The sequence below is a fragment of the Haliotis rufescens genome, unplaced genomic scaffold, assembly GCF_023055435.1.
Source record: "Haliotis rufescens isolate VD_foot unplaced genomic scaffold, xgHalRufe1.0.p SCAF_10, whole genome shotgun sequence".
In the NCBI taxonomy this organism is placed as follows: domain Eukaryota; kingdom Metazoa; phylum Mollusca; class Gastropoda; order Lepetellida; family Haliotidae; genus Haliotis; species Haliotis rufescens.
Window position 1 is genome coordinate 20,020,039 of NW_025963780.1, and position 72,089 is coordinate 20,092,127.

The following is a 72,089-nucleotide window of genomic DNA, read 5'->3' on the forward strand; positions in this document are numbered from 1 at the left end:
GACTGCACTATAAAGGAAATAATAAAAACGTACAACTTTATCGACGTTTCGATGTAGATTCTTACGCCGTGATCAAGCTGGAGTGGATAACGATGTAAGCCTCCAGCTTGATAACGATGTAAGAAATTACACCGAAACGCCGATATATGCAATAAACCAGAAGTTTTTTATGCATAAAGTTGTACGTTTTTGTTATTTACTCACCAATTTCTAGAATGCCAATCACATAGTTACTACTAGGTACTAAGGACGACATTTTTCTCGTTGAACCTGAAAGTAATCCGCAACTTTTGCTGATGGATGGGTCTACAAACAATAAGAGAGTGCAGTTCTTGATATTGCTTTGAAGCTTTTGGAAAAGTAACTCCACTTAATCAAACAAAGTCCACATTTTCCTGAATTTGAAATCTTCTACCAAAGGATTTGATGACTCGGACATTTTACACAAAGATCAGTGTCCTAAAAAGTCCAACAATATTTCAAATTTCAGGAACCACCAACAGTTTCATTTCCCAATTCTAACACCGTTTCATCCAAGTTCATCCAACATGTTAGAGAACGTGGACTTTTCAGCTCATGATTTAAATTCCACGACTTGTGGCTGCCAAGACTAATCATTTTGCTGCCAACCTGATGACCATATCACAGGTGACTTCTCACCGTTGACAGTAACAAACATAGTCTGTTGTTCAAACACTGACCAAAATATTAGAAGCTGCTGTCGATTGTAATTACAATACAATGCCAAATAATGGGCAAATAGAAACGATGAACCTGTTGAATGTCGTTTAGAGTGGGTTATTTAGAGACTGTTTATTCAGTGGCGTTACCATTTAATATTACAGTAAACTACGGTTGTAACAAACACGCTTATAACGAACTGACGGATATAACAAACTTACTTTTTTGGTCCCGACTATTTGCTGTAGTTATGCTGTATATATGCCTATAACGAACTACGGTTATAACGAACTAAAATTAGTAGCCCCTTTGAGTTCGTCATAACCGTAGTTTACTGTATACGCAAACTCAGAAAGAGGAAACATTATTGGAATGAACACATTCCGCCCCAGTCTGGCTGTCCTACATGAGAAGTTTGTAGTTGTTCTCAATGACAATGCCTCAGAAAATATAAACATTATAAGTAAGCCTAGCTATATTAACTGATATAACTGACAAATCAATATTGTCACACGTATGGCCAATACTATCAACTGTTGACTTGACTCTCAACCTTCAACATGTCCATTTACCGTCTGTAGTGGATTCCAAAGCTCCACAAAAGTCCAGCTCAAAGAGAGATACATTGCTGGGTCCACCAACTGTACCATAATTCCCTGTATGAAAGATTAACCATAAACCTTAATACAATCAAGGAAGACTTTCTTAATATTCAAAGAAAGTATTTGAAAGAAGTGGAATTAATACCATGTGGATTCTCAAAAACTCAAAGGATTTGCATGACTTTTTTCAATCTCAGAAAAGAACCAATTTCAATTCTGTAAAAACCATTGATTTTCAACTTTGTAATCAACCATCCCACTCGACAAACTTAAGGGAAAACGTCATTCCTTGATCATATTGGAATTTGTTGCTAAACATGAAGACCATAGATATAGTTAGATCTCCATCCTAAGAGGTTCAGGACAATTTGTCTAAAAATGAAAGCAAATGTCTTCTCTGAGCATTATAATATGTGAAATGGTGGACTTCCTCATAGATAAAATCATTGTGAAATTTGTGGATAGGACATTTAGGCAAAAAGTGGGAATTCCCTTGGACACCAATGGTGCTCCCTTTCTTGCTGATCGGGGCGGTCGGGTAGCCTAGTGGTTAAAGCGTTCGCTCGTCACGCCGAAGACCCGGGTTCAATTCCCGACATGGGTACAATGTGTGAAGCCCATTTCTGGTGTCCCCCGCCGTGATATTGCTGGAATATTGCTAAAAGTGGCGTAAAACCATACTCAGTCAGTCAGTCAGTCAGTTCTTGCTGATCTGTTTCTTTATGGATATGAAACGGAATTTCTGCTCGGATTGGCAAAGTCAAAACAAGGTAATTTTGCCAAACCCAAGCTTCAGGTATATCGATAATCTGATATCGTTCAATAAAGGTCAAATAGCCAAGTCCCTTCTACTGATTTACCCACATGAACTAACAATAGAAGAAACAATGGAACCACCTTGGCTGTTTCATTTTTAGATCTATGAATACAGACTGTATGACAAGAGGGTGACTTCAACTTTCCAATAGTCAACCTTCCCTTTATTCAATCAGCCCCAGCCTTTGGTATTTACATTTCTCAATCTTTCAGAAACAATCGGGCATGCTCTTTCTACAAAGAGTTCAATCATCGTCCTACGACACTTGCTCAAAAGTTATTTGATTACGGTTACAAAACCTCGGCAATGCTTTCAAAACGTTTTATGGTGGACATGTGTTGGACATTTCCAAATTTGACGCATCCATGTCAAACATGATTCCAATGCAATTCCTTATTTTCATTTGTATCATATGTCCCCATGTGCTTAGATGAACAGTTGCCTTGCCTTTGTATGCGTTTGTGACGGTACCACTTAACGGTCAGGATACCTTTTTGCGAACATCTGGTATCATCACTATTTGATAGTGAGTCAAATTCAACAAATTCGAATGATATAGTCGGAATCGTAAAATGGCCTTTCCTTTTATAATTAGCAGAGATTTCTGTTGAGGCTTTTATTGCAAGTATTTATCTGGACTTATGTTCTTAGAAAGCACAATAAAACACACAATGAAATAGTTATTTTAATTTCTAAGGCCCCACTGGGAAATCAGAGAGATGTGACACAGGGTGTAATATTCACACGGCAACAAATATATACAACAAAGAGCAGCGACAGCTGAAATATTAACAATTTTCCGTAGAGCACCACTCGCAATTTTATTTACAATACATACAAGTAACTACTACTGCAATACGACAGCTGATCCATGAACTTCACTGAGAAATATAACGTAAGAACGAATTTGTAAAATTGAACAACTCATGATCAATAGTTTATAAAATTCCACGTTTTTTTAACCTGGTTCATTATGGTCAATGATGTCTATAAATTTGTTTCTCTACGATAAATACATGAAGACTTCGTTCTGTTGAAAGTTACTGATAGTTCAAACCTAAACTAAAATAAGCACACCTGCAGGCTTAGATGAAGGAAACGTTATTGGATCCATGGACAAGTGTTAGACGTAATGAAGGTTTCACTAAATAATTATTCGCATGTGACGTTAATGAGCACACGATGCAAACTGCATTATGAGTGCTGATCCTGCTAGGGTACAAAATTGTCACGTTTTTACCATCAATAATGACTACTAACAACAGATGATAATTATAGTTGGTGACGAATGACTGAAACATTCGAATATGACAGGAATGGGTTAAAATCATCAATGTATCAAAAAGTATCAAATGAAATAATCTGTGTTTATCTGTAATTACAAAACAATAGAAGTCCACTACGTATTCATGAAGATTGAAAGAAACGTTTTAAGATATTTAACATTCTACCAATACAGTAATTGTTTATTTTCTCGATGGTATTTGATAGCCTTCAACAAAACCTCTACGAGCAATAAAGAAACCGTCTCCCATACATATATCTACATATTCTGAATACTTACTCAACTAACCTACTGACCTGTTAATACACTATTTACGATACTATTTCTCTTATCACTTCCCAATCCGTTGTTTCATTACAGAACATTGCTCCAGTCTGTATCAGAGGCAATGACTAGACAAAGGGTAATACACACCATCTGATCAACATGGCAACTGTATACAGCAGTTCTTATTACATCTAGGATTGCTCATAATAGAAATAGAATCATAAATGACTCAATGTTGTGTACTGTCAACTAAGTCAACTTGAAGTTCATCTTCTGATCATATGCTGAAACATGTCTGGAACACTATCAGAAAAAAATAGATGTTTTCCTGATTGAAATCTGTACCCTGGCTGGAAAATATACATGCTATATTTTAAGTGCTATGCATCTACAATATGAAAATCCACCACCCCATGAACGTTCTTCAAACGTTATTTCACCAATGTTACGTGCTATACGATAGCTGCTCTCGGGCCACTGCTAATCTAAATCAGGAGGCGTTTTAGTTTGTGAAAGAACAAAAGTGGATTACACAACTGAAATGTCTTCTGAAATGACCTCGTGTAAATGTGAAAATGAACATAGTTAAACATTGATTTTTCCTATGACCTGCTGACAATACTGATGAATCATGAAATGTATGATGTATTTGAAATAATTACAAGTTAGACTTCTGAGATGTCTTGAATGGCAAGTACAATATTGATTTTGTCAACGATTGATTGTAGTAATATTCATAACAAACTTCAGGCAAACTAAAACGCCTCTAAAATAGCATTGAAACTATACAACCATTTTAATAATGTACAAAATACATGGCTGAAATCTTATACAGGTTATTTTACATGTATCAGTAATGACAGATTAATCATGTCAGTAATGGAAGGCATAAATAAATTATGCACCTCCACAAACAACGTGCAGTTAGATAAGTACATTCAAATTGGAAAATGATATATAATCATTCGACGCACAACTTCCCTTTGTATAGCGGTTCCATTCACACATCTTATATGATATAACACTATCTATACAATTCTCCAATAACATTTTCGTCATTGATTAAAGTGTACACCTATCTGGCTAAGACATTGATCTGATTTTGACAAATGTCAACGATACCACCTTAACCTGTTGTAGAGTACAAGAACACTGTCTCTTTCTCCTGAAGGTCGCAAGTACCGAGTCTTCTCATCTGATGAAATGGTACTTAATTAACTATTAACAGTTCTAAAACCATGCCAGTAGATAATCTGTTTCTGTTTCCGTATGTCCGGGGTAGAATAGGTCTTCAGCAACCCATGCTTGCCGTAAAAGGCGACTATGCTTGTCGTAAGAGCTGATACTTCAAAGCTCATACTACAACTCCTTGACATGTCGATTTTCTAGATTGGTTAGCTTATAGGTGTGTAAGGTCATTGTTGTACCAGACTGGGATACATTTAAGGCCCTCATCCGCCGTTTCCGACACAGTACAATGTCCAAGAAGTGACGACGAAATTTTTTTCCCGTAGTGAAATACAAATAGAAGTTGATTGCGTGATTTGAGTCACATAGAAAGAAAGTTAACTGGTCAAGCAGATATTTCTGTGCATCAGCCATTGTCCCGAGTTGAACACTCCAATATAAGTGGACAATTGCATATATACATCTTGGAACCGTTAAAATAATAAACACGACGGCCACTGATACAAGCATCACAGTAATTTGTTTTTCTTGTCTCATGGATCGACTAGAGTTACTCGATTTCGTCCCGTTCTTCATGGAAAGTTGGTTCCGGACGATGGTGGATTTTCTGACTGATTGAACAATAAAAAAATTCAGAGTTATAAGTAGAAAGCAAGGCGCCAGTGAATATACAGCGGCATTTAGCCAATACCACACATCTCGATAGAAATGTAGATATTGAAGAAATATCATACAATCTGGTCCATTTCCAGTAAATGTCCAAAATATGTGGCAATAAATAATCGTCACAACACACGTAAGGCCACCTACACTGACCACAGCTCGTGGGATCGTCCAGTACATTCCCACCTTTAGAGGTTTCCTCACAGCCACAAATCTCTCAGTGGCAATAAACACAAGAATCCAGTTTGCGAATGTCGTAAAAAATAAAGACAGAAAATTGAGAATTTTACACCCCATGGAATCAAGCCACACTTGATGAAGCGTCAGTTGGTGGTACAGAAGCTTGAAGACAATGGCACAGTTGTCGACAACAGCTAACACTGCTACATAAAATGTGGATGTTGTGATCCTCTGCATCCGAATAATTGTGATCACGCTTGCAACATTTCCAGGAAACCCAAAAGCAAATATTGCCCAAAGGTAGTAGTTGTTGATGTAGATGCCAGCGTTTAACACAGCTGTGACATCATCGTCGTATTCATAAACAGGGTAGTCTGTGGAGTTGTTCATTGCTAGGGATTGCCTACAAAGCACAGAAAATGAAATTGTTTTCCTTAAATATTCCTTACTTCTTCGTATCTGGTTTCATATTTCAGTGTATGATCGAATGTGAGGTTGCCTGATGGGTGTGTTATACATCGCTCCTCAGTGCCACATATTGTACCATCCTGATTCGCAAATCACATAGTCACTCCTCAATGTCTTCCAAAGTGATTGATGTACAGTTATTGGTTTCCCCAGCTGGTAGTTTAAAGGCAAATGTCCGAAAGATGTATACGTATCAGGATTTCCCTTTACAACTCCTCGTGTGCCCTATTCAACACACTTTTAGGTATCAATGTCTTTCCACAACATGACATGGTAAGCATCAGTCTTACTTGTAAGACCATTGTCTCGGGAATTAATGATACAGAAATTGATATATCTTTGTTTTTATGTCATGCTCAGGCTATTTCAGATTAAATCCCCATGCAGGACATTTATTAAAAAGCAGGACAAATATCATTCAAGAGGGTGTCTTAAAAAGTTGGCATGAATGTGAAGGGATGCTGTTATTGTACACTCGTTCATAATTTATATCGCTGGTATAGTTTTATTGAGAAATCGGCGTCGAATGAACATCTGGAGAGCATCAATGATACATAATGCTTTTGCCAACCTATACAATGGAGTCAATGATCAAATTCCTCAAAGTCGCCCCACTGTCTCAGAACACCTAAAACACAAAAACCTCAAGTTAATCAAATGAGTTATTTGCAGGGCTACAGCAAGTTGCCCAAATCTGGAGATTGCTTTTCATATTGCGTTCGTACTCACCGCACTCAAAATTGTGGATCGTGACACCCATAAACGTTCATTTTCATAAATCCAATTTCATACTCCAATTACTGTACGCCAACAACTAACCACTATACAATTTCAACGATTACAACAAAATTAAAACCAAGGAAATTGTTAATGTCTCATTACTACTAAATATACTAGATGTACACACGCTTTTCTTAAATACCAATGGGCATAAAATGCTATTAGTATTGGCAATAACGAAGATGTAAATATCAAGATGGTTATATTTGATTTAAAATATCAATCCATTCAAAAGACACTGACACTTACAGGGTATAGTGAGCGAAATTGATAATGAAATTGTTTCTAAACCTTCATTAAACATTCATATACAATAACAAAACGTACAGATTTAAGTAAGAAAACATGTTCCACTAAATTTCATCTTCCGTTTGACCTTCATCCAAGCTATTTGATTTATACTTTGTTTGCAAGGTCACTGTGGTTCCCGACTGCGACATATTCCTGGTTAACTTCCGAGGCTTCCGACAAAGAACCATATCCAGGAAGTTATTCCTGAACTTTCTTCCAGTGATAAAGTACAAATAAAAGTTGATTGCGTGAGTGGAATCACACAGAGTGAAGGTGAGCTGGTCCATCAAGTACTTTTGAGCGTCTTCCATTGTTTCCAATTTAACATCCCAGTACAGATTAATGATGACAAAAATGCACCTAGGAACTGTCAATATTACAAACACAATAGAAACGGAAATGAGCATCATGGTAATTTGGGCATCTTGTTTGATTGTGCCATTACTCGTCTTCTTCTGTTTTCTTTTCATCGATAACTGGTTCCGTAAGATTGTTGACTGCTTCACTGAATGTATGATGAAACAGTTTAACGTTGTCAGAATGATACACGGTCCTATCGAGTACACCACAGCATCCAACCAATACCACACATTTCGAAAAAAGTGGATATATTGACGGTGTATTGTGCAAAACACCCCTGACCCCGTGTATGTCCACAAGATATGACAGTAAAAGAGAGCGACCGCACATCCAATAGTTGCAACACTGATCACTGCTCTGGGAACCGTCCAATACATGCCAACCTTCAGTGGATTCCGTACAGCAACAAAGCGCTCAGTAGTGATGCACACAAGAATCCAATTTGCACATGTCGCTAAATTGAGCACGAGGAAATTTAACATTTTACACCCTACAGAATCCAATGTCACTTCATGTAACGTAAGTTGGTGGTATGCGAGTTTAAATACGATGGCACAGCTATCAGTGACAGCTAATACTGCAACGTAAAAGGTTGATGTTGTGACCCTTTGCATTCTGAATATTGTGATCACACTTGCGATATTCCCAGGAAATCCAACAGCAAAAATTACCCAAAGGTAATAGTGGTTGATGTAGATCGCCACGTTAAACATAGTCTTTGCATCACTGCCGTTGTCATAGTCCGGGAAGCTGGTGTTGTTGCTTTTATGATCCATTGTTGATGTCAAGATGATGATGATGAAGATGATGATGGTAATGAAGATAATGATGCCAGAATTAGGTTGAACGTTTCACTTTCACAACGAATTGACACTTGCTAAGTGGTATTGTTGATAATATATTCCATGATATTCACTTCTAGGGAGCCACAACTCAAGTTAGCTGTAAGGATTATTCCTTTGGGAGCCCTCAGTTGTCACCACAAGAATAGTGTATAAACACAGAAGAGCACGGTATAGTGATATTCCCAGGTAACCAAATCACAAACTAATACATTTCGTTCAAAAATATAAAATAAATGTTTACATTATCCATTTTGTCCACAAGATCTCATGTGTTATTACTTCGTTCACTTCAAACCACTCACAGAATCTTCTCAGTCACTGCTTCAGGCACATGTTATTCCAAGTCGTTTCTTTTAATACAAATACTTAAATATAGTTTTGCGTTTAGCTTGTCAGGTATTGTCAACATGTTACACTACTGCCCAAGGGTAAACCATTATTTCAATAATATATTCATTCCTCGAGGCTAAGTCTTTTTTTTTTACATCAATCTCTTGTATTGTCATTTCTCATTTCAATTAACATTGGGAAAACAACGATTTTCGCAAAATGGATTTGTAATCGAAACACGTATTAAATAATTTAAATTCTCCAGAACTTGTGGCATTATCAGTTGTTTATCAGAATGACTAACCAGACTTGGTCGACTCAGCAAATGTATGTGGTCATATCCAATTGCTCAATAAAGATATTTCAGGGCTTAATGTAGCATGTTAATTAATTGAATAAAAACAGGCAACCGATCTAATTCACTAACCTGCATCTCATGAATGACAGACAAATTAATCGCATCCTTTGAAACCATTCTTTACATAAAGTTGATGATTTTGCCGAAAGCAAAACGAAGGGTGTTGAGATTATTTTTTCGATCACAGAGCCACAATTGATAATTTTGTGACCATGTGGTGACTGGCATTCATTGTTAGAGTTGGTAGTCAGTGATAGTTCTTCATTGAAACTTCCAAGAATACCTGAAAAATAGAAGCATATCTCGTTAATAATGGATACTGTTATCAATGCCATGCGTTTTCTTTTAACTAAAGATGTAATCCCTCTTGTCGTGGTCTACATGCTGATACGGGAAGATAGATGGAATACAATTAGTATAACAAACACAGCTAGCGAAACAGGTTATTATTATTATTATTATTATTATTATTATTATGATGTACAGATTAAAATAAAAAAATCAGCAAAGAGGGTTTGGGTGATCCTGGCACAGTCGGGCTGGTTAGGCTCATCATCAGCTCAGGGCCCTTGCCCCCTCTACAAGGGCCCTGAGCTAATGATGAGACTAACCAGCCTAACTGTGCGAGGATCACCCAAACCCTCTTTCCTGCATTTGTTATTTTAATCTGTACATAACAATAATAATACGCGAAAAAAACATTTAAAACCCTAACCATATAAAAACATAAGAAACCTTGTTCATTGTAAATTGCTGACTGTATCATAAGCATGTGTCTGTGAGTCACTATTAAATGGGGGTGTTGCCAGCTGTTCGCGAAAAGGTGAGTGCATCCTCAGCCACCGCTGGCATTCATCACAAACACATGCAAAGGCAAGGCAATTGGCCACTGGTGAAAACACGGGAACATATGGTCAAAGTCAAAATGCGTCAAGTTCGGAAACGTCCTCCACATGACTACCATAAAACGTTCGGAAAGCTTACTTGACCAAGGCATTGAATGCAGTTACACCTTTTGAACAAAAGTCGAATGACGTCCTTTGAAATCCTCGCAGAAAGATCGATATCATGCTCGACTGTACTTTGTGATTGTTATATTAGTTGTAATATGTACACACCAAATGCTGGAGTTCCTGGTATATTGCAAGCTCCCATGTGCGTATAATTTATTCAAGAAACTGAAGAACACGGATGTTTTGTGTGAAACATGAACTGTTGAGTTGTCACAAACAAACACAAATGACATGTTATGCACACTACATGTACGAGTTCTATGTTTACTCATATGTCATTGTTGTTAGGACACAACATAATTAATATTAGTTTTATGTCATGTCGTGTGGATTATCCTTGTATGTTCAACGTTACGGAGGTACTGCATCGTCATAAATGACTGCAATTGAAGTGATGAAAATGAGACTGGATGAAATGGTCACTGGAATCCAAAAGATAAGGTATCTTAGGAAACTACAAAATAATCTGTAAATACTGAAAAGTCGAGGAATACATTTGCATAATTAAACAGCAAACATAAAGTATGAAAAGTCAACGCCAGAGAATAACCTGTCTCAATTATCCGCCGAAAAAGATTCCAGGGGCTAAATAGTGGTGAATATTATATGAATGGATAACTGAAAATCACACCACTGCAGGTATTCGCGAACAGTATGAGCATGTCCGGCCCTACCAGTGCGCATCGCCACTCACATTTGCACAAAAAAGGTAACTGTTTGTTTGTTACCTGACGCCGCACAGTAATACTTCTGCCATGCGACAGCGGCCCGTAAACAACCAGACAATCTAGCCAGCAATGTACAGAAGACTTCTATACCCGGCCATGATCATTTATGAGACGCTTCGTTGTATGCTTGCCAGCTCAATCGTTTCATTTCGTCCACAGATTTTGTATGGACACACACACCTGATCCTTCCATATGCCATTTAAAAGTATTTATTCTTTCATGTACTTCTTAATAATATAGTGTCACACACGTGTGGTGAAAGAAATATGCTGGTTACATCTAAAAGACTTGTGTGGTGAATCTCAACGTGCTATCGATTTGTGCATAATGTACCTTTCTTCACACGATCAAGGCAGAAGAACACTTTTATAGCCGATTGTCGATGCCACAACACGGACAAATGTTTCGTTGGATTAAATATATATTTTATAAGTTGAGTTTTAGCGAAACTGATACTATAGTACTTGTAAGTGAACTGGTCAGAAATAAACAATTGTTGGCCAGGTAAACCAGTGATTGACAGCAGGGGCAACGATCCACTGCTTCATACCAAAAGACGTTTTAATGTGATACTTTTTGTTACCCTGCCTGGCGCTCGGCTTTAAGGGGTTAAAAGAAGGACGGGTCGGCTCGGAGTCAATAAACTGTGTCTGAGTTTGGTATTCATGTTAAACTGTGGCATGGTATCTCAGTGGGCGAGCGTGTGTGTGTGTTTGTGTTTCTTGTTTAACGTCGCACTTAACAATATTCCAGCGATATGACGGCGGTCTGTAAATAATCGAGTCCGGACCTGACAATCCAGTGATTGACACCATAAGCATCGATCCACGCAATTGGGATACGATGACATGCGTCAACCCAGTCATGATCAGCGAGCCTGGCCACCCAATCCCGTTAGTCGCCACTTACGACAAGCATAGTCGCAAGCATGGATGTTCACGGGTCTAGTTGGCTAGTACTATATAAAATCGGCATTAGTCCGGACTAGTACAAGCACACACACACACACACACACACACACACACACACACACACACACACACACACACTACGTTTCACAACTACGCTGACCGATATGCATTCCTTTGAACATCTCGAGTGTTCCCCGCCTAGATATTTCTGGAATATTGCTAAAAGAGGCGCAAAACCATACTTTCACACACACTCACTCGCTCTAGTGTCATTTCTGTTTTACGCCGCGATGGACGCAATCGGTATCTCGGAATCGCATTCATCCCTTTCACGAAAGTATTGGTATAGGGATTGCAAACTCAGAGAAAAATCAAGATGAAATCTGGGTCTCGAACCGAAGATCAACTATGGAACACAGCGAATTCTTGCATCTTAAATGTACACTACTCAAAAGACGATAAGGACCACCTGACCCTTTTATATTACTATAGTTAATCTGGCATAAATCATAATTAATCTGCCATGCCAAGTATACTACTAAAACAATTAAGGACTATTTTACATATTACTATATCCGTCATGGAATGGCAGATAAATCATAGTAATATGAAAACAATCTTAACTTCTGTTGACTAGTATAGATCACTGTTCCTCCGTGTCAGCTGGTTTTCCGGAGCTGGTTTCTGATAAAGGAGGTCACTGATTACATTGCTCGGTGGAAGCTGGAAGGACCTTCTACGCCACATCTTCGACATATTTTAATACCAAAACTGGAGCAACATTTACATGTTATTAACTTAATCGCTAACAACCTATTTAAGCATGCTCCCTATACCCTATCTGGCATATCCATAACATTAGAAAGTGTAATTCGGACAGATTAGTCCTTGGGATTTCCATATGTCGAATGGTTCAGCCATATTTATCCCTGAGGGGAGTCCGTGATCGAATAAGTCTCTAGCAACATGAGCTTGACGTAAGAGGCGTCAAAACAGATCGGGTGGTCATGCTAGATGCCGTGGTTGATTGTTTGTCATCGCACCCCGACTGCATTGCAGCCTGCTCCAATATCAAGAACCGGTTCATCTGGTTCAGACTCGATTATTTAGAGACCGATGTCATGTGACTTGAAATCGCTGCGTGTGGCGTCAAACAAACATTTTCAGCTGGAGATTGTTGTATCTTTATCCATATTATTCCCAGATTATTAGTTTTATAGAATAAAATATTAATACCGTCAAAAGACCAATAAATCCAGTATCAGTACAGTATCAAGTTCATTGATAGAGTCCCTGAAAAACAATGATGGTAAGCTGCGGATCAGTCAACCTGCGTTTCACATTTCCATTTGCATTTCTTGTACGTACGTGTAGACCTGCACACTAGTTGACCCATTTCAACCTTGACCTTGACCTATGGAAACGATGAACTGATCCCGTCTGGCGATGTCGCAGACGTGCTAATGGCGATATGATGGCCATTAAACAATCCACCAATACAAGCCATTAACCAGACGCCAACGCCGTACACAGACCAGGCGATCGGTAGCGGTATTGCTTAAGCCCTATCTGAGAATGAATCTCACATCCTAGCGTGATGTACTACAGCGAGGGGGGCGTTTTAGCCAATTTATCAAGCCGTGAAACGCGTTGAAGCGCATTCATCATCACTTTATCTGATGTCTATGACATCTTCTATTATCTACTTCCATCGCACCCATGTTTGTTGGTTTGCCTGTGAGTTGTTTATCGCCGCGCCCGTGATTGATATTATGAACAATGACCCACGACGTCGCGGTACAATGTCACGCAATCAACCAAATCACTGAACCCGAACAACCGAATCATCCTATCTCCGCTTACGACCAGCAAAAGGTTGTTCCAACCCGGAATCCCCCAAAATATTTCCCTGCAATATTGTTGAGTGCGCCGTTAAACAACAACTGAACAACGGATGATCATAATGCATTTAAAAACAAGTGCAAAAGTGAGCGTGGCTCACTAACACCCCCGACCCGCCTAGTGTGTCAGTAGTTACAAATTAAATAGCTAGGATAGGGTTAGGGCTAGGGTTTGAAAAATTCATTAAAAAAATGGAAAAATAATATAAACATTTTTTTTCTTTTGACTGCACCCCTCCATATGACACAGATTATATATACTAAGTTTGAGATGAATCCACTGAATAGTTTAAGAGAAATCGCGCGGACAAAGTTTTCGGACGGACGTTAGGGTTTGAAAAATTCATTAAAAAATGGAAAATTAATTTTTTTTTAAATATAAAAATTCTTTTGACTGCACCCCTCCATATGACACAGATTATATGTTCTACGTTTGAGATGAATCCCCTGAATAGTTTAAGAGAAATCGCGCGGACAAGGTTTTCGGACGGACGGACGGACGGACGGAATCTTGGTATAACGGGGGTATAATAAGAATTCACAGATTTGTATACTCTGTGATCAGTTGGCTGAGGGATGATGTGTTTTTGCCCTTTTTAGAAAGTGTGTACTTTGTCGATCATGAACTAGCAAGTCGTTCCATTCAGTGGCTGCTATTGGAAGGCTAATCTGAAATCTGAAAGCAAGTGATGACAAAATCTGAGAAATTGCCCAGAGACTCCAATGACTTCAGATACGAAAATGCAAGATAATATTATTCAACTGTTTGGAAGAAAACGTTTGCTCGTGTATTTTTTAATTTTTTATACTGTCTATTTGTTGTTTACGCCGTACTCAGCAATATTACAGCTTTATGACGCCGGTCTGTAAAAAAAATCGAGTCTGGACCAGACAATCCAGTGATTGACATCACCAGCATCGATCAACACAATTGGGATAGATGACATGCGTCAACCAAGTCTGACCACCCGATACCGTTAGTCGCCTCTTACGATAAGCGTAGTTGCTTTTTACGGCAAGCATGGGTTGCTGAAGATCTATTCTACCCCGGATCTTCACGGGTCTTAATTTTAATAAAATTATGTAGCTCGATTTCTTCGGTTGATGAAAGAAATACTAAATCTTGGTCTGTCAGCACTATACCTGCGGTTAACGTTTTTGACTCATGTCATCTTTCCTTCATTCTAATTGAGCTGACACGCCGTGATAGAACTATAACACCAAAGCAGCGTCACATCAAACTCTTCACAGACTCATTACTGGTTTTGCCAATGATTACACGGGTATCTTTATTTTAATCAAAGTATCTATTCTGAGACATAAATTGGTGAACTAATATGATAAAAAAATCTGCTGTTGTTCTTTCATTGGTTTCATTTGAAGTTCAATTTTGTTGACAAATTGAATTGTCCAACCCAATCGTTTCATTTCTCATCATGTTGATGCATGAAGTAATGAATTGGCATTCGACAAAGGATTCATTGATGAAAAGTTATTGATTCACTTATGGAAGAGAAATATCATGAAGTAGTGCCTAACATTGGTTTGGTTGGTTTGTTGTTTAACGCCGCACTCAGCAATATTCAAGCTATATGACGGCGGTCTGTAAAATAATCGAGTCTTAAACAGACATTTCAGTGATTGACATCGTGAGCATCGATTGGGATCGATGACATGCATCAACCAAGTCAGCGAACCTGACCACCCGATCCCGTTAGTCGCCTTTTACGACAAGCATAGTTGCCTTTTACGACAAGCATAGTCACCTTTTACAACAAGCATAGTGCCTAACATTTAGCAAATATAAAACGTCAACGCCAGAGCAAAGCTTTTCTCGATATCCATTTAAACAAATTCCATTGCCAGTGAAAGGCAAAATAGCGACGAACATTATATGAATGGATCACTGAAAATCTGTCATGACACCAGGTGTTCGCGAGAAGGCTACGTTTGTCCTGCCCTACCGTTTGCATCCGCCGATCACGTAAAAGGTAAGTGTTTGCTGCCTGACGCCGCGCAGCAATATAATACCACAGTGCTTCCGTACGACCGGACATTCAAGGGATGGACCTGACAATCCATTTCCTCCCGTGTTGTGTATATGTGCTGTAAGTGTATGAGTAGCAATAATTGTTCATAGACACTGCCTCCGATGTTGACACATGCGAGTGATACGTGTGGGAAACAAGTTTCAATATCTTAGCGTCAAAATGCTACTTTTGAGCAAGAACATGACATGTAGTAGACAAGACATATTGCAAAGTACTTACAGGAAAATGTGTGTATTACATTTTCGATATGTCAAATGTCCGTTTTAATGTATTGTACATGTCCGTGTTAAAATTGATAAAATTGGGCTGACTGAGCTGATGGCTGGCTGGTTGATATCATTGACGTGTCAACGTTACAAAGAAATTGGAGATTTGGGAAATGATGTACAGGATGTAGACAGTTCGTATCGAATGCCGACCGCCTCTGTGTTCTAGTAGCCCACAACAGAGGAAGATTTGATATGTCAAAAGATGTCTTACCCTGATTGGTCGCCTCGGAGTCAGTATGTGTCAGTGGGGTATCCACGTAAACAGGTCACGTTTGTATCATGTAAGTCATGTAAACAAATTGATATTTCTATACTGACATAAGCACTGCTTCAAATACAGTGACCCCGTCGGGATTCCGGGTTTTAACAGGCCACCAGGAATCGGCATTCAGCAATATTCCATGTGCATGACGGCGGTCTATACATAATCAAATACAGACCCAATAATACAGTGATTAATATTATGAGCAACGATCAAAGCCGTCGGGGTACAATGACACACCATGAACCAAGTCAGCAATCCGATCCATTTTTGGCCTCTTGCGATCATCAAAAGTTGTTGGAGACCAAAACTAACGAGTTCTTAATATATGATAGTTTCCCAAAGTTTTATTTGAGTATACGAGTCGTGTGTGTCTTCACCTGTTCTGTACACGAAGGGCGCGAGGTGGCCTAGTCGTCTAATGCTACGGAATTCGCTACGAAGAGTTGCGTCCCTTTGGTGTCAGGATGCTATGATCGAAAGTTCGTGTATCGATGCTCATGGTTATCAATCACTGCATTGTCTTGTCCAGATTATTTACAGACCGCCATCATATTGTTTGTTTGTTGTTTAACCCCGCACTCCAGCTTTATGGCGGCGGTCTGTAAATAATCGAGTCTGGGCCAGACACTCCTGTGATTGACATGAGCATCGATCCACGCAATTGGGATACGATGACATGCATCAACCAAGTCAGCGAGCCTGACCACCCGATCCCGTTAATTTGTCGCATCTTACGACAAGCGTAGACGCCTTCTACGGCAAGAATGGGTAGCTGAAGACCTATTCTACCCCGGATCTTCAAGGTTCAGATTGTGGCTTTGGATGAAGTTACTATCCCGACCGAGCGTCCTCTGACGTTTATCTTTCCCAAAACTCAAATCACACATGCATGGCTGTGTTTGTAACGCGCAGCGACGAGGTGATTGCAGTCGTCGAGTCCTTTTTCGGGAGACCAAGATGACGACATCTATTGGACAGGGATAACAAAGCTGGAGCATCGCTGGACCAAGTGTATTAAAGTCAAAGGAGGTTATATATTAATTAATGTAGAACAATTCTTATTCTGAATGATTTTCTATGTGATATCACGAAATTATCGACTTACCCCCATAAATCATTGTAAATCAAAATTGTTGTAAACTAAAACAAATACACATAATACTTATATATTTGAAATACTGAGTAACCTAATTACTTTCTCGGTCATAATAATACAAAACGTATTTAGGGATTGGCCATGTAATAAGGGTGATGGTCAAGAAAGATATACACAGCTCTATTTTTTCTAATGAACCAAGGGTGGCCCAGTCGTCTAAGGCGCCGCGATTCGCTGTGCAGAGTTGCGTCCCTTGGGCAAGACAGAAACCTATGATTGTGGGTTCGAATCCCGGTTCGCCCCGATTATGTTTCTAGGGTTGTCAGCTCCATACCCGTGCTCGTGGGTTTCACCGAAGTGGTAAACGTCTGAGACCTGCATCACTTCGAGCTTTCCTCCCGCATTAAGCTGACACGCCGCGATATAACTGAAATACTGTCAAAACCAACTCACTCACTCAAATGAACAATGTATGACTTTGAGGCACCGGTACTTTAGTATAGGTCATGAAAGAATGTTACATTATTACAATATTATGTTTTCTCAATCGTTCACTTGCAGCCCTGAAGAAAGGTTTGTGGGTCCAAAATAAATTCTTTGGCTCCTCCTTTTGGTGAAAAACGAGGATGTCTTTACGCTGGGACAGATATTCTGCCTCAAAACAAAAATATACCGGTCGGTTAATTACAACGTCAAGGCCAAGTCTGAACTGGAGAACTGATCGTGGGGCACACAGAAAGTTAAAGTGCAATAAACCCTGCATGAAAAAGTTTTGTTCCGAAAACGATTTGAAACAATCTGCTGTAAAAAACCTCATACTTCATCACAAAGATTCGACATAATACAGACTAAATGGTGCCAAAGCGAATGAACGAATGTCCATTACTCCGTCTTTATTGAAATAAATTCGTTGGAGACGATATCCTTTGTCATTTCCAGTCTCAACGAACTCAAAGCATCAACAACAGGTTGAAATGGACCATTTACAACATTAAAACACTGCTATATGTGTCTCGACATCGGATCAATCAGAATCAATATGAACAATACCCGCTGAGTTCTACGGTTGTCTCCCACGGCTTTGAAGGGAGTTTTCCTAGTTCTGGTCATCAACAGCAATTAATGCTTACTTTCATCACTCGAGATGGCAGTGATAAATACAAGGTTGCTCTACGTGCTGTGATTTACGTTGGTAGCGATTACCCCTACAATCCCCTCCACCGTGCAAGTACCACACGCCATGTCACTAACATTAGTAATCAATATGGATTGTATAGAGGCAGATTGGTCATCAAGCTAGCATCCACCTCCAAGAGTCCTTCAGATAATTTGGTAGGACACAGACACATTTCTATTGTATCCCCATAAAGACCCAATCGGTGGTATACAATCAAATCAAATTGGGTAACCTGTGCCGTGCTGAAATAAAATTAAGCAATGTACAGTCGTGTGCAGCGTTATGCCGCTTGAATAATTTTACACTATTTTTGCCCTGCCCTTTTGTTCAGGACGTTACGTTCTCCTATCTTATGCTTGCTGGTGAAAAGTTGTCATAACAGTTGTCATAATGTTGGTATGTGGTTCATGAGGCAACAGTGTTTGTACTCGATTACATTTTAATTCATCAGAATCGTTGGCATTTGCTGCAACGTGTATATTATAGCACGTCTATCTTTGATAAATAGGTCTTCAGCTTGTCGCAAGAGGCGACTAACGGGATCGGGTGGTCAGGCTCGCGGACTTGGTTGATGCATGTTATCGTATCCCAATTGCTGGAACGATGTTCATGATGTCAATCACAGGATTGTCTGGTTCAGACTCATTTATTTACAGACCGCCGTCATATAGCTTGAATATTGCTGAGTGCGGCGTTAAACAACAAACAAACATACATACACACTTTCTTATATATGAATTACATATTGTTTTGCTCATGGCGGTTCTGCATGTTGACTTCGACATTTTGTTCGGAAACAAATCTGTAATTATGATTTCAGCGTATCAAGTGCGGCGTGTCAGACACGACACTTAACTGAGAAATGCCATTTCAGAGTGAACCAAAGTTAATTAATGTAGCTAATCTGACAAGGGAATTTGATATGCGTTTCTCATATCAATAATGCAAGTAGCGTTTGTTTTCACAAAGTTAAATGAGACCAAATCAAAATAACAGCCTGTGAAAGCATATCCGTGATCAAATTGAGTTACTATGTTACATGTAGCCAGAATGGGAAACATAGCCGCTATAAACGAAGACATCTCTTATTTACATCAATACATTCATTGTTGCCATCATATGCTATATGTACGTTTGACATACAAATAGTTTCTCATATCAATTTGCATTACGTTACACCCGCGACTGAAATATATTACATTATCTTAAAAATAACACCCTGTCCGCAGAGGGGACGTTAGTTTTGAAGAGTTGTGTACACCACTTGCTAACATGAACATGGAAACAAACTCGAAAATCTTGCGCGTCTGAAACATGCTTTTATCGTAGAGGTTTTTCAGATGAGACAGAAGGGGATGTGATGGAAAGTCTGGACAACAATGCGAAATTACTGGCCAAATACTCTCCCAAATGAAAAATCTAATTGTAGGAGCAGTGTAATTATTCATCAGTGCGAAAGTGTTTTCGCTCCAATCTCATCATAAATGTTCTCACATTCGACTCGAGATATTTCTGGTAAACGCCTGAGATGAATGGCCGACCAACACTGTTGAAACACGCGTTGTGATATTCACATCAAACGCATGTCTGCTAGCTGAGGCCCCCAAAGCATGGAATGAGCTGCCTAAACGATCATGTCGACACGTCTTGTAGGGGATCATTAATCGCCTTGAGCACTGTCGGGCAATGATGTATTGCTTCAAGGCTGCACAATTAGTGTTTCCGCCACGAAACACCACTACATATTTACATGTCCGGATGATTTGTTGGTACAATGTACACTTGTCTTATCATCTTTTATTCATGAGCTTTGATTATTCCTAATTGAGGACTGGCTTTGTTGGATGACAAACGACAACAAAGTTTCGTTGTTTCGGCAGAGATATTAAAGGACCGAAAAAGGTTATGTCGCTTTTATCAAATGTCGCTATCTGTAATATTCCAGCTGCATGACGGCTGACGATAGATAATCGAAACATGTAAACAATAATTTTAATGCGGAGCCACGGGGAATTATAGTAAAAACTACATTGAGAAAATATACGCAACCGCAGTTAACCATATTTATATCAAATGTATGTTTCCTACCTGTAGGTAATATGATATGGGCGTTAATCAACAGTCAAACATGTAGGTAATTAAATATATACTGAACCGCAAAAGAAACGTCGTCCCAAGTAACATTGCGTGAAAAGTTGTCAAATAAATATCTGGGTAAGTTTTGTCAAAGTTTCTTAAATTTAAAATTCTCTTGTCCGGAAAAATGAAATTTGATGATGAAAAAACAAAGCAGATAACAATATAACCGTTCGCCCAAACGCATCACGGCAACGGCTATGGTAACCCGATGCAAGTGAGTTCCGTGAAAATTGACATGCACATGCGTTCCCCCATTTCATACCCTATAAAAATCCACCCAGCTTGGATAAAATTCATTCGATATTAAATTGCTCCCACATGCCAAAATTGACAAGAAATCAGCGACACCAAGCCCTTGGACGATTGCAAGCTGGACAAACCGCCCGGCAAGTAGCCAATGCATTTCAAGTCCACGTAAGGACCATATACAAGCTCCAGCAACGGTACCAGACCAACAACACTGCAGATGACGGACCGCTTGGTGGAAGACCAAGGGTCACCATCCGACGTCAGGATCGTCAGATTGTGCCACAGCATCAAGATCGCTTTGTTACTGCTGCGGAAACTGCTCGAGAGACCATGGGGACACACCAGCGACACATTAGTGCGGACACCGTGCGTCGATGATTCTCGAGCAGACACCTCAACTGTCACAGGCCACATCGAGGACCCATTCTGACACCACGTGATCGCCAGGACCGTCTTCAGTGCGCAACACAGCACCAGCATTGGCACCATTATTGGCAGTGGAGAAGAGTCCTCTTCTCAGACGAGAGCCGTTACGGTATCTCAACAGCAGATGGCAGAGAGTCTGGTGACGCCGTAGGGGATATTATTCGGATGCTTGTGTTGTTGAGAGAGACTCGTGGGCAGGTCCGAGCATCATGGTGTGGGGTGGAATTGGCCTTGCACAGAGAGTCGCCCTGTGGTCTTCCAGAACATCGGTCCAGGGAAAGGCAATGGTGTCACAGCAGCTCGGTACATTGATCAAGTCTTGAGACCACACGCCATACCTCATTTGGCACGTCGCCGCAACCACGAGTTTTAGCATGATAACGTCCGTGCCCACACTGCGAGAGCAACACGAGATTTCCTCCAGCAGAATGGCATCAGAGCCATGCAGTGGCCTGCCCTCAGTCCCGATTTAAATCCCATTGAGCACCTGTTGGACGAGATTCAAAGACGGCTGAATGACGTCCGACCAAGGCCGACAACTACAGCTGAACTGCGTCAGGCGTTCCTCAGAGTGTAGGCTCAAGTGCCAATGGCCTTCATCAACCGCCTCATCCATTCCATATATCGACGTTGCACGGCAGTCACCAATGCACATGGCGGACACACGAGATACTGACTTGTGATGCCATTTTCTCAGAGACTAGTTTTGTGTTTCACTTTAAGAACATTTGACTCTTTAATTTCAACCCTGATGATCAGTTTTGCCAAGTTTCATCTTTTTAATATGTCTCAAAGTATGTTTACAGTGTTTGGACAAATAAGGTTTCTCATATATCTATCCATGGTGACGTTTCTTTTGCGTTTCAGTATATATAATCATATACTCTTTGGACGAAAGCTATTAACTGTCATAAAACAAATCGTATATTTAAATAACTTATTCAAATGTGACACCTACAAAACAAATGAACTAAAGACGTAACGTCATGCATTTTTGATGACGTCGTATCGTACTGATCCTTCCATACATTGATCTGACGCTATTGTGTTGGATCTATTGAAGCAACTTTGAGAATCGCTAACAGCCAAAATCTCCAAATATCAGAACTATCATCTTTTAATCCTTATGAGTAATATATAAAAATAATGTCTTACCTTCTGTGTAGATATCGATTATTAATCGGTTAATGTTTTCATTCGTTTGTTGGGAATAACATTGACTACACCTCCACATTGTTTAAACCCATGATAGCAAAGGCATCCAGAGTCAGGATCCAGAAACCAAAGCTCGCTGTTATAAGTATGGAGCTGAAGTACTTTTACGAGTTGGGATCGATAATGTTTAGTACAGAAGACTTTGTTTTTTAACTGATGATCTATGATACAAAAGTTTGCACGAGGCTGACCCCTGTGGCTGATGTCCGAATATGTTGTCAATTACTGACGTGGCAGGAATCACCATGGTGCCGAAATACCAATAACAACAAGCTTTGTCTCGGTGAAGCTTAAGGAGACGTGTGTTGGAAATAGAATCAATTAATCTCTTAAGTCTGGATATATTGTGTTATATTTGCAAGATTTCTTCACTCAAAGTAGTGACACCGTGGGGATTCTGTGTTCAAGTTGGTCCCAAGCAACATTCTGGATGTATGAGCTGACTTCATGGATCCGGTGGTCAGGCCAGAGGACTTGGTCGATTGTACCACAACGGCTAGAGGTTAGAGGACTTGCTTGATTGTACCACAACGGCTAGAGCTTAGAGGACTTGCTTGATTGTACCACAACGGCTAGAGCTTAGAGGACTTGCTTGATTGTACCACAACGGCTAGAGGTTAGAGGACTTGCTTGATTGTATGTACCACGACGGCACACAAAACCAATCACTGGATTGTCTGGTCCAGATTCGATTATTGTCATATCGCCGTCACATTTGCTGGACTATTGCTGAGTACGTTATTAAACAAATAAACAAATAAAGCAGGCGTATGCGAACAGTTGCATGAGATAAAATATATTTGGAGATACAGTGTGGCTCATGTTGAGCCAGAGTTTGACTATGTAGAACATGTTAGCGACTTCTTTAACCAATTACAAGGTGAGCGTATCCTCCTTCACAAAAAAAACATGCAAAGGCAAGTCAATTGTTTACCTGAAAAAATCGCACGGGAACATATGGTACAAGTCAGATTATGCATGGAACATTATTTCTGTCAAAGATGCGTCAGATTTATAAATGTCCTCCACATGTAAAACGTTTTGAAAGATTTACTTAGGCATTGAATGTTGTAACAATGATCAAACAATTTTTTTTTCGTATGACGCTCTTTGAAATGTTCGTAGAAAGACCATGCTCGATCGTACATCAAAATTGGGAAATGTAGACACCGTAGGCTAGAACTGCTGGAAAATTGCTCGACATAAGGCGTTATAACGTGATACTTAGAGCATTCACGTCCTTACCCTACGCAAAAATCAACAATTTGTTATTTATATACATTGATGCAACATCAGAAGATAGGATTACCAATTATAATTTCTTAATGAATGCCCAGTGCTGTTGATGTCTTCCATTAGCACTTGAATTTTCTGTGTAATAAATTATAATATGTTGAAATGTGGTTGATATAATTATCTGTGGCGGTGAGGGTAGCTGAGTGGTTCAAGTGTTTGTTCGTCACGCTTAAAGGCGCAGGTTTGATTGTACTCCCTCACTCATTCACGCTAACCCTTGCTAACGGCTTTGGGGTGTTCCCTATTTACACATTAAAGGCTGTATAGCTACTTGGTTAATTACATAGCACTCATAAGGATTGTAAATACGAATGATATGCCTTCGTGCATACAACGCGATTCTTATCGTGTTACTCACAGATATGATTGAGTTCGGGAGTTATCATGGCATGTCAGGCCATAATTTGAGGAAAGCTATTAAAAACGAGGTCGTAGTCGTTTACCGCTTCGGTGAAATACACTATCACTGGAATGATGCTGACAAACCGAGGACAACTATTCAGGTAAAGCGGATCCTGACACGCCTGAGTGACTAAACTCTGCACAGTGTCCAAAGCAAACCGCATCTCCAGCACTACACATGACTAAGTGTCATTATCTAGTATTTTACCACTTATATGTATATATGTTGCGCTGTGAACAAGCACTTGTTAAATGGATAATAGGCCTGTTATAATAAATTAGACCTGTTATATAATAATAATTAGTGTTTCTGTTCTCCGGTATATGCCGGATTTTGGCCGTTAAAAAAGGGCCAAGACCGGTAATATTTGTGAGTGACGGTCCCTGTGTCCAGTAGAAATAATATTTCAAAAATTCAGTCTGCAACGTTGTATTAAAATTTGACTGAATTGTAAATTAATCTGAATCTTACACATAGAAAGGGAATCCAAGTTTCCTAAAAATAACCTCGACTCGACTCCTATTCATATTCGGAAGTGGTTTGTTTCGATTCATACAGATTGCATTATCTCAACACAATACAGCTGTAGTAATCAAGTAACGGATTTAATCGATATTTCCGAATGCGTACCTGACCACGTTTACGGCAAGCTTCTTGCCATGGCATGACACTTTCGTAAAGTAACATCGCGAAATTATAGAGAGCTCCGCCAACGGGTTAATGCTAGGAGGAACTTGTGTGTTCTGATATAATAATGGCGGGCAAGCAGACAACGCTGTCTCCATATTTCGGGGCCAAAATAGTACGCTCAGGGGCCATAGCTCGGCATCACCATGCTGTTTCCACGATGTATAATAGAAACTGCCTTGGCGACACCAATGAATGCAGGAACGGAAACAACTGATGAAAATTTATTGTGATGCTGAGGACTGTTATGTCCATGGCAGATGAAAATATTGCTTCAAATAAATTTTCGAGGGCTCGTTGGTTCGCAGAAGTGAATGGTTAATCAGATTCCGTAGACGAGATGTAACATGCATTAATTGAACGCGTTATTAAGAATCTAAAATACAAAATACGTTCATTGGGTCAATCAAACGGTAAATGTTACTGTGGAAAAAATGATGATGTTCATCAGAGTAGTGCTCCATGCAAGGGAAAACCTTTGAATTTTTTTCTGGGGAAGTTCAGAGAACACACTGGACAGCCGAATGTGTCAAGGAGATGGCGAAAGAGGTGTTAGTACAGTGGAACATTCCTATCGAAAAGGTCTGGTGTCCGATGGCGCAAGTGTGATGACTGGACGGCGAAGTGGGTTCAGTGCCAGACTGCGACAAGGCAGCAACCCTTTCATGATTAATGATTCATATTGAATCGTATCGTGTCACAAACATGTGTCTTCGTTGAGGTAAGGTTTATTTACTGGAAGCACAAATGGCTCTTGCTCTGGTCCTCACACGGGACCTTTTCACTGTGTGCTGCTGGTGATGTTTGCCGGTGGGTCTACCCTTGTCTTCTGTCTCTGTCAGTCGTCTGTCTCCTCTCTGTCTGGTGACCATCTCCGTATTTAAGTGGAAGTAGGACTGTGCTCTCTGGACCTGGCGGCTAAACGTTTACCTCGTTGTGGACTTCAACACGTTGTTATTGTTACTACAAAGTGGACTTTAAGTCAAGTACCTTGATGGTATCTCCTATCACTTATAATCCTGTGGCCATGCAGTGACTGCATCTTTATATAATTACACTACAATGATCCTGCAGTGACACATGATGGGTTACCATGTCTTTCTTAAATTAGTGGTCATACCTCTGTGTACTTATATTACATACTTCTGTGTAAAATAGCCTGTTCAGAACTTAGATAATAAAATATACCAATGTTCATCGTCTACATACCCGCTTGGACAAACAAGGTAGTTAACCTGTTTCCTTAGACCTGCAACCTCACTAGGAATGTGTGACTGTAGTCACGGTAGACTGACTCTTGCTGAACAGCCATGATACAATCGACCAAAGGGTGGCTTTAGCGTACTGTAAGTCCTCATGATCCCCAGCGAGGTGGCCAAGCTTTCAATTGGTTACCTATAGCCCGTGTTTTAAATCTGTCTAAAATGATATTGTTATGCTCAAATATATTTCATATTTTTTAAACAAAATATAACTTCGCATAAATAACTCAATTGTGATTATATTGTATCATCATATCATCCTATAATCCTCGACATTCTAGAATTTTTCAATGATCTTTCTACTGGCCAATGTGACATCGCCTTTCACTGGTTGCCAAGTCGTGTAGGCATAACAGGTAACTCAAAAGCCGATGCTGCAGCTACAGTAGCTCTTGACAAACCGTTATCTCCACTACTTATCCCGTACAGTGATTTAAAACCAACAAGACTATCGCTGATTATAGCCAGATGCTGAAGAACATTTAGAAATTGTACGGATATTCAGCGACGTGATACATCAGATTCCGTGAATGGTCCGAGGTTCTTTCTGATTCTGATTTGTCTTGTGTTAAACGACCGCCTCCGTGGTCTGGTGGTAGAGCGTCCGCCCGGAGAGCGGAAGGTCCGGGGTTCGATCCCCGGCCGCGTCATACCAATGGACGTTAAAATATGGTACTTGTTGTTACCCTGTCTGGCGCTCGGCATTAAGGGGCTTAAACAAGGACTGGTCGGCTCGGAGTCAGTATACTGTGTCTGAGTGGGGTATTCATGTTAAACATCGGCATGGTACCTCAGTGGGATAGCACTATAATGGGCATCAGTCCGGACTAGTACAAGCAGCCACACACACACACGTGCATGCACGTCGCTATATAAGTGCAATAATCTTGGACGCGACGTTAAACCCAATTTCACCTCACCTCACCATCTTGTGTAAAACAGCCGTGCAGTGCGCGTTGGCTGTCTGGGTCGAAGAAAGACTGGCCGGCACTAGTCGTGGCAAAAGAAGAAGGGTCAGAGCGAAATAATGGTGCTGCAGTCAGGATAAAAAAGTACTCGTTTATTTACAATGGAGAACAGGGTAAAACGTGTGCTCAAAAGTGAGCAGGCTGGCTTTCTTTGAACTCAGTAGGGCATTCCACTGTCCCCGGCACAGACCCGTGGGTTACTGACAGCTTGCGATTAATTGTTACCAGATGGCTCTAGCTGGGCCAGCAGACCACACACTGTTTATACGATGCATTGAACAAACAATTGAAAGCTTTCTTTTAAGCATAGGGACTATACATCACTTTATCTAGTCTCTGTAACCATTTAAAATCAATGCAGATTTAATAATATAAATTTATATTAGAAACTTAATATAAGTTGCATGTGTTATATCCTACAGGATTAAGAATTTTATTAACAGTGCCAGTGTTAGAAATAATCTCCATAAACACCCTTGAAATGATTATCAAACTTTCATTTGTAATTATCTGAAGGCATAATAATAACAATAGTATCATAATTAAAATTATATTACCAATGATAAACCAATGATGTAGTCCTTTACACTGTACATTTAATGAGGAAACCTATATACTTTTTAACATACTAACATGTCATTATCAATACTGTGCAACCAGTTCAGGAAACAGTGGAGTTCATCAGGGACATCACAATAATATCTGGTTGGGACGCTATACAAAAGCAGAACAAGAACACTTGTCACTACTTCCAGTGGAGAGAAAATTCACCTTAATGTCAAGGAAAATTGTCACATAGGCAAGCACTTTTCCATTTAATACAGGTACATGTTGCTCTTTAAAGTTTATTTCCTGAAAGATGAGAAAAAATATTTCCTTCTTTTGATTTCATAGCAGTTGAAGTTAAGTTTTTGAAGATAGCAAATGATATTTTTTAATCGAACTTCCATCAGATAATACATCAAGGAATTCAAAGTCTTGGTGTTTTCGTTTGCTGATCGGCTTTTACAGTTCAAAGGCATTAATTTCATGACGCATTTAAGGCCAGCTGTCTACACTCGCATTAATTTGGTGACACACTTCATGATTTACAGTATTTGAGAAAAATAGTTAATGTAGGATAAACCGCATGGTGAAGTAGAGCTGAATAGGTTGTTGTCTTCACAGGTAACTACAGATGTGTAACCCAGGTACATTTCAGTATACAGAAATGTACCCTAGCCAAAATCAGAGCCCTCAGCGGGACTACAGGGAGTTATGAGTACAGACTTACTGAGTATTTTATGATATGGTAGCTCAAAAGAAACTTTGATTTTCTTTTATAGTATCTCCCAAATAAGGAGGATTATACTGAAGTTTGCTACATTGTTAAAAATTGTTGAAACCCACAGCAAGGTTACTCATTCTCAACAAGCAAGGCACAACAATGTGCTAGGCACACTATAGATGGACAGAGGGAACCTTCCCTTCGCTAATCAGTTACAGTAACCATATGGCTTTGGTTGGGGAACTGCAGGGGGTTGAGGGCAGTTAGTTGATGGTTCAAACAGATAAGAGTGATAATTTTATATCTGCAAACCCCAAAGTATAGTACGACAACCTACATGCTATTGGATGTGTTGCATCAAATGGACAAACTCGTCAAAATGTTTCAGTAAGACAATTTGTCTCTCGGCATGAAAATGCCAATTTTGAACTCAACTTGCGACTCATTGCAAGGCAAGCTAGAAACACCTGTAGGAAATGAGACATTCTTTAGTGACAATATCACAAACGGTATGTTTCGCGGTGCGGAAGTTACTTATGCAGGTGCAGGCTTCATCAATGAATTGTGCAGTACATTACATTTCATTTCCTAAAGATAGTCTGCCTATCCGTACTTGTCTTCGACAAAGTACTAAACCTTTCTCACTTCCCAGATTGTCGCGAATAATTACATGACTTGAAGGGATTTCGTAAATCAGCTGATAACCTATTTTACCGCTGTGATTCGTCCAATTAATAATAACGTCACACATATCATAGATGGCCCACCAGGATTTGGCATACAGAATTACAGTCGCGGGACCTGTTGCAGACACAACAGAATTGTCGTGGTATCATGGCTGATTACGGAGATATTTATCCAGATTTTTTTGGCAGTTATAGCCATGACGATACCTGTTAGCAATGTACCAGCGGCATCAATCTGCAAAACCGCACACAACCGGAAGATTGTACAATCTGATGATCTTAAACATGCATTCTGGCGTTCAACAAATAATAGACAATGTAACATGGGGGAGCTTCCAAAAATGATAAGGACGACGGTACTATGGCATGCAGAAATTATTATTATTATTATTATTATTATTATTATTATATCGCTGTCTAAGCTGCGTGTAGAGAGGGCAAAGGCCCTGAGCTGATGACGAGCCTAACCAGCCTGACTGTGCCAGGATCACCCAAACCCTCTTTGCTGCATTTTTTATTTTAATCTGTACATACTCTTCCTACTACTCCTCCTCCTACTACTACTACTACTACCCCTGGGGGAACGGGTGGCCCAGTCGTCTAAGGCGCCGCGATTCGCTGTGCAGAGTTGCGTCCCTTGGGCACGCCAGAAACCTATGATTGTGGGTTCGAATCCCGGTTCGCCCCGATTATGTTTCTAGGTTTGTCAGCACCATATCCGTGCTGGTGGGTTTCACCAAAGTGGTAAACGTCTGAGACCTGCATCACTTCGGGCTTTCCTCCCACATTAAGCTGACACGCCATGATATAACTGGAATACTGTTTAAAGCGGCGTTAAACCCAACTCACTCACTCACTACTACTACTACTATTATTATATACACAATATAGTGTTTTTATAAGTCCGCACGTAGTGTAATTTTGAGCTTGTATTATATCCCGCATAGCTACAAAATGCTGATGCTGTATATTTTGCCAAACACAAAAGTTTGTGCATAACAATTCCTGAATCTCGGCGCAGATCTAATTTTTATGCCCCCGGCATATAATGCGGGGGGATATAGCGATCAGCCAGTCTGTCTGTCCGTCCGTCCGTCCGTCCGTCTGTCCGTCCGTAATCATTTCCTTTTCCGGGGCAGAACTCGAAAATAATTCAGTGTATTTGATCGGAACTTGACATATCTATCAGTCACATGCTGAAGTTGTGCCTTTTGCTATTAAGGAATTTTAGAAATTTTTATTTTTTCTGTTTCCATGATAACAAGTTGGACTTAGGTTCTATAAGGTTGGTGTTCGTTTCCGGAGCGTAACTCAAAAACCGTTAAATACTTTCTTACAAAACTTTGCATGTCTACCAGGCACATACTGAACTGGTGCCATTTGCTATTTAGGAATATTATAAATTTTTATTTTTTTATGTTTCCATGGTAACAAGTTGGACTAAGGTTCTATAAGGGTGGTGTTCGTTTCCGGAGCGTAACTCAAAAACCGTTAAATACTTTCTTACAAAACTTTGCATGTCTACCAGGCACAAACTGAACTGGTGCCTTTTGCTATTTAGGAATTTTTATTTTTATATTTTCCATGGCAACAAGTTAGATTTAAGTTTTCATATAGGGTGGGTTCACTTATGGAGTATAACAAATAATTATAAACTGTTAAATATTTCCTTGCCAAACATTGCATGTCCATATAAAAAGTACATACTGAACAGGTGCCATTTGATATTAAGGAGTTTTAGAAATGTTTATTTTAGAATTTCAATTGCAGGTATTTTGACATGGGCTAAGAGAAATGTTGGGTCAGTTACCTGGTTTGGGACCATAACGTGTTAAAATGGGTGGTGGATATAGATGACTTCGTTGACTATACGCTTGTTTCTTGTAATTTGTCATTTGTTTGCATAAAAAAACCCACAGAAACACACGTTTTACTTTCCATTTCATATGGATGCGACCATGGTGGATCTTTTGTTGGTAAACAATGTATGCTTGAAGAACATTCAACTGTTGACTCATTACATACAGAATAGCACATTTACTAGTGGTTACTTTACAGACAGTTGCCGGGGGGATATGTCATCTTTCTGATCATGATGACTCTTGTTTATATATGACAGTCTCGCTGTGCGGCCCCTTACAGATGCATTAGGATATATGTGTATTTGGTTTCTCGAGCTATTGGGAGACCTCCAGTGTTTTGTATGTATCTGTCATAGGGTAAGGAAGCAAAAGCTAAGAAGGTATCCATGCAATATCTCATGTTCTGGGGAGGCCTGGAATTTTGGTTAGACAGACAGGAAATATATTTACAGTTAAGGTTTCTAACATGCAATGCTGTTTTCTGAGCTGAACAATTTAATTTTACACCTACCGAACGATTTAACTATTAGGCAACCCACCGCCCTTGCTTGAAGGTGTTCATGGGTAATAATTACAGCTTTAACAAATGACCTTGGTCACACATTTCAATTGTATACCACTATGTTCGATCATAATAGTATGGATCCGCATTTACACATTCATTTAGATTTGTTGGGTTTATCAAGTTACAAGAGGAGGAGATAGCTATGTATTTTTACATCCCGTGTGGAGAGGCATAGGGTTCGGAACAGTATTCAAGCTGATGAATGTGTCAACTGTCGTGTGACAGGAATGTGTGAGGCGATGCAGTTACCTCGTGTGCATGTGTTTCCGTTCAAAATACATCCACGTTATATAGCTGTTTCAGTCGTGGCAGTGCGCAGTCGCTGTGTTGAACGTAGCCCTCCAAGCTAGATATCTTTTTCAACATGTATCCTTTCGTTCTGAGAGACGATTGTAAAAGGAGTTAAATATCTGTGGTATTTAGGTCAGAACTTATGCAGTTAGTGGTTGCTGCGTAGGGTGATAACTTGTAGTTTGTGAACTCAAAGGGAGGTGAAAGTACACAATAAATGCACAATGATTGTACAGCGCGCTGTGGTGAATTAGCGTTAACAAAATATATAAAATGTAGGTATATTATTAGTAGTAGTAGTAGTAGTAGTGGTAGTGGTAGTAGTAGTAGTAGTAGTAGTAGTAGTAGTAGTAGTAGTAGTAGTAAGTGCCGACGGAAGCTGAAACATTTAGGATCATATCTTATTTTGATTGTATGTTAACACTGTTATAAAGAAAAGTAATCTACCAGCAATGCACGTGTGTGAGGACGCTTAAGGAAACAAAAAACACTTTAACAAACAACACCGACCGCTTGTACAAATGCATCCCCTGATGATGATTTAAACCAACTTCTAAATTGTTGCACTGAAGCAGCACGCGGAAACACTTTTACATTGGCGTGTTCCCTATCGCCATGGTGGAGACATTTAGCTAATTATACGCCACGTACAACCCCATGGCCAGATACCTCACCCCTCAGTACGGCTTTTGGAACTTTAATGCTGAACGTTCCCATTAAAGAGACGTTGCGATATGTCGTTAGGCTTGATAGTATTGGGTGCAACGTGGATATGGTCGTTGAACTCCTACTCGTCTCTGAAAAGAGTTTAAAAAACGCCTGTTATCTATAACGTTCTTTGATAGTTTATTACCATCTGGTATTTAATCGCAGCCATAGGCTGATAAAGCAGACTTTTCCGTGTAACGATGCACGGGAGGGGTCATTGATGATGTGTTAACTGCAATGTGTCGTTAGATAATATTTGCCCTAGCTGCAGGAGTGATTTTGGTCTTAGACGTGTACCACTTTGGTAAAACCCACGGGCGCGGTGGTGCTGACAAACCGGGATTCGAACCAACGATCATAGGTTTCCTTGAAGCGAATTGCAGACGACTGGCTACTCGTAATCCCTTCAAACCATTGTTTACTTACAGCAGGCTTATTGCGTCTAGGGTGTGATATTAAACCAGAGTGAAACTGTGGGTGCTATAGATTTGTAAATGAGTGAAAAAATACGTTGAACAGTATGTCAGTTATATCACGACTTGCACGCGAGAGGCCGAGAGGAAGGTCAAAAGTGATGAAGGTTGGAGATGCTTACCACTTTATTTAAAGATCCCTATTCATGCCGAAACTGGAATTCGAACTCAGGACAATAGGAGTTCGCCATTTCCAAGAGGCACAACTAGACACAACGAATTCTGTCAGAAGATCCTCTTTGAAATATATGTACCAGTACATCGTAAATACTATCAGCAAGATATAATGATATGATATTATTTTCTTTCCAAATGTATTGTTTCAAAACACCTTTAGCTTCAAAGGTCATGTATGTTTATTGACGTAAATATGGCAAAACAAACATTAATACGATATGTTTTTGAGACAGATACGTTTTTGATATGTAAGACTTCTATGAATTCATATATTTTCGGTTAATTTGACACAAATAAGCGGTCTGTGTAGTAAAGGTTACGGCGAAGCAGGAATGTTTTTGAATGCATGCCAGCGTAAATACTATCCTTGACATGATATTGACGTAATTTTTTCTTCTAACGAATGACAGTCATGAACACTGAGGAACGCTGGAAATCCATCTTCGTATGATAACAAACGTCGCCTTTTAATTTCATGAAACATTTAACGAGGTACGATTTGTTGTTTTTCAGATTAAGTTATAGTCGTATTCGACCATGATACGACTTTGAACATGCCAGGCAAATTGTAGGATAGATACTAAGCAACTAATTGATGCACAAAATAAAATAATCCATACAAATGAAGAACCCAAACCAATTGATTTGAAATTTGCGATTCAGTTGGATGTCCTCCAAACATTTCATCTATAAAACCCCAAACGTAAAATTTAGTTGAGGTAATAAGAGTTCTATTTTTTCCTCCAACAGCCGTTGATACCATCCTGATATTGATGTGTGTCAATCATTGCTGGCACCAACTGAAAAATACTGCGCTGACATAGCCTTCAGCATTGAAAGATGCTGACAAAAGAACTGTTTAAGCTATTATATCTCAGCTCCTTCACCTAATTTGCTTCTAAAATCTCAAGTACCAAGCACTTTCACCAGTACTGATTATAAACATGGGTCATACGAATGACCCGATTAGTTGTGTGGCCAACTGTGTTGTTTCACCCACACGCAAGGTTTCACCTGACAGTGTTGTGCTATATTGTCCATACAGCTGTGTTGTATGGCCCATACGCAGGGTTTTACCTGACAGTGTTGTGCTATATTGTCCATACAGCTGTGTTGTTTAACCCATACGCAGGGTTTCACCTGAGAGTGTTGTGCTATATTGTCCATACAGCTGTGTTGTATGGCCTATACGCAGGGTTTCACCTGAGAGTGTTGTGTTATATTGTCCATACAGATGTGTTGTTGTACCCATACGCAGGGATTCACCTGACATTTTTGTGCTATGTCCATACAGCTGTGTTGGTTTACCCAAACGCAGGGTTTCACCTGACAGTGTTGTGCTATATTGTCCATACAGCTGTGTTGTTTTACCCAAACGCAGGGTTTCACCTGACAGTGTTGTGCTAAATTGACCATACGGTTGTGTTGTATGGCCCATACGCAGGGTTTCACCTAAGAGTGTTGTGCTATATTGTCCATGCAGCTGTGTTGTTTTACCCAAACGCAGGGAATCACCTGAAGGTGTTGTGCTATATTGTCCATACAGCTGTGTTGTTTTACCCATACGCAGGGTTTCAGCTGACAGTGTAGTGCTATATTGTCCATACAGCTGTGTTGTTTTACTCATACGCAGGGTTTCACCTGACAGTGTTGTGGTGTATTGTCCATACAGTTGTGTTGTATTGCCCATACGCAGGGTTTCATCTGAGTGTGTTGTGTTGTAGGACCCAAACACATGTTTTTATCTGACTGTGTTGTATTGTTTGCAATACCCAGGGTTTCACCTGACTGTTGTGTTGTACGACCATACAGGTTTCACCTGACAGTTTTGCTCCGGGTTTCATCTGTTTGTTTGTTTGTTGTTTAACGCCGCACTCAGCAATATTCCATCTATATGACGGCGGTCTGTAAGTAATCGAGTCTGGACCAGACAATACAGTGATTGACAACATGAGCATCGATCCACGCATTTGAGATCGATTACATGCATCAACCAAGTCAGCGAGCCTTACCACCCGATCCCGTTCGTCGCGGGTTTGCATCTGAGTGTGTTGTGTTGTTCTGCCAATAGCAAGGGTTTCATCTCTGTGTGTTGTGTTGTATGACCCAAACACATGGTTTTATCTGACTGTGTTGTATATTATTGCCCGTACATAGGGTTTCATCTAACTTTGCGGTGTTTTGTGGACCACAGGCAGGGTTGCCTCTGATCTCTCCGGACTGACGGTTAAAACGAAGCTGTTAACAGACTCCTTTCTGATTTCGGGGCAAAGAAAGTCTGAATAAACATATTGACAGGATATGAACGCTATTTTTGGAAGTTTATCAAGCTAAGAAAAAGATCTAGAGAAGCTCAAGTTGGCCCGTTAATTGTGGCAATAAACAGCATAAACGGCAACAGGAAAATATGGATTCAGAACGGTTTTCTCAAATTATGCATGTCCCATTTATAAAGTTTTAATCTATTGAAAAACGAAATCATCTGATTCGGTCTTTTTGTGAAGGAACCGCTCCTTATTCTGGTAACAGATTGATGTTCCGTACGTGTCAAAATACCCACATTCGATCAAGTTGTGTCGGCACCCGTCAGTAATTAAGTCAGCATTTCGGCTGGCATCATTTCTGGATTATGTATCCAGATTTCACTTTGATGTTCGAAAGGTCCACAAAGCACGAATAGAAGTAATAACTCGTTTGGAGAAAGTTTGTTATCTTTGAGGACGGCAAGAAAAGTTGTCATAATTTGGGCTTTTCCGATTTCCCCGTCAAACATGCATGCTTTATCGCTTGTCGCGCGGTTAGTTTTGGTTAAATCATTCCACTTTTTTTCCCCGTAATATTGTGTAATATACTGGCAATACATGAATGTATCCTTTGAAGTTATCTTTGTTTCGCAATTGAAATAAGGGAAACGGCTCTTTGATATATATGCGTATGCATATATGTGGTCTTCGCAACATCGTCTGAGGACGTAAACGTATGTTTTCAGGAAATGGTGTTTGTTTTCTAACGTTGTGAAAATACTATACATTTCAAGCATAACATGAACATTTTTGCTTCGTGGCTCAACTGCTGAATAAATACATGCAACTATATTGATGGAAGCCAAAAGACGACTATGATCAAGAAGATTTAAATGCTTACGTTTCTTTCTGGAATCATTTATAAATTGTTCGCGAACACCTGGTGTCATCACTGATTCTCAGTGGCCCGTTGATATAATTTTCACTACTATTTTGCCTTTTACGCCCATTGGAATGGAATCGATATTGGTTATTATGATATTTTTTTTATTTTTTTTATTTTGCAATTACATGTCCTCAATAGTCAATATATATATCTATTTTACGAGTGGTATGAAATTATTTAATCCGTTGGAATCCCGCGGGCGGACCTAATATGTGTTGTGTATCATGTGTGTTATAAGAGTCGACTCTTGGCGATTGTCTCATTGTGTGTCATCGTGCAACAACTTCGGACACTGTTGCACATGCTATCAACCACTTATTTGCCTGACTATTATGTAATGGCGTCGTGGTATAGCTAGACTATTGCTGACTACGATGTAAAACAACATTTATTAACTCCATTCGCAGATATTAAGCACATGTCAATGTTAGGGGTGGTTTAATGTGACGGGAGGGAGTCGATTAACGGGAGCCAAGGAGAAACCCTCCAATATTCCAGCTTATAAAGGCTGTCTGTAAATCTTCGAGTTTGGACTAGACAATCCAATGATTGACATCATGAGCATCGATCTACATATCCGCATTTTAGATCCGATGACATGCAAGCATCCAAGTCGCCGAGCCTGACCGGTCCATCTACTCGCCTCTTACAAGCATAGAGTCCTAAGTAACAGTCGTATCATGATCACTAGGTTAGAGCAATAGCCTGCCTCAGAGCCCGTGGAGTCACAGGTGTTCAAGTAGTTTACTGCTCAGAGTTGCAATCTACATGGGTTCTCGGTTGGCCCTGATTATGTTTCAAAGCTGCTCATAACCATACCCATGGGGTTCACGGAAGTGAACGTCTAAGACCTGCATCACTTGCTTTCCTTTCACATCGAGTTCATACGAATGAAACACTGTTACAAACGGCGTTAGACCAAACTCAGTCACTCATCCAGAACCTTCTAACAAGATCAGAGACTTTCACCGTGTTGGTGTGCTCCTCTTCATTATTTTGTTTCAGTTTTTAAACTTCTTTTAAAATTGACGGGAAAATGAAGAGTTTCAACAAACTGTCACTTCGTGACACACAGCTGCCGTCACTACAACTCTCTAAAGGTTAGACTCGGAAACAAGTGGTTTTAAGTGATCACGTGGAAACAATCTTTTTTCCCTTTAGTTATTGAATTTCTTCTATCATTTGGGCAGAGGAATGTGACATTCTGTCAATTAGCAAATTTGAAGAATATACATCATAACACACTTGCGGTGTTTTGTGTGAAAAAATACAATTTATCTCTGACATGCCTTTTGAGGCCAATGAAATTTGTATTTATTGTGTCAGCATTGACAGTATTCCAAATCCCTAAGCTAAAGTTAGAAACATGAGATTGGCATGAAGGAAATTCTTCCCAATGAGTAACACATATTTACTTTACATTGTGAAATACAAAAGTAGAGATCAACCGATGAAAATGATTTATATAGACCATTTCATTCATTTTTATTTGAAAATATTTAATCCATAAAATCAGCCATAAAGATAAGAACATTATACAAACTTATCGAAAACGATAAATACACTATTGTCATACTCCAAATACCGTGTAATACGTCATTTAAATACGTCATTGACAACGTTGTCAATGTCTTTGTATTTTATATCATTTCTACGCATCCAGTGGTGTTGATTGAACCACGTGAGTAGAAAAACGTTTGCTGCCTTAAAGAAAGATGAAATATGAACATTTAAAGAGACACTCAGCACTACCAGGAAAAGATGTAACTGTTTGGAAATAATCAGAGCATGATTGCCTTAGCTCCGGAGGAGATATATACTGGTGTTTGAGACAGTTTCAGGAAAAAGACATACGTAAAACATTCCAAAGATTGAAACTGATATGTTATCGACAGCTTACCGTGTGGTCTCTCTCATCAAGGAAAGCCTGAGAAAACACACACGGGAGTAATTAGAAGTCTTTGCTTATATGAAAGGTTCGGTGCAGCCCTAAATCTAACCCCTGAAAATTAGACTTCTTTATCGTATGTACGCAGGAAGAGTAATTAAACACGAAGAGTTGATGCTTTATGTTGAGCAATATTCCAATAGCTCCAAACCTTTGGTGTTTAAATGTTACAACTTTTGAGGTACATACTCGAGCATGCCCTTTTTAAGAAGATTTCAAGTAGCGTGTTGCGCAAAAGTTGTTTTAACCTTGATTACAGCACTCAATGCCTGAGTAAGGTTTTACAACAGACATGGAGGACATATTAGAATTAAATGATTTCGGATGCAATTTCCTTTCCTTGTGTCTGATGACACCTAATCTGCAAAGTCGCAAATTCGAAACACGCGATCGGCTTTTAGGACATGTATTGTGTACTGGCGACCTGATCGTAGTTCCCAAAGAGTTATACCATATGTTGTTTGAGTGAAGTATTTATTCAACATACAATAATGATGTGACAGCTTCATCTGTACAGCATATGCTGTTAAGATAGTTAATATATACACTGTAATGAATTCTCGTAAACAGAACCATTATCCCATGCCATGTTGTGATGATGTGGCAGTAAAATAGACTATATGTATCGTGGATCTTCGTCAGAAATATCCTCCACATGTCTATCATAAAACCTTTTGAAAGGTTCATTGATGCCCTGGGTACTGTAACCCTGTAACGTTTGAGCAAGAGTCGTACGATGCTTTTTGAAATCTGCATAGAGAGAGCAAGCTCGATTGTAGCTAAGGTGTTGCAAACTGTAGACACCAAAGCCTAGAAAAGGTGGAATATTGAGGATTGCTATATAGTTATAATCTTCCCCTCTTACATTCACTTGAGTGAGTGAGTGAGTTGGGTTTAACGCCGCTTTTAACAGTATTCCAGTTATAGCACGGCGTGTTAGCTTGATGTGGGAAGAAAGCCCGAAGTGAAGCAGGTCTCAGACGTTCACCACTTCGGTGAAACCCACGAGCACGGGTATCGTGCTGACAAACCTAGAAACATAATCGGGGCGTACCGGGATTCGAACCCACAATCATAGGTTTCTGTTGTGCCCAAGGGACGCAACTCTGCACGGCGAATTGCGGCGCCCAACTAGAATAACGAGCTTATATGACTGCGTACGTATGGCATATCCCTACCAATGTAAGGAAACTTCACACGGATTTTACAACCTTCCTCGTTTCTTAAATAGCTTTGTTTAAGAATTTTATAAAAGATATTTTTGACATATATGCGTGTATCGATACTCATGATCTCAATCGACCCGTGAAGATTCCATGGTAGAATAGGTCTTAGGCAACCCATGCTTGCCGTAAAAGGTTACTATGCTTGTCGTAAAAGGCGACTAACGGGATAGGGTGGTCAGGCTCGCTGACTTGGTTGATGCATGTCATCGATCCCAATTGCGTGGATCGATGCTTATGATATTAATCACTGGATTGTCTGGTCCAGACTCGATTATTTGCAGACCGCCGTCATATAGCTTGAATATTGCTGAGTGCGGCGTTAAACTTCAAACCAAACCAATCCAAACCATGATCTCGATCACTGGATTGTCTGGTCCAGACTCAAATATTTGCATACCGTCGTCATATAGCTGTGATATTGTCGAGTGTGGCGTCAAACAACAAACAAACACTCGATATGCTTACACCGGAGGACCAAGGCTACTAATTGAACGGCGCTCTGCCAGGCAAAGTGCGAGATGAACATCTCGGGAACACCTCGGACAAGCGCCGAAGAAGACATAAAGCATCTTAACACCTCTGCCAAATTCTGCCCATCAGCATGCTTATATACTCTGGTTCTCATACGCATCGATTAACGCTGAATAGTTCGAGTCAGTAGGTGCAGCTGTTTGTTTAATGGAAATCCCAGATATCCCAAAAATGGGTCTTGGAACTTTAAAAGCTGTTATGCACAAGCATAATAACAAGCTTGATCATTATTCCAGCTGCCCAGGCATACGCGCCCTTCACAACGAGTTTGTTATTAGGTGTGTCTTATATAATCATGTCGATAACATTTGTATTTTTCATAATTTCGAGATTACACATTGGTTCAACATTATTTGTTGTGATGGAAATGCCAGTTCACACGTGTAAACATACGAAAACTTAAAATGCTGCTGCAGATGTATTCAATGCCATCTTTTTTTTCTTTCATAGCACGTGTTACCGAAGAATTAAAAGTATTTAACTCACCCCACCCTTTCACAAGTGTTTCAACTGACACAATTAGTACAGCTGCTTCGTGGGAATTACTCATTCAAGAATACCTGACAGCAAACGCCGAGTGGTGGATTTAAAAAAAATAAAATGCCAGTGCGCCAGTAGTTTGATTGCTACACAAATACAAATCGTAATGCACTCGTTCTTCCAAATTCTTTGGGAAAGAGAGTCTGTAGAGCGGGTGGTCGGTGTTCCGATCCTTGGCCGAGTCATACCAAGAGACATTAAAGAAGTTTGGTATTAAGAAAATAAGACAGGACTGGTCGACTCGGGGACAGTGGACTGTGGGGCTTCCATGTCAAACTGCAACATGGTATCTCAGCTTCAGTATTCTAGCCCTATAAAACTGGCATAAGTCCAGACTAGCACAAGCAACCACTCTACGTGCCTGCCTGACGGTATATCAGTGCAATAATCTTGAACGCGACGATTTCACCATTTCACCTCAGGTCATAAGAGCCATGGTTCTCTTTTTGACGAAAGGAGTGAGATTATGTCATCAAGAACTCTCCGATCTAATTAGAATCTGGTATTCGTCATCGCGATATAATTAGAATCTGGTATTCGTCATCGCGATATACGGTGCATGTTTTAGGCATTAAAGGGATTATACACAAGACAGAAATTCAGTTAATAGTCGAATGAATAATATCACTATATCCTTCTCAATGACTTAAATGTATATACATGTAAACCACACGAACAACCACAAGCACGAAAAAGCGTTTTCCCCCGTATTGTCAATGAATACCTTGATCGTTTTTCGACGCTTTTGAAGCGTCCATGTTACGCGAAAGTAACATCGAAATTTGACATCGAAATTTCCCCAAGGCAAGCATCGACTTAAACCACGCTTACTTGCATTTGTGTTATGTCAGTCAAGCCATTGCTTTCCAGAACCGACACCTTTTCGAACCGCAACTTCAGGACCACATGTGCATTTGCGTGTGCGTTGTGATAGTGTCAGGTTTCAACTGACACAACCATTATTATTGTCGCTATAATTCACCCTACTGCAGCAATGTGTTATTGTCATCTATTAAAAACAATTAATTAATCCAAATCATATGTTGTTGAACAACATGATAAACCTCTGCAAGACCAGACCGAGCCTGCTGTCACCGAGCACTCGAGTTATAACATGAGAAGGACTGCGAATACTGTACCGTGATGAATACAGAAACAGTTTCTTGCACACATAGTGAAGACTAACGCTGTAACCCTGTTGGGACGTTGACACAAGGTTAATACGAGGGTCAAGAACATCTGTATGCTTTATTTTAACCATATTAATATGAATTATCTTCAGCAAAGAATATCACTGATACACAAGCCATCATTCATCAACTACAATTTAATAACCATGATTTCGCACATTGTACTGCATACCCGGTTACCCAGTGATTCGTTTCACATGCTTACCCTAAAACAATCAAAACAAAACACGTGCAAGCTATTTCAACGAATTGTTTCCTTAAAATTTAAGCCAAAAATGAAGAGATTTTCTGAACTCCTATAATATTATTAAGACAAAAGATTATTCACGAAAATTTTTGGATATCAGAGAGTGAAGTGAAGTCGACTAATCATGATCAGACACATATCGTTGACCCTTATGTTGTAACCACTGCCAGCGCAATATGAAATGCTGAGCTTTCGCTCACATCCTGCCAGCATAAAGAGCCCATGTGAGATTTGTATATGATTAACTTTTTCTGTTTCTCTGATACATGCAAAGTATTTATGCAATGTTATGCACGGCAAAGGTCAGTGCATTGCAACCACGATTGACAGTTATTGTGTTTTGTGTTTGCTACCATGCCACTAAAAAATATGTACAGTAAACTACGGTTATAACGAACACGCTTATAACGAACTGACCAATATAACGAACTTATTTTGTAGTCCCGTCCATGTGTTGTATTTTTGCTGTATAAATGCTTATAACGAACTACGGCTATATAGAACTCATATAAGTGGTCTATTTGAGTTCGTTATGACCGTAGTTGACAAGATTTAGAGGAATGAAATAGAACAACGAACAGGTTTTAATACCAAAAAAATGTCGACTGCTCATTCAAGATAACGAAATAGTCCTTAGTTTTGAGTGTGTCGGTGAATTAGTGAGGCGTGGGGCCCCTTTGACAGTATTGCAGTTATATCACGGCGTGTCAGTTTAACATTGGTGAAAAAGGCCGAAATGATGCCGGTCTCAGACGTCTCAGATCTTTTGATGAAGCCCACGAGCACGTGTATGATGCTGACAAACCTAGAAACATAATCGTGGCGAACCGGGATTCGAACCCATAATTATAGGTTTCTGGCGTGCCCATTTGAAATAATCATCAGATGTATCAGTTTCACTGATATCAGTAGCAAACATGCAGCCACCCAATGCGTTTTTTCGCAAATCGGTTAATCGCGGGAATAGGGGCGGGACGTTCTGAAGTTACACGCTTACAGCTTGCATCGTACCGTACGCAATTTGAACAACTCATATCAATCTAGTTTTGCAGGCTTAGTATGTCACTGTTTTGATTCATTTGTAAGATTATATTTGTGGATCAATAAAGAATTAGATGAACAATGAATTATCCACAAAAGTAGTGAGTGGATGTTGTTTTACGCTGTATTCAAGTCCACCGTCCACGTCTCGTAACTGACCACCTCCAAAAGCAAAACAACCAAAATACAATGGCCAGACTTGATTCCTGACCTTTACCTCATAGAACACGTCTGCGACATGACCAGGGGACGTGTACACCGACGTCAAATGCCACCCGCTACGTGAGCCGAATTCGACCAGCTGCCGCAAGAGTAATGGACAAGACCCTGAAATCAATGTCATTGGGTGATTGATTCGGACCATGCCACGCCGTGTTAACGAATGTTTGGCCAATCATGGGGTCATGACCTATTATTGATCGAGTCATCGCAAACGTTCATGCTTTTAACTACACACCCATTATATCTTTTCTTGGCGTTTTGCTTGGTTGGTTGGTTGGTTTACTAAGCACTCAGCAATATTCCAGGTATATGACGGCGGTCTGTAAATAATCGAGTCTGTACCAGACAATCCAGTGATTGATATCATGAGCCCCGATCCACGCAATTGGGATCGATGACCTGTATCAACCAAGTCAGAGAGCCTGACCACCCGATCCCATTAGTCGCCTTTTACGACAAGCATAGACGCATTTTACGGCAAGCATGGGTTGCTGGAGACATATATCACTATTACTGTATTCTGAGTATCACAGAGGTCTATGTCAGAATATATTTGTCAGTTATTTGATGCTAAGGCATTATCAAATTGTTTTCAGGTTTTCTAGTCAGATGCAGGCTTAGCGTTATGCCGGCCTCACCTAACACTGTAATTCACCAACCTTTCTGGTCTTTCTTCTACGAAGAAACAGACATTAAATGGAAGTGATGTGTGTGTTCTATCTATAAGGTGGACCTGGCCACATTACATTCAATTTCCACGAAGGTAATTACAGGATTTTAGCAGCATTATCACCATATTGCGAACACCTGGTATCATGACTGTTTGATACCATTGGTCGTTAAACACATTCTTTGATACAGTCGGAATCGCACAATGGCTGTGCTTTTAGCCTAGATTCTTGGTATTATGGAATTCGTGTTTGTACATCAAGCTGACACAACCTGGTTTGATTTTCAGTGATCCATTCATATACTTATCACCGCTATTTTGCGTTTTACGCCCAATGGAATCTGTTTCTCGGTGGATAGAGAGTGGTTATTATCTGGTATTGACGCTTTATATTTAACTGAAATTGTGTTCAAATCAGCGTTAAACTGAACCCACACTGGCAATCATTCCTTTCCTGTATTAAAGGACCAATAGCGACTGCAATATCAGAGTGAGTGAATAAGGTTTTCTTCCACTTTACATCCTTAGCCAGGCCAAAAAACGTCGAGTTGCGTCCCTTACGCTTGCAGAATCATGTGATCGAATACAGGTTTGTCCTGTTCATCTTTCATGCTTCGTCAGCACTTAAGACCTTCACCACGTCGGGGCTGAATATCCGGGGTAGAATAGGTCTTCAGCATCCCATGCTTGCCGTAAAAGGCGACTATGCTTGTAGTTAGAGGCGACTAACGGGATTGGAGGGTCAGATTCGCTGACTTGGCTGGTGCATGTCATCGTATCCCAATTGCGTAGATCGTTGCTCATGATATCGATCCCCAGATTGTCTGGTCCAGACTCGATTATTACCAGACCGCCGTCATATGGCTGGAATACGGTTGAGTGCGGGGTTTAACAACAACAAAAAACAAACGTCGATCCTCCCTCCCACATAAAGCAGACATAACGTGATACAAAATGAAAAACTCTTTAACGGCATTAAACCCAACATACCCACTCGCTGCATGTACATTACAGACGTAAAACGACTGCAGTGAGACTTGGCAAAAGTTTAGAATTATGCAGCATAATTGATTACGTAATTACCTCACAGCTGCACTAAACGTTCTATGCAAGGGATATGGTTATTACCGTTGGCATTTATTCAATACACATGACCCTTTTAGGCACTGGATAGCATAACGCAATGCTTTTTCTTGGCGTATTTTCAATATCTGCTGCATCAAAGAATGCCTGGAATCGATGAAAAGAGACACGCTCGTCTCGGTGTGCAGTGAAAAGGTCCGGACACAAACATGTGACCTGCGCGCCAATATTCCAACATAATTGGTCAGTAGTCAACAATCCCTTGAACCTTGCCATGGATACGTGGCTGACCCTTCATGTATCAGGCGAAACATCTATGGTTCGTCGGACGTCATAGAGTTTGTTTGTTGTTTAACGCCGCACTCAAAAATATTCCCGTTATATTATCTGTAAATAATCGACTCTGGACCAGACAATCCAGTAATTGGCATCATGAGAATCGATGCACGCAATTGGGATACGATGACATGTATCAACTAAGTCAGCGAGCCTGACCACCCGATCCCGTTAGTCGACAAGCAGCGTCGCAAGCATGGGTTGTTGAAGACCTGTTCTAACCCGAATCTTCACGTGTCGGATGTGACAGAGAATATATGTTATTGTTGGGACACAGTATCCTTGAACTTACTGTGGTTTTATGTTTGGCGTTGTCATACGATAGCTTTAACTAAGGATATTCGCTGGTCTGTATTTTTACTGTATTTTGTTCTGAATTAAGTATTTTGAAAACTTTTCACAGATTTAATCTGACATAGCAATTAACACAAGGAGGGGTTTAGTGTGTATTCTGTCGCGCAAGAGGCGCTTATTATATAGTACGCCAAATTCACCCTTTACTATAGAGTGATAAACCCAACTCACTCACTCACTTTACTTTAGTGGCATATATGAAAATCACTCACTGACCGTGTAAGTATATTATAAGTTGTATTTAACTTTTTTAAATAGTAAAGAAACCACTGTGAACTTCGTCCATCTGAAGAAAAACCTCACAATGTCCAATGTTTGGATGAAATGGATAAATACGTTATCCTTTACCTCAATCTCTAACGGGCAGCGAAAATCCTAGTGGTGTTATACAATGCTATGGCCTCACGCAAGTTTGTCACGCAGCTTTGTCACTCAGCTATGTCACGTAACTATGTCACGCAGCTATGTCACGCAACTATGTCACGTAACTATGACACTAAGCTATGTCACGCAACCATGTCACGTAGCTTTGTCACATAACTATGTCACACAGCTGTGTCGCGAAACTGCCACGCAGCTATGTCACGTAACTATGTCACGCTGCTAAAAGTTTCGTTGCTACCCTCATTCATTTTTGACGTAATCAATACGCGACCTGTTGAAAATGATAATAAATTCACATTCACATTCACAGCTTTGTCACTCAGCTATGTCACGTAACTATGTCACGCAACTATGAAACTCAGCTATGTCAGGCAACCATGTCACGAAACTGTCACGCAGCTATGTCACGTAACTATGTCACACTGCTAAAAGTTTCGTTGCTACTCTCATTCATTTTTGATGTAATCAATACGCGACCCGTTGAAAATGAGAATAAATTCACATTTCCTTTGATCTCTTGTGCAGTATCTTTGACGATGTGACTTATAGTCTAAGATTCTCGGCTGTTTTGCTTAATCTTAGCGATGCATTAACTTCAAATCTGTCGCAAAGCACTCCCGATTCACAACACTTGATGTTGCGCTGTAAACGTAAAATCACACAAGACATCCTTAAATCAAGAACAAATCAGCTTCACAATCAATTAATGTTCGTGACCAACCATCTTTAGTTGCTGATGTAAGACAAACATCTGCTTGGTTTAGAAATCGGTTTCGAGGCGGTATTAGGTGAGGGTTTAACGTCGCGTTCAAGATTATTGCACTTGTATTGCGACGCGCATGAACGTCGGTGTCTGTGGCTGGTTGTAATAGTCCGGTCTTATGCCTGTTGTATTATGATGGCCAACAAAGATACGATGCGAAATGTTTGCGATACCGCAGCGGTACTATACAGTAAATCCGCTAACATACCGCGGTAATTCTACTTACGTGCCACTTTCATTGCGCAAAAGTAGCGCGTTATTTCCACAAACGTACGCGTTAATTCAAAAAACTTCCGCGTTAGTTCCGCCCGCGTACCGAGTTAATACCGCGTTGCTATCGCGGTAAATCCGTGATGCGTCTCCGAAACTGTTCGGCGTTAAAGATGGAAGTCGTTATGAGCAGTATGTATATATGTATGTATGTATGAAACAACGTTGTAACCACATCATAAACAAATCACACAGACCTTCAGCTCTGACTAAACACTATAACTATGGACCTTCTCTTTACTATAGAATGTGAAGATATATCATTCTATTTAACACTTTCGTAGCACTGTTAATTACATACATTTTGGATATACATGATAGAACATGATCCACCGCTATTCTCATTAGTCTATGTTCGCATATTCCTAAATCTGTATATCAGTGTTATGCTTTTGAGGTTAATACAAAAGTCCATCAGTGTGATCAAGAAGCAAGATTCGCTTACAACAAAAATGAAAGAAAGCAGAAAGTGATCTTCTTTTGTGTTTAGGTACGGCCACTGAGCTACTCATGCGTCTTCGACTACTGCAACACTTGGTTACGAATAATACCCTACATACAATCACAATTCTGCTAAAAAATGTTGATAAATTCTGCTTATATTCCACAGACGTACCACGTAGCAAGGTAATTCCGGCCATGTACCGAACCGGGTAAATTCCGCAAGGGTTCTACTGCAACACTTGGTTACGAATAATACCCTACATACAATCACAATTCTGCTCAAAAATGTTGATAAATTCTGCTTATATTCCACAGACGTACATGTACCACGGAGCAAGGTAATTCCGGCCATGTACCGAACCGGGTAAATTCCGCAAGGGTTCTACTGCAACACTTGGTTACGAATAATACCCTACATACAATCACAATTCTGCACAAAAATGTTGATAAATTCTGCTTATATTCCACAGACGTACCACGTAGGAAGGTAATTCCGGTTATGTACCGAACCTGGTAAATTCCGCAAGGGTTCTACTGCAACACTTGGTTACGAATAATACCCTACATACAATCACAATTCTGCACAAAAATGTTGATAAATTCTGCTTATATTCCACAGACGTACCACGTAGCAAGGTAATTCCGGCCCCGTACCGAACCTGGTTAATTCCGCAAAGGTTCTGCGGACGTAGCGCAGTTCGTTTCCGGAACTGTACCCCGATAATGTCAGTGGTATTTGTGAGTAGTAGTCATCCAAGGGGATTCTGGGGCAGAACATGTTTTATTTTGTCGATCACTGTAGTGATTGAAAATTCGGGATCATTTTAGCGCCAAAATGCACTACATAATATAACGACTATATCCTGTTTTTGTGTTTGTTTGTTGCTTAACGCCACGCTTTGTATTCCATCTGCATGAAGGTGTTTTGTAAATAATCGAGTCTGGACCACACAATCCAGTGATCGATATTGTGAGCAACGATCTACGCTTTCGGGGTACGAGGACACGCAATCAACCAAGTCACCGATACTGACCACCTGATCAATTAAGTGAGTGAGTGAGTTGGGTTTAACGCCGTTTTTAACAGTATTACAGTTATATCACGGTGTGTCAGCTTAATGTGGTTGGAAAGCCCGAAGTGATGCAGGTCTCAGACGTTTACCACTTCGGTGAAACCCACGAGCACGGGTATGGTGCTTACAAACCTAGAAACACAATCGGGGCGAACCGGGATTCGAACCCACAATCATAGGTTTCTGGCGTGCCCAAGGGACGCAACTCTGCAAGGCGAATTGCGGCGCCTTAGACGACTGGGCCACCCGTGCCCCCAACTAGAATAACGAGCTCATATGACTGCGTACGTATGGCATATCATTACCAATGTAAGGAAACTTCACACGGATTTTACAACCATCCTCGTTTCTTAAATAACTTTGTTTAAGAATTTTATAAAAGATATTTTTGACATATATGCGTGTATCGATACTCATGATCTCAATCTCTAATCCGCAATCCCGACGGTATATACAATTATGTCATTTATAGAATCCCAAGTACACGAACCCGCGAACTCACAATATAGTTTACCACACAGCTGTTGAAAGAGATCTATAAGGTATAATTGCCAAAACATATAACCGCACATGTTTAACATTACAAAACATACACGTCGGTGGTCGGTCAGGTTACTCGTGGTAACGTATCGGCTGAAGAATGTCGTTTAATATTTTGGATATTTACTATTTACCATTTGCTGTTTTAGTTCACAATCTTACATCATAAGTAGCATTGACATCTTTCAAGCAATCCAAATACATGCACATGTAACGGAAATACAATTCAGAACTTTCTCACGCTTCGGGAAAGCTTAAGGAGAGAATTAGTTTACCAAGGTGACATTTCCTTCACGCAACAGTGACACGCGACATTCCACCATACAATTTTTTCTCATCTTGGTGCAGTTTCAAGTTGAATTTAAAAGATTTCAAGATGACTTGCGAAATTGAGGTCATGCACGGAAATACGAGATGCACTGAGATCTGAAATCTAATCTCATAAATTGTTTCCTTCAAGGTCAATGCTTACGCAATGCCATTGCAGAAGAAATTATAAGGGAATTGGCTATATATACATCAATTCTACATTACATAGAAACATATGCCATGTAGCATTCACTGGGGTTGTTCTTTGGTTAAAGAGCATTTGCTCGATACGCCGAATGCCTTAGTTCGATTAACCACATACAGGTGCCACGTGTGAAACCCATTTTCTGGTGTCCCGCCATGATACTGCCCGAATATTGCAAAAAGCGAAGCAAAACAGAACTCATTCGCAAAACCAAAGACAAACTAAATTTCTTTAGTTGATTTTGAGGGAATAGTGAGTGAGTGAGTATGGTTTTACGCCGCTTCTTTTTGAGGGAACACAGTCAACGTATCAACAACACATACACATCTACTTATGCAGTTTTCACATTACATTGTTGCCATTTGTAAATAGAAATGTTGACAAGTGAATGGTTACATGGTTTTTTCTGTAATCAAATTGTTGTTCGTGTGCAGTAATTATAGAAATTGTTGTAATTATTGATTGCTCAGCCACGAAATAATTGAGCGACTCTTGTACCCTTAAAAAGGTCACAATACCGAACGTTTCTAATGATACAAATTAATTCTGGTAGTTGATCTTCCTCTGAAAGGCAGTAAATAGAACACTAAGCGTGAGAAAGCCACAGTCATTAGACAATGGTCATTAAATATTGAGCAGAACCAGTCGGGTATGTCCGCTGGGGGAGGATGGGTTCTGTTGTCTGTATGTCAGAGATAGATTAATTATATGTCCGTATTGTCCCGTCTGTGACCAAGCGGAGCCGAACAGAATATGAAGATGAAGATACCTTCTCAATGAACAATGTGATCGTGCGGGCATGTCAAGTTTCCAAAGGATTATACATAGGCACGTAGCTCTAAATATCCTCAGCTTGTCTCTTTGGTGAGAGGGACACAGGTGGCTTACTCTTATAGGGTTGTGTGCGCGCGTGTGTGTGTGTGTGTGTGTGTGTGTGTGTGTGTTTGTGTCTGTGATTGGCTGTGCAGAGGTGCGTCCCATAGGCGTGTCAGAAACCTATGATTCCTGGTTCGAATCCCGGTTCGCCCCGACTGTTTCTAGGTTTGTGAGCAACGTAGCCGTGCTTGTAGGCTTCACTTCTGGCTTTCCTTCCACGTCATGTTGATATTATTGCCCTACTGTTCAAAGCGGCGTGAGAAGCTGCATTGATGTTGAATGGAATGTTCCCAGACACCTTATATTAAGAAGGGCGGTCGGGTAGCCTAGTGGTTAAAGCGTTCGCTCGTCACGCCGAAGACCCGGGTTCGATTCCCGACATGGGTACAATGTGTGAAGCCCATTTCTGGTGTCCCCCGCCGTGATATTGCTGGAATATTGCTAAATGCGGCGTAAAACCTCACTCACTCACTTATATTAAGAAATCCGGTATCATTGAACAATCCAACAAAGTCTCCATACTTTAACTATGAAATAAGGATGACAAACATATACAGCTCACAGGAGCGCAAGTCCTTGCTAATTACTCCCTGTTGTGTCTACTCTCTCTCTATCTATCTCTCTCTCTCTCACTCACTCTCTCTCTCTCTCTCTCACTCTCTCTCTCTCTCTCTCTCTCTCTCTCGTTAGCTCACTAAGTCCTTCGTTTCTGAGATGAGAACTGTCATTTTCGTTACAGACGATGTAAAATACTCTTCAGACCAACTTATGTATCTTATGAAGTAATCCATCTCACTGTACGTCCAGGCATTTGACAGAACTTGACAAAACCAATTTGCGCGCCTTTCCCTCTCTCAGCCAAGAAAGTCCCGTTCCGCTAGTCAACAGAAAATACCCCACAGACCTAATCAGATTCAAGTATCTTAAGGGGAATCCGTCAAACAATATATCAAGTTGTTTTAGCCTAGAACGTCCGCCAGACGAAGAGGCATTATACATCATTGCTTATTTACAGAGCAGTGCAGTCAGCTTGAGCGCCGAGAAATGTTTAAGTGTGCTATACTTATCAGTCCGCATATTTCGGCAAACAGACAGGTTTATTAGGGAAGTTTACAAAAGACAAGGTTTCCCGTAATTGTTTACCGAAAGGTGTTCAGAAGTACAAATTAAGTAAGTTATTTGGATAATACACATGAACCGTTTTACAATTAATTTAAATGTAAGCATCATAAGGGCTTGCAACGCTCACTGTGGGGACTTCGACACCGTTACTGCAATTGGAGTCCACAGATACAGAAAATCCATATAGTCTACTGGTTACCGCTGTTCAAAGCGATCTTACCGCTAAGGTGATCGTAACTCCCATACCTTAGCATAGACTTACGACAGTGGTAGGGCTAAGGTTGTTTTAACACAACGGCACCCTGGACCATAACGTTAAGCTGCAAGCATTCCTGGAACCAAACCTACAGACAAATCGTTCATCATGTACAGTAAAGTACGGTTATAACGAACTCAAAGGGACTACTAAGTTTAGTTCGTTATAACCGTAGTTCGTTATAAGCATATATACAGCATAACTACAGCAAATAGTCGGGACCAAAAAAGTAAGTTCGTTATATCCGTCAGTTCGTTATAAGCGTGTTCGTAATAACTGTAGTTTACTGTATATGTATATATTGACATTTGACTCAGTTGCATTAATAGTCACAGTAGGAGTCGTCTTCATCTAGTGTATTACACTTAGTTGTGAAGCATATGCATGTACATGTGCACGGTATGTCCACATGCCCCAGTCAGATGAAGTATTGGAAGGACTGGTTGTTGCCATTCATATAAGCCCCTAACATAAGGCCCCTAACTGATTGCATATACATTCTGCTTTTTGAACATATAGTTACTATAAAGGCATCACGCATGTCTGTTGATTCGATTTATGAAATATATTTATTACAAATCATTACACAATTGTTGGAGTATTGCCGTGGTTAATGGACCATTTTAGGTAATGAGGTAAACTGAAACATATAACAGTTCCGATGATCACACTGTATGGAGTATATGTTGACAATGTAAAACAAGAACTTCACTGAAATATTGTCATAGATAGTAAGATATTGTTTTATTCCCATAAAAGGCAAACATTCAAGCAAGCAACATCTCTCTGATGATCAACAATTGGTGTTGGATACTTTACTTTACTTTACTTTCTGCATGTTTTATCGGAGATTCGGTTGTTTTAGCAAATGTGAGATTGGGAAGCTATCTTCGGCTGTTGCAATAGAGAAAGTACTGATAGAAAACATGAGCAGGGATTGAAAACATGAGCATTGATCCATACTACTTGTGGCTCTAATTACATAGTCTTTTACAATACAGATGTGGTCAAGGAGACTTATTCCGCTCCTTAAATTCAAAGGGAACTATTTGTAAATATATGTCGCCACGCTAGAGAAAAATCAGTTTGCCGAAGCAGATTCAATTGTGTGAAAGGGACAAAACAGTGGTGAAAATTATGTGAATTGATCACTGAAAAAGCAGTGACGACACCAGGTGTTCGCGAAAGGAGTAAGCATGTCCTACCCTACCGGTGACACCCGCCACTCACACAATCTGCACAGAAATGTAAGGGTTTGTTGCCTGACGTTGCACAGAAGTACTCCTACCATAGATACTCTCTTTGTCTTTACCTACCATCTATTCTACTACACGTGTATATGAATTCATTGCGAAGAAGGTACAGGGGCATTTCGATCTTTTTAGTTTGCACATATGCTCACACATGTTGCAAACTCTATGTCACCATAATAACGGTCACATACTAGTTTTCGTAGTCATAACACCTTATACAAGCGATATACTAGCGTCGTAGTAGGGTATCTACAAATAAGATATGAAAGGGTGTTTGGAACCTTGCATAATCACAAAGAACATAATACATTTTTAATATAGAAATTATGTATGTAACACTTTTCATAACAGGTGGTTGTCGAGTAACCATATGTAACACTTGCTTGTTTAATGTCGCCCAATTGTAATAAAGAAGTTGCTCATCCATAACAATTTTGTCTTAGTTGTTTAATGTTGTCAATCACTGAATTGTCTGGTTCAGACTCGATTATTTCCAGACCGTCGTCATATAGCTGGAATATTGCTGAGTGCGGCGTTAAACAACAAACAAACAAACAGATGAAACCCGGAGCAAAACTGTCAGGTGAAACCTGTATGGTCGTACAACATAACAGTCAGGTGAAACCTGTATGGTCGTACAACACAACAGTCAGGTGAAACCCTGGGTATTGCAAACAATACAACACAGTCAGATAAAAACAGGTGTTTGGGTCCTACAACACAACACACTCAGATGAAACCCTGGCATGGCCTTAACGTAACAGTGATGCTGTGATAACCAACGGCCTTACACAAAGACCGTTAGCTTCTCAGGTCATTGTAAGAGGTGAGTCCAAAATCTCACAGATTAGAATTTAACGTGACGCGAAGCTTGAATGACGTCCAATTCCACGACGCCCCGATAAATAAAAATGTACTAATGCAGGGTTTATACGACTCAACCTGTTCTTCGAGAAACCATTCTGTTTCACTTTATGTCATGAACCACTTTTCATAAAATTGAGGGTTATATATTTTAATCATACTTATACCAAAATAATCTTTGTAAATAATACCTCATGTTATTCAAAAAGTTTGCTTTGGCGATCAAAAAGAGTAATTTCTAAAAGAAAAACTTACCTAATCTTTATGGCCTGGTACGCTGTTACCTCTTTCAGTTGACCAATGTTCCTGTATTACTCCGCTTTTTAGCCGCAAGTGTTCGAAGGATCTTGTTAGCGCGGTCTGTAGTAGAACTTAGGCTTCTATAATCATAGTGAGCTGGCTTCCTCCTCCAACATGTTCTATACATCATATCGACCTACTGCAGAACCAACGTTTCTTAGCACCGAGGCACGGTCATCCGCATTGCGCATCCACATCTGAAAATGAAACCAGTGGCGATGAGGACCTGTTAATTATGTGGCTTGACGCACTGGCTGTTGTATCTTGACTGTGATCGGTGTCGTAGATATCAATACTTTGACAAATAAGGGTATCAGTGACATAAATTGACGTTTTATGTTTAATAACTGCAGTCCCAAATACAACAACAATCCTATCATTTTGACAATTATTGAATGATGTGGGATTTGGGAAATGAAAACAGGTTTATTTCAGACGCTGTATCATATTAACAAAGTAATCGGTAACAGACACCTGCCGTTAATATATCTCACGTTTTAATAATATGACACTTACATTACAAATTAAAAATTGAAATAGTCCAGGCTGTTTCAAATTTAAGGATAAATTGCATTTTTCAAATAACTAAACAAGCGTCGTTTGTCATACCAAAACAGTAATTATTTAACTTCACGCTTGGCCAGTTCGTGTATTAAGTTAGTGGTCCAAAGGCGTATTATTATATAATATATAGAAGAAATAATATGATATGCGTACATATGAAATACTTTGATATTTTTATAACATTTATAACTCTCATACAGATGTATTGTTCATGGATGAAAAACGTTGTGGGTTTAATATGAACAATATCTGCATGTCTCCACTGATCTACTTCATTACAAAATAATATTACAACAATGTAGCTATCACTAGAAAAGATTAATTATGAAAAAAATATAAATAACTTTACCACCGTAGTTATATAAATGTCAGCAGTATCATGTACACTACTTTGTGTCAACTTAATACCACTTAACTGTTCCATGAAAACAATAACAAATGTTTCAGGAAGTCGTTGTTGTGAAAACATATTACCAGTTTTGATTGCATATGTTTGTTTTCTACTTTTTTATTACGTAAATATAAAAACGGAAATGTGCCATATTATTCTTCTGCATCCAAATTACAGTTTGTTTTACCTTCAGGGTTACATATGTGTGCTTTATGACATATAGGTACTTGCATCAATTGGTAGGTATACTGCAAAATTTCTTTGCGCCGTGTTGATCCTCTGGATCAAAGTCATTACAATGTATAGCTAAGAAATAATGGAGTAATAAAGATTATACGCCGTTTTGAACAGTGTTTCAGTTATATCATAGGGTGTCAGATTATTATCTAAGCCCAAATTTTAAGTGACCTAGATCGCAGACATTTACCTCTTTGGGCATAACTCGCCAACAGACCAAGGTTCATAATCGAGACGATACTGTGATTTGGGCGCATGACCAGCAGATCCTGGAACGCCTAAGGGCGCAACTTTACAGAGTACGGCGACAAACATTTTAGCCCATATCATTAAGCCTATGTAGTGTGCTTCATTTCTCATTAATTGATAAGGAAATATATTGACGGGCTAAACAAAGTATACACCCTTGTTTGGTGGTTGCTTAAATGAAACAAGCAAGAAATGGTTATTCGATGGTGATGATGTATTCGATGGTGACGTATCATGTGACCATGACAAGGGTTTCAGAGTTGTGTTTTGGACCTTAAGTTTACACTGTTTCGGCGACTGTTTTCAATAAATTTTGGTCAAATCCAATTTTGATGTGGCTACTTTTTCTTTTACCCGGCAGTTTAGTCTCGGGATTTAGGCTAATATGTTGTAACCGACAATCTGTAAACGTCTTCTGTTCTAAATTAATATTACTCACAACCCTACATAAATGACTTTTAAGCAAAATATTAAGGACGGTCTCAAACATCAAGTAGATTGACTTATTCGCAGCAAAATCTCTCGGTCTTATAAACATTGCCCGCAATGAATAATATGGACGTGATGTCATGGTCCCGATGATGTCCTGCAGGTCATGATGCATTTATACAAAATATATCTTCGTCATTATTTCATGGATGACATCAGTAACTGTTGACAACAATGTCCTACAGTAGATAACAATGAAGAGCATTGCTAGTTGGCCACATTATCCTACAGTAGATCACTATGAAGATTGCCAGTTGACCACATTGTCCTACACTAGACCACTATGAAGATTGCCAGTTGACCACATAGTACTACGGTAGATCACTATGAAGATTGCCTGTTGACCACATTATCCTACAGTAGATCACTGTGGAGATCATTGCCAGTTGACCACACTGTCTTACGGTAGATCACTGTGGAGATCATTGCCAGTTGACCACACTGTCCTACAGTAGATCACTGTGGAGACCATTGCCAGTTGACCACACTGTCCTACAGTAGATCACTGTGGAGATCATTGCCAGTTGACCACACTGTCCTACGGTAGATCACTGTGGAGATCATTGCCAGTTGACCACATTGTCCTACAGTAGATCACTATGAAGATTGCCAGTTGACCACATAGTCCTACACTAGACCACTATGAAGATTGCCAGTTGACCACATAGTACTACGGTAGATCACTATGAAGATTGCCAGTTGACCACATTACCCTACGGTAGATCACTGTGGAGATCATTGCCAGTTGACCACACTGTCTTACGGTAGATCACTGTGGAGATCATTGCCAGTTGACCACATTGTCCTACGGTAGATCACTGTGGAGATCATTGCCAGTTGACCACACTGTCCTACAGTAGATCACTATGGAGATCATTGCCAGTTGACACAATGCCCTACAGTAGATCACGATGGAGATCATTGACAGTTGACCACACTGTCCTACGGTAGATCACTGTGGAGATCATTGCCAGTTGACCACATGTCCTACAGTAGGTCACTGTGGAGATCGTTGCCAGTTTACCACATGTCCTACAGTAGGTCACTGTGGAGATCATTGCCAGTTGACCACATTGTCCTACAGTAGGTCACTGTGGAGATCATTGCCAGTTGACCACATTGGCCTACAGGAGATCACTATGGAGATCATTGCCAGTTTACCACATTGTCCTACAGTAGATCACTGTGGAGATCATTGCCAGTTGACCACACTGTCCTACAGTAGATCACTGTGGAGATCATTGCCAGTTGACCACACTGTCCTACGGTAGATCACTGTGGAGATTATTGCCAGTTGAAACTTTGTCCTACAGTAGAACAACATAGAGATAATATCCTACAGTAGATCATTATGGAGACCACAGACATAGGATTCGTATGTTCAATGTGCTTGTGTTAACCTAATTAACACATCTACATAAGCTTTTGACGTCACCAGTAACAGGGTACAATAGCAATCACATAAATGCTATCAATAACCACATAAAATGGAGTAGCGAAAATGTCAGTTAACTAACACTGAAAGGTCTGCACTTTCGTCAAAGGCCCATTTCAAATTATGCAGTCATGTGTCTGAAATATGGAATGTATATAGGAATATGAGCTATTTGCATCCATATTGAATCGCGTTCTCATACTCCACTTGCGAAACATAGATACATCACCATTATGGATTAAAATCAGTTCAAATACGCAATCATGTTCCATTCAGATAAGCGTATTTCATAAATGTATAAACGGTTGAACCAAATGGTATTCATGTGAAATACATCTGCCTACTTTGGGAGAATGACAAGAGTGTTATGTAGTTTTGCATATGCCTGACCTTGTTGGAGTGACGTACATGTAGGGAGGTCCATTTTCTTGGACAAACATCGTGACACATTCATTAAAAAAAATAATAGGTTCCATTTTCCATAGTGTCTGTTTGTTGTTTATGGCCGCACACAGTAATAATCAAGCTATATGACGACAGTCTGTAAATAACCGAGTCTGGACCAGACAATCACTGATTAAATGTGCGCAGCATGGACTTTTAACATAATATTAAGTATATTAAAGACGTTAAAAGATGTTACTTGTTGTTACCCTGCCTATCGCTCGGCATTAAGGGGCTAATGCCTGAGTGGGGCATGGTATCTCAGTGGATCTCGCATGTCGCTATGTAATTACAATAATTTAATCTTGGACTCGACGTTAACCTCGTTTCACCTCACTTGATATCACATAATGGCATATCAAACTTAAAGGATTCGACAAGCCTGTTAAAAATGTGCAGTGAATTTGTTAGCCATTGGGCTATTGTTTTACACAAACAAGATTAAAGACCGAATGATATTGTTTATTGCCTGTGTGCTGTGTATATTACGCCTTATGCATTCGTGATAGAATGCAACACTTGACGGTGGAAACAAAGTAACATATGACATAACGATGGACATGAATAAGGGAACGCTTAGTTTTAGACACAGTAAAATGATATGCTGCCACGGTTTCCCAGCCTTGTCAGCCCAGCCAAATATGTGTTGGAAACATTGCAAACTAACACATCTCAACATTTGATTCTGACATGTGTTGAATTTGTATGCGCACTATGTCAAACGTACTGACAGCAATCCTTACTTTCCCTATACTTTTCATTGTTCCCTTATTCGTTTCCATCACATTGTACCTTCTCTGAGCCATGTATGTTGCAGTGTACGAATATTAACTACTGAAAATAGAACATGTACTTATAAAGTGTGCCATTAGGTGAACATGTGTTACCCAGCGTGATGTCCTAGATGGTAATTACATGTGATTAAAGTAGATTGTGTTGATTTCTGATAAACAAGTGGCACTTTTTTCCCCTTAGTGTATCTACATGTGCATAATGTCAACCTAGTTTGCTAACTCTTTACACCGTGGAAATTAATGTTCTAATCGATTAATGAAAATGAATGCATTTTACAAAAGAAACTTTACATACAATACATTATGTTACAATATTTACTAGTCCATCCTTGTGTATCGAGTATCGGTATTGATTTCGTTAGGGCCCAGTGAAGATCCAAGTTAGAATTGGTCTCCAGCAAACCATGCTTGTCGTAAGAGGAGACACACGTGGTCGGGGTGGCAGGCCTGCTGACTTGGTTGATGCATTTTATCGTATCCCAATTGCGTAGATTAATGCTGATGATGTCAATCACTGGATTGTCTGGTTCAGACTTGTTTATTGAAAGACCTCCGTCATATAGCTGGAATATTGCTGAGTGCGGCGTTAAACAACAAATTATCGGTGTGTGAGTGAATTCGTAAGGTAAGCCACCCTTCACATGCAACAACTGCAAAAATGTATGTTCAACAAGTCTGTTTGAATTCATATTGTTGAGAAAAGAAGAACCTAATTTATGTTTTGAAAACAAATGCACGATGCAAATGTTGCGTTCTACGATATCAAGGTCACTCAAATTTACATACAATGTCACAGTAGTCGTATCAGACTTTTTCCAAAGTTCGCTCTGATGTATTATTATTCTAAAGCGTTCTGAGCCAATCGGTTTCATTACTGTTTGATACGATAGTTTTAATAGCTTCTGTTATGCATACTACATGTGTGAACCCTATAAGTGAACCTCTTCAACAAAGAATCATTGAGAAAAATACAATAAGCAATCAACATTAATTGTATATGTTTGGACTCGGGGACAACACAAAGTAGAGGAACTAAATTTGATAATAAGTCGAGTGATCAGTCACACACGCTGGCGGGCACGTTCATAGTTCTGCTGCCCCTACATGTTTCTGGTCGTCTTCTACACATTGACCATGTTTACTTTCCAAGACATATGAAGCCCTCACCTGCCTCTGGTCTTCTGATTGTTGAATATGTTTACAGTTCATATTCATAGAAATATGCAGTCCCTACCGGCCTGTGGTCTTCTGAATGTTGAATATGTTTACAGTTCATATTCATAGAAATATGCAGTCCCTACCTGCTTCTGGTCCTCTGAATGTTGAATATGTTTACAGTTCATATTCATAGAAATCTGCAGTCCCTACCTGCTTCTGGACTTCTGAATGTTGAATATGTTAACAGTTCATATTCACATAAATATGCAGCCCCTACCTGCTTCTGGTCTTATGAATGTTGAAAATGTTAACAGTCTATATTCACATAAATATGCAATACCTACCTGCTTCTGGACGTCTGAATGTTGAATATGTTTAGAGTCTATATTCACATAAATATGCAATACCTACCTGCTTCTAGACTTCTGAATGTTGAATATGTTAACAGTCCGTATTCACATAAATATGCAGCCCCTACCTGCTTCTGGACGTCTGAATGTTGAATATGTTTAGAGTCTATATTCACATAAATATGCAATACCTACCTGCTACTGGACTTCTAGATCTGAATGTTGAATATGTTAACAGTTCATATTCACATATATGCATAAATATGCAGCCCCTACCTGCTTCTGGACTTCTGAATGTTGAATATGTTAACAGTTCATATTCACATAAATATGCAGCCCCTACCTGCTTCTGGACTTCTGAATGTTGAATATGTTAACAGTTCATATTCACATAAATATGCAATACCTACCTGCTACTGGACTTCTAGATCTGAATGTTGAATATGTTAACAGTTCATATTCACATATATGCATAAATATGCAGCCCCTACCTGCTTCTGGTCTTCTGAATGTTGAATATGTTAACAGTTCATATTCACATAAATATGCAGCCCCTACCTGCTTCTGGACTTCTGAATGTTGAATATGTTAACAGATCATATTCACATAAATATGCAGTCCCTACCTGCTTCTGGACTTCTGAATGTTGAATATGTTAACAGTTCATATTCACATAAATATGCAGTCCCTACCTGCTTCTGGTCTTCTGAATGTTGAATATGTTTACAGTTCGTATTCACATAAATATGCAGCCCCTACCTGCTTCTGGTCTTCTGAACGTTGACTACCGGAAACAATGCAGCGCCGACAGGACGTCGACCATCACGAATGTTAATGGACATCCTCTCACCTGCACCAAACTCTCGGTGACATATGGATTAAAGGATATCAGATACTTAATCAAGTCTCAAAATAGACACATCCGCAAACCGACAAGAGTATAATTTGAACTTTCAGGAAGGTGCCTTTCCTTTGAGTAATTGAGGATAAAGACGTTTACCGTATGTGTAGGATCTTTTTGGTGGCTCTTTTACAGTTCTTTAATGCGACCAGGTGTGCAAATGGTATTTCTATGATGTACATGTAGCAGTTACCTAGCCTTCATTGCAGTGATGGGTCTACTTGTTTCTAGTATGAACTGATTGTTGTTGAGTACCATCTATTTTCTTAAGGATTCAAGCAAGGGATTCCATGTTTCAATCAGGAAATGGAATGAATGCATTACACGTTGTTTTAGATCAAGGCTTGGCGTATCCTTGTGACTGAGTGAGTTGGTTTAACCCCTCTTTGAACAGTATTTCAGTGCTTTTAGTTATATCACGGCGTGTCATCCTAATATGGGAAAGACGAATTGATGGGAGTATCCTAATGAAGCTGTAAGTTTACATTTTACGTCACATGGCAAGTCTTATTAATTGGCAATACATACTTTGTTATGGAAATGTGGTTGAACCAAGACATTTAGAGGAGTGTATGGTAATAACTGAGGAGGTCATAATTTAACTTGAGTTGTATTGTTTGTGCTCCCCAGAACGAGATTTTACTTAACTGTATTAAGTTCATCGAATGGCTGTATGTTAAGGAACGACCAGCATCCGAACATCAATAAAGAATGGACTTTTACTTTGTGTGAGTTCATTGGAGTATGAACCTTCATAAAGAGAGGGCCAAACTGTTTAGACGTCGGAGCTTATAACTTTGTCAACGCGCATGTTGACGGGGAAATTAGCTCAGATTGAAGACGAAGAATACGTTGAGTCCAAACTTCTTAAGTCGGCAATAAAAGAAACAAATACAATTACTTATAGAAATATGGCGAGCAGAGATTCCAACTCAACAACTACAAGTGAAGTTCCAGCAAGCAGGCGTATTCTACTCGCGGCTGTACATACAGGTGCTGTCGGAATACGGGACTGACTAACAGTAAGTCAAGTTAAGTCACTCTGTGACAACTTTATATATGACTAATTTATGCCTTAAGGGATGTATTACACAATTTCGTTTGATAAAGTACGTACGTCTGTAACGCGGAATAAACTAGTTCCTAAAAAGGAGAGGTGTATTGAGCATGTGTGTGCTCACCATGCTCTACGGGGACATATTTTGTAGTTTGGTTACAACAAAAAGACCCAAAGGGTCTCTTAAGAACTACCTAAGTAAGTCAGTCACGGTGACAGCGCGTCGTAATACATTTGCATCAAATACGGGACCTCACAATTGCCGACACGAAAAATGTCCGAAGCTGTTCAGGAAGCTGTGTCGATTATAAGTGTTTCGGACTCTGTCATCATTGATCATTTGGATACTAAGGTAAATTTATAGATGGCTGCACTGTAGGCTGACACGTGTCAGTCTAGACACTGATCGAGTCCATAGTTTGGATGTGCATGTCTTCGTTTTGTTCACGAGGATGGGCTTATGCAAAAAAAGCCTCACAGTTCACAGTTCAAGATAAAGGGGTCTCGGTGATCACAAACAACGCTTCTGTATTTATTCGTGCTTGGGAATCCCCAGGGGTTTCCCCAGTAATGTGGAAGTAGTCCGTTAGTGTCATTTCAAGTATACAGTCTCGTGAAAAACGTATGAACGTCAAAATGTGTCGTTCATACACATATGAACACCGGTTACGTGATGTAACAAGGTGAAACACGGTTCAACACGATGCGTGACCGTGCGAGACGATGAAACAAGACGGTGCTCTATACGCAACAAGAAGGTGCCAGACGATGATATAAGACGGTGCTAGACGATGATACAAGACGGTTCTAGTAGGTGATACAAGACGGCGGGAGAAGGAGTTAGACAATAGAAGACGGCGCTAGAGGGCGCGGCACGGTACGACAAGGTGTAGCACGATACAAGACGGTGCAACTCAGAGCGAGACGGTGCAACAAGGCGGAATACATTGCATCGGTCGTTGATATTCAGCTGGCATTGCATGCAGTGCCGAGTAGGCAAAAGACGTTGAAGATGCCTGTAAACAAAGCAAATACTAAAAATGATGTGTCATGACTATGGATCAACCTATTTCCCATTTTAAAGCCGATCTCATATCTAATTCCTGACACTATTGACTAATTCTGTTGCTGTTATTCTTTATGTAACGGAAATTAAAATCATGATTGATTGTTCTGCAGTATAGTAAACTGCCTGTTTGCAGAGAGGTCCTGCCACAAATGTAACAGATGGGCAAATCAGCGTCTGCCTCCGGAAAGGCAGATGCCGAATGGCAGCAAGTGGGTGTATGGGGCACTGTATTAAGACAGGACTAACATGCAGACCGGATTATTGGATTGCGTAAATAGGAACACTGACTGCACTTAATATGATTTTCATACATATAGGTCCAATAGTTAAAGGTGTTCTAAAGAGGCACGGGTGATCTAGTCGTCTAAGACGAGAGTTGTGTCCATTAGACGTACGAGACACTCAGGATCGTGGGTTCGAAGGAATGATCGATTCCGGGTTAGCCCTGATTATTTTTCTAGGTTTGTCGGCACCATACTCGATGTTTCCCCAATGTGGTAAAAGTGATTTCGGGGCTTTCCAGGCTTCCCACATCAAACTGAAACGCAGGATATAACCGCAATACAAGTTATTGCGGCTTTAAAGTCAACCCTGGAAAGTTTGATTCACATCGTTTATACCTGGATTTGAAATGGGCATACAATAGGTGGTTGAAAGGTTTTGTGCGAAGTGTGAGTGAGTTGGGTTTAACGCCGTTTCTAACAGAGTTCCAGTTATATCGCGGCGTGTCAGCTTAATGTGGGAGGAAAGCCCCAAGTGATGCAGGTCTCAGACGTTTACCACTTCGGTGTTTTGTGCGTAGCAATGAAGGTTAGTAAACCCTTAACAGTTTGCATGTTTTAGTACAATACTGTCCATGCTTACCGGCTGCATTTGGGCCAAATACACAAACAGGCGTCACAGTTCTGCAGGCATCAAAATGATGTAGGTATTTTCTTTTCATGAGGAGCGGTCGGGTAGTCTGGTAGTTCACGCGTTCGCTCCTGAAGCTAGGTTCGATTCCCGACATGGGTACAATGTGTGAAGCCCATTTCTGTTGTCCCCCGTCGTGATATTGCTTGGATAATGAAACTTACTCACTCTCTTAATGAAAATGGACAAACCGCAGTGTCCTCGGGTATCACAAACTAAAGGTTTATTCTAACAGCAATTCACGTGTTCCTTCCTTTGCCACAGTTAGGAGTGAGTTGGGTTAAAGGCCGCTTTTAACAGTATTCCAGTTATATCAATCAATCAATCTTTATACTGAAAGGCCATAGGCCAAAAGTACATATCTTTGTGGATAGTGGGTGGACATATGGATTTCTACTTATTTAAGTCATTATCATTTCTAAAATTCATTGCATGGAATATATACGCAGTCAAAGGCTTCGGTACATTGATATTTGTAGAAGACATTAATTCATTAAACTTATATATATTTGGAAATTGGTACATTGATGGGTGTAGGTATATAATTCGTAAATTCTGGTAAAATGGACAAATGAGAACAAAATGGTACTCATCCTCTATTAATTAGCTGTAGATTACACATTTTACATAATCTAATTTCCTTTGGGATTTTGAAATATCTTCCCGTTTCAATATTTAATTCATGTGATGAACATCTGAATCTAGAAAATGCAATTCTATATTTGTACAAGAGTGGTTTCAAAAGATATTCTGCAGTTATAAAATGTGTTTTAAACAAACTAAAGTACTGGCATTTTGACGATAAAGCTAACAAACAATACCACTGTTGTATGTACGTATCTATGAGCCTGTGTGTACACAATTTCACAAAATTGCTCTGCATAGCGAATCGCGGCGCCTTAGACGACTGGGCCAACCGTGCCCCCCCCCCCCCCCCCCACACACACACAAACACACACACACACAGTTAGGTGGCAGGCAGTGGCGTTCAAAAGGAAAAATGAGGCTGATGATCGAAGAATCACCAGACGTCACACACCCAGTACAGTACGCATATCTCATCAGAAAGTTATGCACATTCTGAGGAATCACCTAGGCATGACAAACCTTTTTAGCACGCTGTGTTCAAAGGCTTCGGACTACTGATCAGAAACGCTCCAGGTTCATCTTCTCTCGTGAGAATTGACGTCGTTGTGATGCAGACCCAGATGGTTTTCTAACCATAGATGAGTGAGTGAGTATGGTTTTACGCCGCTTTTAGGAATATTCCAGCAATATCACGACGGGGGACACCAGAAATGGGTTTCACACATTGCACGCATGTCGGGAATCGAACCCGGGTCTTCGGCGTGACGAGCGAACGTTTTAACCACTAGGCTACCCGACCGCCCCCTACAGATGAGTCTTGGGTTTACCACTATCAGGCAGAGACTAAACAACAGCCAAAGAAGTGGGGAAATCTAACGTCTGTTCCAGAAGCTAGCAAGGTGATGGCTTCTTTTTTCTGAATATTGTCCATTATTATGGTAATGTGCAAATGTAACTGCTTGAGAATATCAAGGCTAAACACCGAAAACTCACAAAAGGTGTGAGGTTCCACCAGGACAATGTATATGTGCACAAATCTGTTGTCGCTATGGCTACAATGTATGACTGTGGATTTGAAGTAAATGACCATCATCCGTATTAAAAAGATTTGGCACAGCGTGATTTCGACCTCTTACCAAACGAAGAAGGAACTGCCTGGAAAGCATTATGCAAATGCAGACGATGTCATATCTGATGTGAGGACCTTTTACACCACCAGGGCGAAGACATTAACACCTGTAGGATCCAGGCACTCCAACGTCGTTGGCTAAAGTGTGCGGACGAGGTTATGTTAAATAATAATTAGCAACCAACTCCTTCAACGCAGTCCCACACAGTAAGGCACAGATCATGTCATCCACCCCTCGTATTGTGGAGCATAGTCCTCCTTTAAGGCAATGACTGTACGATCATCTTCCCGATGGACAGCTTGTAACACTATGCGATCAAACAAACCCGCAGGGACCTAAAGAGAAATTACTGTTGAAAATGTTTTGGTCTGTTTGACTTATATTAAATGACCATGGCTAATTCAATGCCTGTTCCCGTCATCTATGAGCTTGATCGCTCTGTGGTGTCAGCCTGGATCCCCGTGTGGCATTAAGGGTAACATTCATATTTCATGAAACATCATCTATTGATTAGTCAATTAGCCTAATTGTCTGTCCCTTGTCTTGCCCGAGGGCACGTCTAGCTAGTCTCTCTTTCTATCACAAATGAGATAGCGACGTTTATGTGGAGGGTAACGAATGTAAGTGACTGATTGCATCTCGTGGCTGGTAACAGAAATATTCTTTAGGTTTCTAAGCAATGATTCATGATGCTTTGGCGAGAGAGTGAGTGTGAGAGAGAGAGAACGTAAGTGAAAGAGTGTGAGAGAGCAAATGAGTGAGTCAGAGAGTGAGGTTTGTTTGGAGTGAGTGGGTGAGTGAGGTTTGATTGGAGTGAGTGAGTGAGTCACTAAATGAGTCTGTTTGTTTGTTGTTAACGCCACACTCAGCAATATTTCAGCTACTTGACGGCGGTCTGTAAATAATCGAGTCTGGACAAGATAATCCAGTGATTGACATCATGAGCATCGATCCACACAATTGGGGTACGATGACATGCATCAACCAAGTCAGCGAGCCTGATCACCCAATCCCGTTAGTCGCCTCTTACGACCAGTATAGTCACCTTTTACGGCAAGCATGAGTTGCTGAAGACCTATTCCACCCCGCATCTTCTCGGGTTCACTGAATGAGTTGATTAAGTGAGTTTTGGTTTGAGTGAGTAAGAGCCATATTGTTCTCGCGCGAACCACACTGTTGGCTAAACACGTATTCGGCTTATTGAATTACCTGCATAATACCTCGGGCAGCAATGTGGTACCGATATTTCACTGTAAATCCCATACCGACTGATCCCTCCGTACATACTTTGTACAACGTGTCTAACGTGCTTCTATCACACAATTATCAGGAATTTTGTACATGGTCATTTAGGAGATAAACATGCTGTGTTTTCAAGATAGAGCTAGGTGGATTTAACCGCGCTAAATCGAATTTGGAAGAGAACGCGTAGCTCGTCACTATTATGACGTCATGTCGCTCATCATGACGCAAAAGATATGACGTCACAGCGGTATATAGAAAAGCGCCAAATAGCAAGCTCTCTGTTGTCCCAAAACATTTCACATACATTCTTTTTGTAGTTTTCTATCAGTTTTTTGCACGAAATGTATTGCCACACATCCTTTGAATATGGTAGTAACCGCAACTTTACATTTTGTAGCCAATACTTGTACATAGCATTATTTAAATATGCTACCTGAAAATAGTTGAAGAAAGGAGTACTATTCTAAAAGTATTAGCCCCGCGGTGATGCGACAGTTTCAGTCAGAAGGGGGGTTATTGTGATTTCTTACCTCTGATCGACCAATCAAAATCACATATTTTTCAAATTCATGTTTGAATATGACATAATTATCGTCAGTGTTACCTGTGCAAACATCACACAATTATCAACAATATTTTACATCTTCACATTTCACGCAATTTTGTACATGTGTCAATATCAAACATCTGTCAGCGCTATTGGACTTGTGACAATATCATACAATTGTCAGCAATATTATACATATCACACAATTATCAGCAAACATTGTACATGCGCCAGTATATTTTTTGTTAGTTTGCTGTTTAACTCCGCTCTCAGCAATATTCGGGTCTGGACCAGACAATCCAGTGATTGATAACATGAGCATCGCTTTATCATTTGGGATACGATAACATGCATCAACCAAGTCAGCAAGTCTGATCACCCAACCCCGTTACGACAAGCATAGTCGCCTTTTACGGAAAGCATGGGTTGCTGAAGATCTATTCTAACCCGGATCTTCACGGGCCACATGCGCCAGTATCAAACATTTATCAATAATATTGTACATGTTCACATATCACGCAATGAGACACGTTTAAATGTATTCATATCATACAATGATCGGCATTATTTTATACCAGGTCACCATAGCATGTAATGGTTAGCAACAATGTGCTTATATAAATAAATGATTGGAGTGAGTGAGTTGGGTTTAACCTAAAAACATGTTCGGGGCGAACCGGGATTCAAACCCATAATCACAGGTTTCTGGTGTGCCCAACGGACGCAACTCTGCACAGCAAATCGCGGCGCCTTAGACGACTGGTCCACCCGTGCCCCCCATCAATGATTGGACACAATAGTAATCACTCACTCCATGCCTGCCAACAACTAGGCATTTGAAAGTCGTTTTGAATCAATACACTTTGTTGGTAGTAAAACCCAAGTAGAATTGGCTCTCACTATTGTGACTATGGAATATGATTTACATCACACGCGGAGAGATTCGTTGCCATCAATTATTTACTTGTTTCCCCAGATGGTCTCTTCAGAAAGAATGTTGTACATTATGAAACGTTGTGCGTGCATCAGGGTCATAAATACTGTTTCCAATTGATGTGGTATCATATTTGAATGACCTACAAATACGTTTGAACTTTAAGTCAAAAGTATCCTCAAGTGTGTGCAGTAATAAAACCACATGGTATGATAAAACCGGATGCTTTTATATACATGAAACGATTATTCACTAAACATAATGGAATATGACTGGTCATTTTCTGGCGCTACATTGAAGTCATCAGTCCACATCAAAGGCCTGCAGTCGAATACCCTTCCAATAATATACTTGACCGAGCATACAATCTAAACATTGATAATTTCATTTCTGTTCTTGATCAATTCTTACAGAGAGGGTAAATTGACTCAGCATTTGTCATGAGGCGCCATCATTCTCAAACCTTGTGGCAGAACTATTTTCATATATACTCCCAGTGAAATGAATAGGTCCAGTTGTTGGGATGCTGTCTATTATTATAGCCTCATTAGAAACCTTTCACCATCGACACAAGCAAGCCGCCGTCACAACCAACCAGAAAGATAGAATTGTTACGTAGAGAGGCTCAATTTTCTCACTTATAGATCTTTCCGCCAAACGGTTTTTGTGTTACATATCTTAGATCACATATTTTAAGAGTACGACAAAATTATCGCGATATATTTATTCAGTCTTCTATCTCCCGTTACACTTTCATCTTGAGGGTTAGCTTTGTGTTAACTCCCTTTTGAATAGTATGATGTTATATATCGGCGTATCTGCTTTAATGGGATGACAAACTGAAATTGCCTCTTTGTTTAAACCTAAGAAGTGCTCTTCTGGTGCTGAAAAGACAAGGTTCATAATCAGGGCGAATCTGGGATTCTAAATGACGATGTCGTCATCAGGTGCAGTCATCAAGTTGCGAGAAGTAGCTTTGATTTTTTGTCAGTCAGAACACGGGTTGTCAGCTCGATGTGGGAGAAGAGCCACAGCAGGTCTTAGTTATTTATCATTGGAACAGGGATTCGAACCAATGATCATAGGACACAGCCGCGCCCGCGGGATGTTACAATGCTGAGCGCACCAGACCCCCACCCCAAGATATAATACATACAATTTACGACATTGGTCAGTGGTGAATTAAATAAGTATAATGTTATATTTACACCTCTCCATCTCTTTACTTCTCTATAAAATCTAGAAGTTAATGGTGGCCTTGTGTTTATTTAAATGCCTTGGAATAGGTTGCCTAGTGTTTATTTAAATGCCTTGGAATAGGTTGTCTGGTGTTTATTTAAATGCCTTGGAATAGGTTGCCTAGTGTTTATTTAAATGCCTTGGAATAGGTTGTCTGGTGTTTATTTAAATGCCTTGGAATAGGTTGCCTGGTGTTTATTTAAATGCCTTGGAATAGGTTGCCTGGTGTTTATTTAAATGCCTTGGAATAGGTTGCCTGGTGTTTATTTAAATGCTTTGAGCAAGGCAAGGAATTGTGTGTCAAGGATCGTCATTGCCTGGTGGCCTGTACCTCTCTTGTTTTTCAACAATTTTGCAGGAAAGCGTTAAAATCTAACCTTCAGGAGTCTTCCGAGAAGGTATTACTAAGGGTATATGTTCTGGTACCAATTGCAGAAAACGTTGAAGATTTAGGTCAGTTGAATTCCGTCAGTTCAGGGTATCTGTAACATATATGGATATCCACAATATCTCAAATGAGTGAGTGAGTGAGTGAGTGAGTGAGTGAGTGAGTTTGGTTTTACCCTCCTTTGAACAATGTTTCAGTTATATCAGAACCTATGACCTTGGGATTCGTAACCGCGTCCATAGATATTTGCCACGGCTAGATGCCTGCACCGACCGTGCCCCATTTCCTCCCGGGAGTAAAGGTACTGAGACACAGTATGTTAACCAAGCCAAATTATGGAGTATGTACATTGTGTAGATTGAACCTACGCAAATGGGATAGGATGACGAGCATCAATCCTAGTCAGCGAGCCTGATCACACGATCTCGTTAGTCGCCTTGCTGCAGACCAATTCTATCCCGAATCTTCACGGGGGTTTTCAGACAAGTATGTCACCTGCTAAACTAAACTAAACACTATGCTATGGTATAATTTGTAAAAATAACTATCTTTTGAAGCTAATCGTTTCTGTCAATTGCATAATATGTCCTGTACATTTTCACTCAGATAAAACCATTATGATGACGTAATGCTACGGTTGTTCCAGTTAATTCTGATCTAGGAATTCACTGGCTACTCTGAACGTTCATTTCGTGCAAGTAAAACTGATGCAACTACATGTCAAAATTATAGAGAAATTATATATCAACCATAACATAGTTTACACAGCAGAAATTGCTCGAATCTGTCGATTCCGGAACCAACATAATCTCATGATGTCTTCGTTACATAGCAGGCAACTCCAAAGCAAGAATTTCTTAAACACAGTCGTAGACACATGGACGTTTGCAATCAGTTGCACGAACCTGACGTGAAGTCTTCAGCAACCCCTGCTTCCCGTAAAAGGCGACTATGCTTGTCGTAAGAGGCGACTAACGGGATCGGCTGACGTGGTTGACGCATGTTATCGTATCCCAATTGCGTGGAACGATGCGCATGATGTCAATCAGTGGATTGTCTGGTCCAGACTCGATTATTTACAGACCGCTGTCATATAGCCTGAATATTGCTGAGTGCGGCGTTAAACAACAACCAACCAACCAACCATGATAATGTAAGGCGATTGATGGCAGCATGGACGTTCAGGCATAGCTAACGTCGATGTGTATTCCCTTTTTCTATGAGTAATGAATGTGCAAATGTACTCTACATCATATGTTATTTGGGAGCAATCCACAGGTTGCTGTAAGGAACGGGCATCGGAATGTGTTCACCTAACGTTTATAATCAATGTAAATACTTACACTGCGTGAGCTGACACTGTATGTGGTGTCATTCAAGAACGAAAAGAAGGAACAAACGTCGTAGTGTTGTGTTGGGAAGGCATTATTGCGTACAATTTATACACAGCAGTCGACATGAATGATGACACTGCCACCGTGAGAAACTTCCTTGATCAGGAAGAGAGAACAAAGGAAATTAAACTTACTTC

General features: G+C 40.0%; 1 protein-coding gene across 2 annotated transcripts; it reads right to left on the minus strand.

The window, feature by feature from the left end:
- Positions 1–2,769: 2,769 nt before the first annotated feature.
- Positions 2,770–54,600, minus strand: LOC124143108 (type-1 angiotensin II receptor A-like). 2 transcript variants are annotated; one of them, XM_046511935.2, is made up of 3 exons: positions 54,393–54,583; positions 9,185–9,398; positions 2,770–6,779 (listed from the first exon to the last, which is right to left on the minus strand). In XM_046511935.2, exon 3 carries the CDS (start codon positions 6,071–6,073, stop codon positions 5,012–5,014), a length of 1,062 nt encoding a protein of 353 aa, XP_046367891.1. In that variant the 5' UTR covers positions 6,074–6,779; positions 9,185–9,398; positions 54,393–54,583; the 3' UTR covers positions 2,770–5,011. The 2 variants fall into 2 exon arrangements, with proteins under 2 accessions (XP_046367891.1, XP_046367890.1); XM_046511934.2 differs by having other exon boundaries at positions 6,077–9,398; positions 54,393–54,600.
- Positions 54,601–72,089: the final 17,489 nt, after the last annotated feature.

Bases quoted from the DNA above. Each gene is read 5' to 3' on its own strand.
- LOC124143108 (XM_046511934.2), bottom strand. From the start codon at position 8,358: ATGGATCATAAAAGCAACAACACCAGCTTCCCGGACTATGACAACGGC.